The 62946-nt window shown below is 40.8% G+C and overlaps 1 protein-coding gene across 1 annotated transcript; it reads right to left on the bottom strand.

Moving 5' to 3' along the window:
• Nucleotides 1-14074: 14074 nt before the first annotated feature.
• On the bottom strand, nucleotides 14075-56060 carry PNLIPRP3 (pancreatic lipase related protein 3). The gene is made up of 12 exons (XM_021699805.1): nucleotides 55858-56060; nucleotides 46384-46538; nucleotides 41330-41449; nucleotides 40547-40678; nucleotides 38420-38528; nucleotides 27175-27294; nucleotides 26969-27091; nucleotides 23529-23647; nucleotides 20493-20625; nucleotides 18297-18408; nucleotides 15554-15721; nucleotides 14075-15268 (listed from the first exon to the last, which is right to left on the bottom strand). Exons 1-12 carry the CDS (start codon nucleotides 55904-55906, stop codon nucleotides 15205-15207), a joined length of 1404 nt encoding a protein of 467 aa, XP_021555480.1. The 5' UTR covers nucleotides 55907-56060; the 3' UTR covers nucleotides 14075-15204.
• Between the last annotated feature and the right edge of the window lie 6886 nt (nucleotides 56061-62946).

Here is a 62946-nt window from a genome sequence, read left to right as displayed (position 1 = left end):
GAAGAAGAAGAAGAAGAAGAAGAAGAAGAAGAAGAAGAAGAAGAAGAAGAAGAAGAAGAAGAAGAAGAAAAGAAGAAAAGAAGAAAAGAAGAAAAGAAGAAGAAAAGAAGAAGGAGGAGGAGAAGGGGAGGAGGAAGAAGAAGAGGAAAAAGAAATCTAAACTAGGTAATAATTTGTGCTAAACTATTTCTTTTGTTCCCTCCTTAAGATAACTTTGTGATCAATCTTTTTTTTCCCAACCTTGACTGAACGTTGGAATCACTTGGGGATCCTTAAAGAAAGTGTTGATGTCTGGAACCCACCCCCAGTGATGCTGAGATAGTTGGCCTGGAGGGTGGCCTGGATATTGGGAGATTCTGGTGTGTACTTTTATATCAGCAGTTAAAATGATAGGTTATAATCATTTAAAATGATTTTGGCATAATGTTTAATTAAAGTGCTTACCTCTATTAACAAATACAATCAGCAGGTATCTTTGGGATCACACAGAACTACAGGGCCATATTGGGTCACTCTGCTGTAGACATCACTTGGGATGTTTTACAGAGAGAATGAAGAATATCCGGGAATCCAGCAATTCTTAATAGTGTTGAGTAGAGGCTGTTAAAGAAGTTTGTTCTTTATTCTTACAAACTGTCTATTTGATGGCAGGAGTAGGGGCACAGGGGGTGGGGGGGATTAGCAAGTGATGGGAAAGAATAAAATCTTGGAGAGCAAGCAGTTTTTCACTTGAGCAGTTGGCTCTCCTCAAAAATTCTAAAATTTGATCGTCAGCATTAAAATTTGTATTTTATCCAAGAAGTGAGGGGTTCAGGCTATTGCAGAAAAGGACTATATTGCTGAGGCACCTCCCTTGAAGCCATGAAACAGTTGACATCAGGGGTATTGAAGAGGCTTTTGTCTCCTTCACGGGAACACCCTTCCCCTCTGAACTTAAGCTCAGTTCACATGGTGTGCTCGGTGTATATCCCATGGCCTCCAGACTGTCACAGTCAACATGCGACCACTTTTCCAGCACCGTGTCAGGAGCAGACAGCACTTGAAAGCTGACCAACTGTTCTTTGCAAATTCAGCCAGGCATTACCTGGCATCCCGGGCCGCGTTTGTCAGCTGTGCGGTCTCAGCCTCTCTGCTGCAGCTGTCTGTCGTGGTCGCCGCACACCTTTTCCAGCTTATCTGACAGCTCGTGAACCAATCATCTAGCTGGATGGAAGTCCTTCCTCCTTTCAGCCACGCAGGACGAGCGGTCATCACATGCTTCCCTCGCACACTTCCATAGCGATGATTTTATACAGCTAGCAGCCTGCGCCGCGCACGAGTGATAGCAAATTCCACGGGAGGGCTAGGGACATGCTCCCCCCAAAATGTGGCACCTTGTGCTATACTGAACATGTTAAGCTGAAGGAATCTGGGAACTGACAGGTGCAGGAAGGACTTTCTGATCTTCCCCAAAAGCAGGTAAGAAGGACTTCATGTGAGAGTTCTGGAAGGAAGGGACATCTTTATTCCTGAAGACAAAGGGACACAGAGAGGAATCTGAATGGACAGCCTTGCTAAATTTCCCCAGTCTATTAGTTAGTTCACACTCTGCCCTTATGTATCTTTCCCCAGCTTCCAGCTCTTCATCAAACCTAACACAAAACACTCAGGTTTAACTGTTTCTTCAGGTCTTCATTTCCTTACAAAGACTCTGGCGTCACATAAACCTTAAATTAAATAAATCTGTACACTTTTCTCATTAGTCTGTCTTTCAGTACAGGGGTCCCAGTTGAGAACTTGAAGGGTAAGGGTAAAAGATATTTTTTCTCCTTTACGATACTATGCACATCCAACAATTTCATCCAATAAAGGAATTTCACCAATAGCTTATTCTGTGTTTTCTCAAAAATATTTGTCACCGTCTTCGAGACTGGTTTTATAAGCTCCTCTGTGAAGCTGTAACTTGCTCCTGTGTTTGCTCCAAGGAACGCAGCATTGAATGCCACCTGCCTGCTCTTGAGCTCATCCCCTATTAACAAACCCCATACTTGAAAGTAGTATTTTCTGCTTGCTTTAAAGAATACTCTTTTTTTTTTTTAAGATTTTATTTATTTATTTGACAGAGAGAGAGACAGTGAGAGAGGGAACACAAGCAGGGGGAGTGGGAGACGGAGAAACAGGCTTCCTGCTGAGCAGGGAGCCTGATGTGAGGCTGGATCCCAGGACCCTGGGATCATGACCCGAGCCGAAGGCAGACGCTTAACGACTGAGCCACCCAGGCACCCCTAAAGAATATTCTTAAGAAAGAAGTCACTACATTTTGCTAAAAAAAAGCCATGAGAATGACAAAAATCTATGCCACTTTTGCAGAAATATTTGTATGTGAGGCACCTGAAGGAAAATGGAGAAAGTCTTGCTGCTCAATTTGTTCCGCTCATCCTTCTAGTCATTTGACCTGGAGCTGGTTTTACGTTTATTGTATTATCCTGTGCTATGGTATTTGCTCCTGTTGTCATCTCTGATTTTCCATCTCAATGAACATCTTTTGAGCCATCGATCCTTTTTAGTGAAATTGGTGTCATAACAAACACAGAAGAACAACAAATTAGGCAAAGTAACAAGTTCGGCTGGAGAGTAGACCCACAGAGGGTGTGAGAATCTGAGAAGAATGCCCGGGCAAGCACGATGCTTGCGGAAGCCCAGGGACAGGTCCTACCCTTACAGCGCACACTACCGTTGTTAGGAAGAAAGCAAGATGGTGTGGAAACAATAGCCAATGTTCCATTTCCTATTTGTCAGATGATGTGAACAAAATCGTTTCAACTCTATTCCTCTGAAACTGCCAAACCACATGCCCACCCCTTGACAGGACACCCTCTGAGAAATGTGGGACAGCAAGCTCCACGTGGATAGGACTGCGTCCGGATGTCCCCCTTTCAACCCCTGCTGGCCAGCCTGGGACCTGGGCACGGTCAGTTCCATAGATACTGAGGAAGTGAGCACATCCACCACTACGAGCCCCAGCCACAGGAAGTGTTCATGATTTCTCCCACTTCATTGTCTGTACTCTTAGTCCCACATGCATGTTAAGAAGTAGATGCAAGCGAATTCTATTTTTCCATCTACTTAGAGTGCTTGAGGGCTAACAGTCACACCTGGAGCCGAGGATGACAAATCGTTTTTGATTTGTGTGTCAACAATAATTAACTGGTAGTGACTGCCTGGGGCACTGGGGTGAGAATGATTTGAGGTCACATCTGATCTCGATGGGAAAGGGGCTGGTGATCAATTAGTCCTGCAGTAGTGCGCTGGGAGTGAAAAATGACACCACATCAGCCATGTATTTCCATTCCCATCTTGACTTCATTATTTTGACAGCAGAAAACTAAACGCTTTAGATGCTGATGGTAGAATTTAAGGTGCCAGCAATGAGCTGAAGGAGGGATTGAGGATGTTAGCATTTTGATGGATTCTCCAAAAATCCCAAGGCTCCACCTGCCTAAAACCTGCTCCATGCAGGATAGTAGGTGAGGTTTTAGGGACAATCAGTGACATAAATCAGGGGTTCTCATACTTGTCTGAACACCTGAAATACCCATGGAACTTTATAAAAATCAATTCCTCAATTGAGGACTATGAGATCATATTCTCAGGGTTTGATATTTAAAAAAAAATCCTCTGATGACTCAGATGCACACAAGTTTGGGAAATAGTGATAAAAATCTGCTAGGGGACTGAAATCTGACTTATTCCCAGCAGGATGCCTAGGAAGCTGTTTGTCAAATCTGCTGCTTAAGGATTTTACACAGCAATGCGAGGCGAGGTAGTGTATTTCTAGACTTTGATGTCTAGATATCTGGTTGTCTCTCTTTTGGGGAGATTGGCAGTCATTGAAAATCACTGCGTAGATCCTTTAATTCATTAGGGTTTGAAAATAATAGTATTCTAATTATATCATTCCTTTTTCATATTTCAGCTGGGCTATTTCTATAAAGAGATCTTTAATTCTTTGTTTCTATTACTTGCCTCTTTAGTAACTATGTAATTACCCCAAGTTACAGTTCATATAGGAAAGACGAGATAAATGATTGATTTTTCCATTTATATGTCGGTTTTCAAAGTAATGAGTTTAGTATCCTCCAAAGGTGATCAATGAAATTTTTGCCTTGTTTTTTAGTGTCATTTTGAGCTCATGGCTAAAACCATATGTAAAGTGTTTCAGTGTGTTGAAATATAATTACTGTTTACTGATGCTCATCACATTGCTCCCTCTGCAACCAGGGGGAACCTCTTTAAGTCGATGGCTCCTTAATTTTTTTGACATGACTCTAGTAACCTTTGACACTTTCCTTGCTTTTAGGTCTGACAAGAGGTTCTAGCTTCGTATTTTACCTAGAATCAACCATTGCTCCAAGGAGCCTTGTGTCTTTTTGGTTGCAAATGGTTTTGTGAGGCCATAGTCTGGGTTCCAGGGTGGTCATCACTACTGGGTTTGTCATTATTTCTTGATCTTTTACAAACTGACTTGAAAAAAAGCTTTTTTTAAAAGATAAAATAGATTATGCGTTCACCTTGGAACTTCTAATTTAAATTCAGTATTTTAGGATTTTACTCAATCTCATTAATCTTAAATCTGTATATATATATGTATTTTTTTCCCCATGCCCAAATTCCTGGTTCTCAATGATACCAACCTAATTTTTCCTTCATTTTATCGCACAATACTCACACACCTGCCTCAAAGTGACAACATCACCATTACCCATAACAGAAGAACACTGAAAATAGTTTACATGTTTTTTTTTTAAAAGGATTTACTTATTTTTTATTGAGAGAGAGAGAAAGAGTGGGGTGGGGAGGGGCAGAGAAGGAGAGAGAGAATTCCAAGCAGAGTCCACACCCAGGCTGGAGGGGCTTGATCTCACAACCCTGGGATCATGACCTAAGGCAAAGGCAGATGCTTAACCAACTGAGCCATCCAGGCACCCCTACATTTTTTTTTTAAGTTCTTTCTGTCCTTAGGGTTATCCCACTGGGATATGAGTCAAATAACTGTTATAAAATCACTTGGAGTAGTTTTTCTTTGTGTGATTACAAAAATCAACTGGATACACACTAAAGTTCATTTATTTGATTTTGCTTTCAATATTTAGGGATTCCTTTTCTATTAGTTTATTTTGTTATGTCATCATGGAAAACACTTACAGAATGCCAAAGTCAAATCTACAAAACACAGTTCATTGAGAAAAGTCAAGTTTTGTCTCTGTCATCTCCACCCTACTTCTCTCCTTGTCACTGGTAATCATTCAGTTTTTTTTAAAAGTCGATCCTTCTACTTTTTAAAATGCAGTCAAGTCGATGTATATATGTATTCCCCTTTCTTATTAATAATGTTTTAGAAATGTTAACCTCTCAACTGAAATATAAAAGGCATTTCTTTAGGCAAAATATGTATATAATGAATAAACTTTTTTTCAGCACAGATTGGCCTTTGGCAGCAAGGGAACACAGCCCCGTGAGGGAGAATCCTCCAAGCCGCGGTGCTCACAGCTCCAATCTCCACTCAATTTGCACAGGCCACCTGGAGAATGAGTTTTACAATCATCCCTTCTAGCAACGATGACACGTAGAAAAAAATGAGACACTGTAGATTTTTACTTTATTTTTTTCTTTTTTTTTTAAGAGAGAGAGAGAGCACATGCAAGTGGGGGGAAGAGGAGTGGCAGAGGGAGAAAGAGAATCTCAAGCAGGCTCCACACCCAGACTGGAGGGGCTGGATCTCACAACCCTGAGATCATGACCTGAGCCAAAATCAGGAGTCAGACTCTTAACCAACTGAGCCACCCAGGTGCCCCGGTTTTTACTTTTTGATTTACTGGCTCTTTGTTGATCAAATCAGTGAGAGAAACAACAGATATGTCTGTGTGCTTTGGAGCATAACAGTTTATTTTAGCTTCATTTTTTGGAACCCGAATTCTTCCCTATAAGCTGCCATGCCATGTCCACTGCACAATCTTCCCCAAATGCCTCCACACATCTTCCCCTCCAGTGGAGCTATCTACTCCCCCGTTTCTCTGCTGCTTCTACTATTAAGCAGTTAAGTAATTTGCAAAATGTTTTGTCTTCGTAGTCATCAAAGTGGTTCATTGCCAGGGCAACTAGAAATGATGAACCCTTATTTCAGGATTCAGTAGGATTGTATGCTCTATTTCATTAAATTCCAAATGTCTTTTTGGTTCCTGTCACTCCTATGGTCCAAAACGTGTAAAGCATTCACCTGTTTGCAGTACTGCTGACTGACTTTGAGCCAGACTTCCTAGTCTGATTCTTCTCTGCCATTGACTGGCTGTATGATCTTTGGCCAGTTATTTAACCTCTCTGTGCCTATATCCCTCATCCACATAAGTACCTGTCTCATAGGGTTGTCCTGAAAATTGAATCAGAAAATGTACAAAGCCCTTGGAATTATAGTTGGCATACAATGTGTGCCCAGTGGATTTTATTTTTTATTATTATTCTGCTGATCTCTTCCTGATTTAGATTGTTTCTGTACAAGGTCATGTCAACCTGTTTAATCTTCTGTAAATTCCCTAACATGATTTATTTTACTTCGACTAATTAGGACGAATAGTTTTCCTTCCTACAGTGCAAATGATCTGATCAATATCTCCCACTTAACATATAACCCAGGAATTTACTTCTTATATGACTATATTGCCAAGCTTGAGTATAATAAATACTGAAAAACATGTGATTGCTATTTTATTTTCAATATTACATTTAAAGATTCTAGACTAGATATGAGACAATTCTTTCTTTCTTTCTTTCTTTCTTTCTTTCTTTCTTTCTTCTTTCTTTCTTTCTGTGAGAGAAAGAGTGAGAGAGCACAAGCATGGGGAACAGTAGAGGGAGAGGGAGAAGTAGGCTCCCCGCCAAGCAGGGAGCCCGATGCGGGGTTCGATCCCAGGACCCTGGGATCATGACCCAAGCTGAAGGCAAACGCTTAACCATCTGCGCCATCCAGGCGCCCCTCTTTTTTTTTACTTATATAGATACCATAATTATGTCTCTAATCATGCAGGTTTATACAAATTTCAGACAAAACTGTTTTCAGGTTAATTCAGTTTAAAAGAGAAGTTTGCCTGAAACAGGCTAATTTTAGTTAGTCATATAACAATGTATTTTGAGTACATTGGATGATTAGATGAGACTTTAATAGTGATTATGATTAAAACTTCTGAGAGAGTAGATAAAGAGATGGAGTATTTCACCTGAAAACTGGAATTTATAAAGAGGAACCAAGTAGAAACATATAGAACAAAAAATGAAAGAATTAAAATTGAGTCCAATGGATGGGTTTACTAGCATATCAGAAACAGTAGAAGAGAAAATTAGTATAGTGGAAGAAAGGACAGTAAAAAGTATCCAGATTAAAGGACAGAGAACAAACCTGGTAAATACGGAAAAGGCCATAAACAACTACAGTACACAAAGACAAGATTTAATACATATGTGTGTAATTTCCCAGAAGAGAGGAAAGAAAGAATGAAGAGAAAGCAACAATAAAAAAGGTACTGGTTGAGAATTTTTCAAAACTGATAAAGTCATAAAAGACCCTAAATAGACAAAGCAATTTTAAAAAGAAAGAAGAACAGAGTTAGATACATCACACTTCCTGATCTCAAATTGTAAGACATAATAATCAAAACAGTGTGGTACTGGCATAAAAACAGACATATAGACCAGTGCAACAGATGAGAGAGCCCAGAAATAAGCCCAAGCATAAACGATCAACTAATTTTGACAAGGGTGCCAAGAATATAGTGTGGGGTAAGGACGGTCTTTTCAATAAATGGTGCTGGGAAAACTGGATATCCACATGCAAAAGAATGAATTTGGACTCTTATACCATATGCAAACCAACTCAAAATCGATTAAAGACTTGAAGACCTGAAACTGTAAAACTCCTACAAGAAAATATAGGCAGTAAGTTCTTGGCTTCAGTCTCAATGATGAGTTTTTGGATATGACACAAAAAGCTCAGGCAAGAAAAGCAAAAATGAGCAAATGGAACTACACCAAACTAAAAAGCTTTGGCATAGCAAAGGAAGCCATCAACAAAATGAAAAGGCAACCTACAGATTGGAAGAAGACATTTGCAAATCCTATTTCTGATTAGGGGTTAATAGACAAAATATGTAAGGAACTCATACAACTCAATAGCAAAACCAAACCAAACGAAAACAACCTGCCCCACCCCCAAAAAACTCCAAATAGTCTGATTGAAAGATGGGCAAAGGACCTGAGTAGACATTTTCCAAAGATGGCTAACAAATAGCCAATAGGTATATGACAATGTTGCTTAACATCATTCATCTTCATGGAAATACAAAACAAAACCATAATGAGATACCTCACACCTGTTTGGCTATTATCAAAGAGAGAAGAGATACCAAGGGCTAGTGAAGATGTGGAGGAAAGAAAAGCCAGGTGCACTGTTAGTGGGAATGTAAATTGGGACAGCCATTGGAGGTTCCTCAAAAATCTAAAAATAGAACTACCATATAATCAAGCAACCCCTCTTCTGGATAGATATCCAAAGGAAATGAAATCAGTACCTTGGAAATCAGCATCCATTAAAGTTGTGCCTACTTTATCAATCTGCAATTCCAATCCTAGATTTATACTCAAAATAAATGCATACAAAATACATGTTCAAAAATATTTGTACATACAAAAATATTCATAGAAGCATTATTTGTAAGAGCCTCACACCAGAAACAACTTAAGTGTCCATCAACTATAGAATGGATAAATAAATTGTCACACAAGTGTTCTATACAATACTGAAAAATATCAAACTAGTATTATTTGCAACAATTCTATAGACACAATATTGGACAAGCCAAGAATGAATAAATACTGTATTTGTGTCCAGTTTAAACAACAAACAAAACCAAAGTATGGTAATAGAAATCAGAATAGTGGTTACTTTGGGTGAGTCATGATTGGGAAGGGTAGAAAGGAGACTTCTATGATGCCATTAGCGTTCTTTTTGAAGGAATTTACGTGGGTGTGTTTACTCTGAAAACATACATTGAGCTGCGCCTTTATGGTTCATGCACTTTCTTGGATACATTGTTATACTTCAATAAAAAGTTCAAATGAAAGCAAAATGTGGCAGCCGAGTCCTAGGAGCTTCCTTCCTATCTGGCACCTAGGTTATCTCATGTACATTTAGCATCGATATCTGGCATTTGCCCTCTTTACCAACCTGGAATTCACCCACTGGCCCCATTTATCCTCACTCTAAATCGCCCCGGCAATGGGGGAGCCAAGCCTGTTGTGCATGGAGTGAGCAACCGAAGGAGAGGTCATGTGTCAGAATTAAGGATATAGCTCTGCAAATAGGAGTTACTCAGATGACAGGAGCTACAAAGAAATGGCAGGGTTTTGCCCAGTTCAGTGCAAAGTATCAGCACCCCAAAGATCCATTAGTCATAGAATTTTTTCTGTAGTCACATAAAAATGGAAATACACCTAACTTTAAATCAGCTGCCATGGAGCGACCTATTGTCCTTTTGCTATGAGGGGTGACCTAAATTTAATACGAAGAATAGTTATAGGAACTTATGTTGCCTGCTAAAATATTAATTTATTTAACCCCATGACATTCAAGTTGCTGTACCCTTTTCTAGCTTTTTCTTTACTCCACAACACTGTTTATACACACAAGTAATGTGATATTTCAGATGAATTGGTGTATCGATACAGTATTAAATTGAAATCAATAGCTGGTGAAATTCTGTTAAAAAAATAAACTTGGTCGCTTGACTAAAATACTCTTGTCACTTTTTAAGAAAACAAAGCCTACCAGTTAATTGTGTTAAATTGGTTTGTCGACAAAGCTTAAATACTCTACTCGCACTTGGGTGGTTGCTGTTCAATCAAGGGAAAAGTTCAGTCTCTGGAGAGAAATATCTTTATTGATTCTACACCAACAGCAATTACATCGAAACAGAGGCTAGTGGGTAAGATCTTAAGTTCTGATAGAACCTTATGACAGATGCTAAAGAACATCCACAATGTATGCCCTTTCTGCTCCCATGCCCTGGACATTCTGTGAAGCCTGAGGGTCTCTATTATACTTATATACATACATATATATACACACACACACACACACACACACACACACACACACACACACTTATATATACTTAGTGCTCACATGCCCCTTGTCCCACCCAAAACATGTGTTAGGGACAATTCCCAGTACGTTGGCAGAGTACAGGTCCTCAAGCTTCTCTGTCTTTACTGATCTCAAGTCATGCATTTGGTGAACACAGTGAAATGTGCTCCATGTTTTATAGAGTCCAGTGTACACTGTTAATACTCCAAGAGCAACAGTCGTTTTTTGTTTGTTTTGTTTTTTAACAATATTCTACCTTTTCACATGCTGTTATTCTTAAATTTCAAGATTGGTTCCAAACCAGAATTTTAATGAGAGTAAGATATTTAGACTTTGAGAGTTAAAAGTTTCACTGCACATAGGTAGAGGTTAGATTCACTAAAAATGCATCTAATGCTATGGTTTGTTGATCATTAAGCCGGCACTGGATGACACAATATGCTCGCTCTTCCACTAGAGGGCACTCTAACAAATATATTAAACCAAACAAGCGCGGCTTTCCACAATAAAAAGACAAATCAAACTTCAGGAAAACATGAATTTATTGTGTACAATCAGTATACATCATAAAAATGTATAAATACCTAATTAGGGCTTTGTATGGTTGGGGAGAATTATGACCACACAAGAAAATCCAAATTTTATTTTTTTATTGATTGATTCACCCATCTATTCATTCATTTGTGTATATGTGCCATCACCTAATCAACCAAAGGGTTTCAGAATGAGAAAGCAATCTCAGAAATCATAAATGCTATCTTTGTTTTCAGGTGGACACACTGAGGCCTGAAGAGGAGAAATGACTTGCCCTAGTCCAAGTCATTAACTGATTCTGTGATCAGGATGAGACCTGAGATTCAAGTCCTGCTCTATTCTCTATGTAAATTTTAAAATATGGTGGAAGTTCAAAAAGGAATAAACTTCTGTTTCTGAGATTTCAGAAAACTTCATCCTGCACTGTTGGTACGAAATAATGTGTCCCATATTCCTTTTGTCTTCTGCTTCAATCCCAGTGCTTTCCATGATAGATAGTAAGCAAGGATTTCCTTTCCCGTGTCCTGCTCGGTGCTGCGCAGAGCACTAGAACAGGGGCTATCTTGTGTTTTGCATAAAACCTCATTACTTCACACAATGCCCGACACAGGAGGATAACTCAGTAAATGTGTGTTCAATGAATGAATGAAAGCAAAGCCTATGAAAAGAGAGGAAAAATATGTGACCAGGGCAAGGCTAAATGTTTGTAAAACGCAAATATAGAAAATAGGCTGCCCAAGGAAGAAAACATTGGCCCCAAGTCTCTGGCCCCAAATCTTTGGCTCAGTCGACATTCAGCCTCTCATATTGGCAGGGAATCTAGTAGAAACTCCACTCTCCTAAGGCTTAAATCATTTACAGCAGAACTTTTAGAGATGTATGTGTAAAATAAAGAAGCCTATCTGGTGTTATAAGTATGTATTTGGGGGGAAAAAAAGCATAACACAAACAAAGCACACCTATCATTTTTATTACATGATCTACAGAAAGTAAAGATTTACAAAATCTTTTTAGTCAGAAGGTATATGAAAAAAGATTGATTTTTCCCAAGTGGAGGAGAAAAGACCCCAGGAGGTACATGAGATTTTTATGTTTATCTAACATTAGCTGAGGTTTTAAGAGGCTGGGGAAACAATAACTTGGCATACATTTCTGTTTCTGAGGCCCTAGGCTTATTCTGGACAGTTGCAGAGTCAACAAAACCTGGGGGCTCTAGTAAGCAGGGTAATTCCTATTATCTGCTCCAATCTGAGGAGACTGGGGAGAGAGCCACACAAATCAGCCGGGTATCTGAATCTTCCTTACTTTTGCAGGATCCTTTATTGTCTACCTCCTCCAGCCCCAGACAGCACAGAGTTCAATGCCTCTTCCATAACTGGATCTTCATATGGCCATTTGCCCCCACCATGCTCTTCCCAGAGCACAAACTCTTGACAGCAAACTCTTCTTTGGGCACTTTCTCCTCTTAGCCTGTTGTGTTAGCAACCAGATTCCAAGCCATCCAATATTCTACCCACAGCTCTCATTAGTATAGCCCTTCCAACTTTGTAAGGTGCTAATACATACTCTATTCTTTAAATAGAAAGAGAAAGAGAGAAAGCATGAGCGAGCACAAGAGAGCTGCAAGGTGCTCAGTCTCCACTGCCCAGCATGGAGGAACCTGAGTCTCATCACATCTCTCAACCTAAGAACTGGTTTACAGGAAATACACAGGATGGAGAAATGTGTGAAATGATACCAAGAGGGTTCCAGCAGTTGCATGTGAGAAAATTTCCAGGACGAGTGACCTGCTTTATTTAATGACTGGTGTGCAGGAAGGGGAAGGGAGGAGCTGTTACAGGTGAAAAGGGACTGAGGGACAAGTCAATCAGAGACAGTATAGGGATTTTGCTTGGCTCCCAGTTTATTTTTTTTAATTTTTATTATTTTTTAAAGATTTTATTTATTTATATGACAGAGAGAGACACAGCGAGAGAGGGAACACAAGCAGGGGGAGTGGGAGAGGGAGAAGCAGGCTTCCCGCCGAGCAGGGAGCCTGATGTGGGACTTGATCTCAGGACCCTGGGATCATGACCTGTGCCGAAGGCAGATGCTTAACTGACTGAACCACCCAGGTGCCCCGTTCCTGGCATTTTTTAATTTTCTTTTCTTTTTTTTTAAGAATTTATTTTTATTTATTTGACAGAGAGACGGCGAGAGAGGGAACACAAGCAGGGGGAGTGGGAGAGGGAGAAGCAGGCTTCCCGCCGAGCAGGGAGCCCGATGCGGGGCTCGATCCCAGGACCCTGGGATCAATACCTGAGCTGAAGTCAGACGCTTAACGACTGAGCCACCCAGGCGCCCCACTGGCTCCCAGTTTAAACAAACTCACTGCCAAAAGACATTTTTCAGGCAATCTTGGAAATTTCAAAACCACCTCAATATAAGATGATATGGAGGAAATACTGCTAATTTTTTTAGTTAATATGAAGCTCACTTAAAAATGATTATTGTTGGGGCACCTGGGGGGCTCAGTCAGTGAAGCGTCTGACTCTTGACCTCACCTCAGGTCTTGATCTCAGGGTTCAGGCTTTGCGTTGGGCTCCACGTTGGGTGGGGAGCCTACTTAAAAAAAATGATTATTGTTGATCTTTATAAAATGGATATTGTAGTTTTGTTCAACGATTTGAAGTATAAATGGAAAGGAGTACAGTAAAACCAAACAGGTTTGGAGGTGAGCATTTGGGGTGATATGATGACAAGGTATGGGTGAATCAATGGCAATGAGGGGTGGCGGAAATCAATGGCTCACTGGATTGGTAGTCACTCGTCAACATTAATGGCAGTCCATTCAAGGAGCAGAATTTCCTATCAGTCCTTGCCCCAACATCTGCTGGTTCACAATACTAAGTTACCATAATGGAGGGCATTCAGAGAGAAAGGATGTCATTTTTTAGTGCTTTCTGAGGGAAAAATACACATGGAAAACAATGTCATCATTCTAAACTTTGAGAATCCCTTTGCCTAGATAGACCATGCACACTTTTTTATCCTCACAACATTCTTGTAATACAAGAAAAAAAAAAAGACAGTAAGATCTATGGAACAGAAAGTTTGTGTTTTATTAAAATAGGTTGCCAGAAGTTAATTGACTCCCATCTGTCTTTCCAAGCTTAGAAAGAGCCAGCCAAGAGGCCTCTTGGGCAAGGAGGCAGGCCAGGACTCAGAGCCTAATGCTGCTACTTGATCCATAACTCTCCCTGCTGGTGGCCAAGCCCTTTTAAAAAAAAAAAACAAAAAACAAAAAACAAAGAAAGGCTGAGCAGAGAACAGTTGCAGGGTCAGGACAAGGAAGGTGTCCTGCCCCCAGAGTCATGGGGCCGACTCCACTGCCAGATTGCCGAGGAGTGTTGGGCTGCCACACTGTTAGTAGGTCTCAGAGACTCAGACCCTCCCACGGGGATGCTCATGGCCACCCTGCTCCCGGGCTGGCCTAGGCCTTGGGTTGACATGCCCACCAGAGAGTAGACAATCAGCCAGATTGTGCCAAACATGTCCGCATCTCCTTTCCCCCTTCCATTGAGTCTCATGCTCCAATCAGTCTTCTATCTCCCACTTGCACAATGGGAAAGAGACACCCCACTCGGTTCTCTGCTTTCTGCCCTGTTAGGGGCAGGTTTAAGTACATCCAGGGGCCTTTTCTTGATGTTCGCTTGTCAGCAAGGCACCAAGGAGAATCAAGAAAACTCCTGCAGAGGATCTGTCATCATTTCTTTTCAACAACATTTATAGTACAGTGCTGGGGACTAAACACTAAACCCATTAGAAAACAGAGCAGATAAAAACAGTCATCTTTGATTTACCCTGGATACAGACACCTGAATTACAAAAAATTGAAGCGAAGTTTTAAAAAATTGACACAGTTAAATATTACAGGATTATTATTGCAAACACAAAGGGATAGTCAAGTGCTTTACAAATGAAATGCTGCCTTTAGGCTAAATGCAAATTTGCAATGGGGCTTTCAAGGTCCAGAGAGGAGTAATTCTCCCCCTGCAGGTGGCTTTGAGAGAAGGGGCTGATGATCCTCAGGGCCTATTGCTAACTATTGGACATATCACAGATAAGCCCCCAAATCTCTTTTACTTCACACACACCTGAAGACCAAGGAACACCTTGGAAATACTAATGTACTCTCATCGGTTTTCATTATTAATACATAGACATATCAACCCACAGGGTTATCATCTACAGATCATGAACTATAGCCATAATTTGTCTTAGCAAGATTTAACAACATAATAAATATTCTTTATATCGTTCTAGAACTGTGCTTATTCTACCTGGAGATACTCAAAATGTGCTTCAAGTACTCAACCAGAGTCTCACTCTTACGCAATTTATACCACCACACTTTGGCATCACCTCCTCTCACTCACGAAGGCCAAGTTTGGTTCAGATACCAACCAGAAGAAGATTCTTTCTTTCATTAAATAAATCCATCAAGACTGTATCTGAAATTAGCATGGTTTCAGGATCTGGGCAATATTGGGTCCCATAATGTCCTGGCTACAGAAGGTAGATCTGAAAAATTTTAAGGGGGAAAAAAAGGATATTAAAATGATTCGAGGGGGAAAAAGAGACATGGTAGATCTAACGTAATGAGTAATTATTATTTTGTAATCACTTTTGCAAATATAATGTTCATTTTTTAAAATAAGTTTCCTTTTCTTTAATTATAAAATTTCAAGCTGTACAAATTTTTATATAAGTTGCAAATTTCAAATCATATGTAGGTTTTAAATACCATTAAAACTTTAAACTCTGTTTAATACAGAGTTTAAAATACAAGGGAAAGGTAATACTTACTCATATCCATGTTTTCCAGATATATCTGTCACCATTTCTGCTCCCAACTTATTCTGAGAACGCCCAAACAAATATTCCTTCCAAATGAACTCAATATTTGTAACATTTCCAACATTAACGTCTGCATCAATTAACTTTGTATAAGTCATGCCTGGCTTAAGTGTTCCACTGTAAACAGAAAAAGAAGACTCATAAGCTCACACTGGGTATTCTCGGTGCTGAAGTGAAGCCACATCTGTGTTGTATCATGAAAGAGGAAGTCACGTCTGCTGGCATTTGCTTGCAGGAGATTTATTGTTTTTGTTCATGTCGATCAGCATCTTGGAATAGCAGGGTTCTGAAGCTTGAAAGGAAGGGTGAGGTAAATGTTCCCATTCCCTACTTGACTAGTAGATGTTGGGGAATGCCTAGAGAGGCATTATCTTGATGGGATCTCCATAATGAAAGGTCTGGTCTTGGCTTTCTAGTCTCAGAACACCAGATTTTTATTGACACCAGGAAATGATCACACTGTCAACGAGGAGCTAAATTCACAGAAAACTGATCTCTCTGTTCCCAAGGGGGAAATGTTTTCTTTTTATTAACCAAAATGTCCTCCAACTCTCTCCCTGGTAACTTCTTCACTTGCATGAAAAGAATGACGTAACCAAACTAGTCATCAGAAGATGTTTTGGTGAGCATGGCAACAGAGCAGAGAAGTGGATTATCTTGAGGCATAAGGCACATCTTATCCAAGCCAAAATGAGACCAGATGTGATTTCCCTATTTCTCTTGTTTCCTTCTTCCATTCTTAATGTATTGTCTATCTCCTCTCATTAGAAGAAAAGCTCCACAAGGACAGGACCTGTGGCTGTATTCTTAGCAATCAGAACAATTCCTGGCACACAGTGGGCATTTAAATGTTTGTTGAGTGAATGAATTTTGCTATTCCCAGGGCCTGTCTTACTCTATTCCATGTAGAATTAATTGCTTTACTTTTCTTCCAGCTTCTTAGGGATAATCTTCCTGTTGCTCTCTGGACTGCCTTCACTCAGTGAACCTACTGTGCGGACCTCCATAACTGTGTCATTAGAAGCCCACATGACTAAAATATAATCCACAGGGAGGGGCCAGACTCTTGATGCTTGACTGAAAAATAGGAATAGAGAGCGTGCAGACGTGTTAATCTGACTTCATTTCAAGATGGGACATACACCGTAAACCAGAAATACTGAATTATTCTTAAAAGAGCATTGGACGACTATGCAACAAGATGACAGACTGCTTCTTTAAATATTTGCAAAAGAAATGCAGAAATGTCAAAATATTCTTACAATTTTTAAAAAAGATTTTATTTAGTTGTTTGAGAGAGAGAGTGCGCAGGCGCTAGGGTGAGTCGGGGGGAGGGGCAGGAGAAAGGACTCTTAAGCAGACTCCCCGCTGAGCACAGAGCCCCACATGGGGATCGATCTCATGACCCTGAAATCATGACCTGAGCCGAAACCAAGAGTCGGATGCTCACCCGACTGAGCCACCGAGGTGCCCCAAAATATTCTCACAAATTTTTAAGCAGGTCGGGGTGGGAACTGCCTATTTGTTCCCACCTGCCCCAGGTCAGAGGCCTTTATGCAGAGCTCAAACTGCCCAGCCTTAGGCAATATCCTGTGGGCCTCAGAGCCACAAGCACACGAGTGATCGTATTGAACTGCTCTCAGGGAACTAGCTTAATGGAGACACGAAGAACATGTGGAAATAAGATATGTTAAGACAGGGAAGGGTATTTGGAACAGAGGAACCACCTGAGTGAAGTCAAAGAGAGGAAAAGTGGGATCTAGTGAATGGTGGGTAGTGCAATCAGGGTAATCTGGCTGAGCTGAAGATGAACAAACCAGATGGTGGGAGACAGGGCTGGAAAGGTGGGCTGGAGCCTGTGCGTTCACCAGGGTCCAGAGGATCAGACTGAACCCATAGTTGCCGGCAGGTGCACTGAGGCAAGATGATGTGCACCAACGGCCAGAATGATTAATCTGCCGCATCCTTTGACTGACAAAATAACCACAGAAATCTCTTGTTTTTCATGCCCCTGCCCAATCTTTGAAGACGATGGAAAGCAAAGAGGCAAAAATCTAATCCATTCATTGGTTTGCAAAAAGGAAGCATCTAATTAGTGTGCATAACCTTAATTCTGGAATGGATTACAGAATTAAACAACGTAAGTAAAATCTCTAATACAAAAATGCTAAGGCTGACCAAAGAAAAGATTAAAGGAAACTCAAGATAAAAGGGGACTTTAGCCAAAGGTACACAGTGAATGTCTCTGCTGAATTATTCCCACCTTTGACTATTTCAACACTTGTCTGGTATCTGTGCATGCTACTCAGACAGCTTATTAGAAATCTGGCCATTTATATAAATGTCTTATTCTATAAGTAATTTGAATCTATACAAACCAAAACATAGGCGAATTTGTATAATGTTAATGGACTGGATTAACAATAACTTGTTTATTGTCCACTTATCTAGATCTATAATTTTATGCTATCATTTTCTAACCTTTTCTGTTTGTAGGTGAACTGCAGAGAAAATAGAGCCTATGATTTCTATTTTATATCTGGAAAGCCAGAAGTGAAAAGAAAAGTCGAATGTGTCAGGACAGCCTGTGGCATTCCGCTGTCGGAAAAGCCCGAGCTGCTGACTGAGCCAGTCTGAGCGAGTGCCCAGCACCGTGCCACCTGCCACTGCCTCGTCCTTGGCCCTTGCCTACCTGGCCATCACAAACTCTTCCGTGTTCCCGGTTGTTCCACCTACACGGAGGATCAGGGTCCCTTGAGTGGCATTGTTTCCATCGAGTTTGACAGATAATTTGTGCCTCCAACCTGGAAATTAAAACAAAACAAAACAAAAAAGTGAAAATGAAGAGGTGAAAACACGAGAAAAGCATGACCTCCTGGGCACTTTGATGTGAACGCAACTTTCAGCCTTGAACACGGCTGTTCGTGTTCATGAAAAAGCACAACTTTATATAGCTTGAGTGACTTTGGTGAAAAACTACATTTAAAAATACATATAAATGTACATGATTTCATGTTATGAAAGTAAATAGTGTCATGATATTCTCTAAAGAAAATTCTTTAATTTTCCAGGCATTTTTATGACTTTTTAAAATGGAAGTGTGTGTCTTCTTCTATCTATTACGTTTGTATTCTGCAGCATGTATGTTTTGCACAGCCAGGTTTTTATTGGCCATGGTTTGGCAACTAACCCAGAATAAATCTAGAAAACCTAGCGGGCAAGAGGATCTGTGCTTTTTAGAATGGGAGGCGAAGTGAGCTGTCCCTTCGTCTCCCGCGGGTCTCTGTGCTCAGAATGCCCAGTTAGCCCAGGTCTTGGGCAGCACAAAGCCTGCCAACAGGACAAATCCCTTGCAAGTGGCCACGGGTCACTTTTACAAAATCTGGAACGAAACAGATCTTTCATTGTGAATTCTGGAACTGCTGTATGTTTAGTAACACATTGAAAAAAATGCAATTCTTCCTAAAATTGTTTGAAAAACGTGTGAATGGGGAAAAAAATCTCCAGAGGGAATTTTCAATTCCTGAGTTAATCGTTGCGGAGTTCTTCCCTCCTCAGCCCACACCACTGCCGTGTCTGCACGGAAACCCCTGTCCCCAAGCTCCCAGAGACGGCATTGGTGCTTTATCGGCTTTATCCCATGAGCCCTCGGAACCATCTCATCTGACCTTTTAGCATATCTGGTGCAGTGGATCCATCCTTCCTTCCTCATTGTCTTTCTTTCCCTGGCTCCTTTTACTGCTCTCCACACCGGTTTACCTTCTCTCTCTGAAAGAGACTGAGACCTTCCTCAGTTTCTTTTGCAGGTTCTCTTTCTCTGCTCTCTTTCTTCTTATTTTACACACTTTTTTGGGTAATTTCATCCTCCTCCTCCACAGCCCTGATGGCTGTCTACACACAGGTATATCTCTCAAATTGCTATCTGTAGATCGCATCGGTCTCCTGTATCTCTGACTACCTTGTGGGCACACCCCCCCCCACACCCCAAGGCATCTCAAAACCTGGTAGGTTAGAAACTGAGCCCATCAGCCTCCTCCAAGCCAGACTTTCTTCCTGTGTCATCAAGTTCAGCAAATGGAACAACATCCAGCGAGCCAGAATCATCCTTGACTTCTCGACTTTTGGCATCCCTCAAATCCATTTGCCAGGTTCCATTTTGCTTCTACCTCCCAACCATCTCTGTACTTTCTCCCTGTCTCCTACCTTTCTGTCCAGCTTTATTGAGACATGAACATTGTGGATGTGTATACCGTGATACACACATAATGATATATTGTGAAATGATTAGCACACAAGGTTAGTTACCATCCATCACCTTCCATGGTGGTGAGGCAGCACTTGTCCTAACAAGTCATTCTGCTTCCATCTTGTCTCCCTCTAATCTATGCGGCAACAAGAATGGCTTTTTAAGAAACCAATGTGATAATCTTAACACCCTTTGGTGGCTTTCCAGGAACTCATAAATTCCGAACTCCCCACATGGCTCATGATTTCATTATTGACTTAATTTACATCTCCTGCCTCATCTCATATTACTCTCCTCCTGGCCTCCACAGTCCTGACATGTGCTGTTCCTTCTGCCTGGAATGCTTCCATTTCCTTCTCTCTTACTCATCTTTCAGGAGTCCACTCAGAAATCACCTTCCCCCAGAAAGCTCCATTGACTTCGTTGTGGAAGACCCTCTTTTGCATGTCTCTTAGCAGAACGTTTATTACCCGGGATTAAAACTCCCCACTAGTCTAAACTCACGGTATTGCTTCCTCCCTGCATCCTCAGAGTCTGGCCCAGTGCCCAGTTATTTAGTAGACACTCAGTAAAAACTGTTGAAGTTTTAAAGATAAGTACCTTAAAGCATTACAATAAAAAAAACTGAGCTTCAATACTTACGGGCAAATGGGGAAAGAGACCCTGTGTTTAAAAAATAATATGATCTATTAGGCTGCGTATTTTTGAGGTGAAATCTATCAGCAAAATGACCCATTGTTGGGCAACCTTCTTTGGGACAATGGAAGCAATTTCCCTGGTGACAGAAAAAAAGAGGTAGATTAGAAATGTAATTATAAATGTTGACCTTCAATAAACTCTTGATATATTATTAAACCATGATAAATCTTTGAAATTTAAATAAAGCACATGCATTTAAAAATGACTAAGTTGCCTAATGGGCTACCCTGTTTTCAAAAACAAAACAAAATAAAACAAAAACAACTGAGAGGAAAAAAATGGCCTATTAGAAATGTGAGTAATGCTATGAATAGAGAATCCCCAGAAGAGGAAAGTCAAATAGTCTATAATTATGGAAAAAGCTGCTCAATCTTACTAGTTGTCAGGAATGGGCTAATGAAAACAACATACAATTTCATACTCAGCAGATCTGCAAAAATTAAAACAATTTGCAACATCAAGTAGTGGTGAAGACAAGTGTGGGAATCTCATTTGCTCCTGATGGGAATGTAAATTGACAGATGTTGCAGACAGCAATTTGGTAATGTCTAATAGAGACAGAAATGTGAGGTGCCTGGGTGGCTCAGTCAGTTAAGCATCCGACTCCTAATTTCAGCTCAGGTCATGATCTCGGGCTGGGATCAAGCCCCACGTGGGGCTCTGCTTGTCCTTCTCCCTCTGCTCCTTCCCGTGCTTGCACTCTCTCTCAAATAAATAAATAAAATCTTAAAAAAAAAGACAAATGCACACATGCTTTGACAATTTCACTTGTATTACATGCCATAAAGAAGCTTCCACACAAGCACACTAGCAGACATACAGAAGTGTTTATTGAGAACTGCTTTTTTTTTTTTTTTAAAGATTTTATTTATTTGTTTGACAGAGAGAGACACAGTGAGAGAGGGAACACAAGCAGGGGGAGGGGGAGAGGGAGAAGCAGGCTTCCCGCCGAGCAGGGAGCCCGATGCGGGGCTGGATCCCAGGACCCCGGGATTATTACCTGAGCTGAAGGCAGACACTTAATGACTGACCCACCCAGGTGCCCCTGAGAACTGCTTTTAATAACAAAACACCTGAAACAACCAAAATGTGTATTAGTAGGGGAATGAAGAAATCAACTGTGACTGATTCCTATAAAATAAATACATTAGATCTACACATATCAATGTAGATCTCAAGTTTATAAAATTTAACAACAACAAAAAAGCAAATCCAGGAAGATAAGTGTAATACTATTTATCTGATACATATTGGATTTACTCCAAACCCTGCCTCAGAGGAGGGTGGGAAGGAATGAAAGGGAATGAAATTTTATCTGTACATTTTAAAATTCGGAGCAAAACTAACAAAATGTTAACTTAAAAAAGTCTTGGTAGCGGTGTTTGAATATTTGTTATTTTAAGTTTTGAAGTTTCGGATATATAAACCATGAACATTAAGGCTAGGATTATAGTAAAGCATCCCATGTAAAACTCTATTTTTAATGAAGAAAACTTGTAACAATAATAAAAGGGCGCATATTTATTAAGGGCTTACCACATGCCAGGCACTTTTTAAGCACTTTATGTGCATTTTACTAATTGATCCTCACAAGCCTCTTTATTATTATGGTGCTTCCAGCCTCCTTATCAAACAGACGAGGAAACCGAAGTGCAGAGCAGTTAAAGAATTGGTCCAGTGATGCGTGTCTAGTAAGTGAGGGAGCAAGGATGTGAACCAGACAGCCTGGTACTAGAATTCCTCCTTCATTTTATTTTATTTTATTTCATTCTGTTCTGTTCTATTTATTTCACTTCACTTCCTTTTTACGACTGTTTGGGTAGAAGCACAATAAAACATGTCAAAAAAATTGATGCAATGTTCTCTAGTTTGTAGCCATAATTGGCATCCATGTGGCACAGGAGCCTAAGCTTCTCCCATCTCGTAGACTGTAGCCCATTATCTCTGACTAGACTGTAACTCCGAGGGCTTCTTCCATATGCCTTCAGTACAGTAAGTGTCAAGGTCCGTTTAGCCACTCAGAGCAGCATCTGGGGCCAGAAGGAGGAGGAGGCGACATAGAAGGAGGTGATTGGGGAAATGCCAGGGTTTGGCTGGCAAGCTCCCCAAGCATGGCAGTTCACCAGGGCATGCCATGGGTAAGAACAACTGGCTCCCGAGACGGAGAAGGTGGCCGAAGGGCATCCAGTCACCTTGCTCTGTTTAAGAGGACGGAAACAGCTCATTCCTGTCCCAACACTAAACTTAGCCACAAAGTGCTATTACTTACAATAAACTCCAGCTGGAAACCCCACATTTTCTACCCTGATAAAACAGGGAATTAGGTCTCTGAAGCGTAAGAAGGAAAATCTTTCCACTTCTCACTACAAAATGGATTTTCTTTCTCCTTTTCATAGTGTTAACCAAATGAAAATTACATTTAGTTCAGATCTGGCACCGTGTGTTTTATGACTTAAACAAAATCAGATTTGGTATTTTGTCACTTATTGATCTGTGTGGAACTCCTGTGAGCTATATGCCTTAGTTCGACTCTGTATAAATAATTAAATTTTAATAAAATAATTTTCACGTTCCAAGTAAATAGTAATATGTTTGGTTGTAGCTATTGATTGGTTCAACCTTCTCGGGGCATCTTTGAAGATGACATTTAAAATATACACACAGACAATTTTTTGCCCTGGACTTATGCCTGTTACACAGTAGCATCTAATTACTGCATAACAAATGGCCCCAAACACAAACTTGGATATAATCTTCAAAAGAGCTGAAACAACCAGAATACAAATAGTTGGTTTAGTTATTTAAGCCCTTCAGCAATCCAGCTACTGTTCAGCACTCCGCACAGAGAAAGAATCTATTATTTCCCAAGATGGCAGATGCATTTTTTGCCACATACTCAAAGTACTAATTTTTCGTTGGCCGATCATGGTTCAAAAAATGACTTGCTAATTAAATACCACAGCAAAATACTTTACTTACCGCTTTGAAAGATCTGTAGGATCTACAAGGATAAGAAATAAATGCATCAGGATTGAGAATGCTTTCAGTATAGAAGCGATGACTTCGGGCATGGTTGCAATCAAAGAAGGAAACCACTTCTGCAAAGACAATTTCCAATTAATTAATAGCAATAAACAGATTAACTGATAACTAATAGTAAGAACCATTTCTTAGAAAAGTAACTTAAAAAAACAGATTCTTGACTTGGGATGTCTAGACAGCCAGACCTTGTATGTAGGCTTGGATACTGAACAACATTTATCAATAGCATATATCCTTTTCTTTGTACCAAACAATTCTTTGTGTGAATCTCAAGGGACATTCAAGCAGGGTAAATAAACAAATGCAAATAGAAATGACTTTGTGTTCTGATACTATTATCTTCAACACTTCCCGGATCTTTGACCTAGAGCTTTCAAGCACTTAGAGCTTTCAGAATTCTTGTGCACACAGCATCTCCACCTTAGACCAATTTGTTCTCTGTCTCCCTGTTTCTGCATGAAGACTGAACTCCCTCCTATTCAATCACAACACAGCCAACAATGTTAACCCATGCACACCTTCAACTGAGCTTCGAGGTGTCACAGGTGAGAGGTATTATAAAGAATGCTACAGACAAGTTAGTTCTGTCATTGCCAGGCATGACATTATGGCCACTAATAGTTCAGATTATTGCAATAATAAATAAGATGCATCTAAATACATTTGTGCATTCTGAAGTTAGCATAGCATTCTAGTCACTTATGCTCTTAAATCTTCTATAGCAACATCTTTAGTGTCTGCCATGGACTAGTTTTCCAATGACCTACACAACTTGGTTGATCTTTGAGAATCTAGATTTTGTTTTAGTATATGTGGTAGTCATTATACTGTAATAGTGGCCTCCAATGAGTCACTCTTTTTTAGGTCCTCACCCCTTTGCAATAACAGATTACCATTCCTCCCTTCAAGAGCAAGGAGCCTATTTTTTTTTTCACTCCCCCCAACCAACCCTAGATTGCAAGCTAGTCCCCTGACTTGCTTTGACCAACAGAACATGGAGAAATTGACCCCATGCAAATTCAGGTCCTCAGTCTTAAAAGACCTTCTAGCATCCACGGTGGCCTTCTTAGAACCCAGCTTTTCTGTTAAGAAATCCTGGTTAACTGGCTGGGAAGAAAGGCCCCGAAGATGAACAGACCACTTAAAGAGAAGAACCAGTACCAAGACCCCAGACGTGGAAGACCATGTTGAATCTTCCCACCTAGCTTAACCCAGTGTAGCCCCCAACTGGATGCAATCACACAACTCACATCGCAAAGCAAAGTTTCTATAGAACTCTGCCTTAATCTTGACCCTCAGAACAATGGGCAATGAAACCATTGTTCTTTTAAGCCATTCTGGTTTGTCATGCAATAGATAACTGAGACAGGGTAACTTCAGAAAGCAAGATCAATAAATGGCATCATTTTTTTTTTTAAACAAGGACATCTCTTACGTCAGGTCTTTTTATATTCAGATTTATATGCACAATTAATTGTGATGTAGACAAGATGGTTCGTTAGCATTTGGGAAATATAAATTTTAAAAGTAAGTGATTTCTTAGTCATAAGTATAATGTAAATCAAATATCTTAATGTCTTCGAACTCACCTAAATCATAACATGAATGATACACATACTTTTTTTTTTTATTTAAGATTTTATTTATTTGACAGAGAGAGACACAGTGAGAGAGGGAGAAGCAGGCTTCCCGCCGAGCAGGGAGCCTGATGTGGGGCTCCATTCCAGGACCCTGGGACCAATGACCCGAGCCGAAGGCAGACGCTTAACGACTGAGCCACCCAGGTGCCCCGATACACATACTTTAAATAGAGTTGTAGGAAATTTTATAACATCTTAAAATGATAGCTTGTGAAAAATTTATTTTACTTGAATTAATTCTTTACAGAATTTCAAATGTTCTGTGTATGTATATAAAGAAATATTATGATCTATATTTTACCCTAATAGAAAGGATTTTAAGTCATAATACAGAAAATAAGAAGAGGAATAAGTTTTATAATAGGCCTTATTTGAATGAATTTTGCTTATCTCTTCTAGCTGGAATTGGCTTTCTCGTTTTGAGTGTCTGTAATTCACCAGTTATTGTTTCTTTTCTTCAGTAGGCATTGCAAACAGATACTTCTAATCACATTTACTCTTCAGAACAGATATTAAAACTTTGCAATTTGTCTCTAGAGAAGAGGACATTCCAGCTACTCTCAAGGTCATGATCTGTGTATCTTTCCCCTACACCAGCCAATTGGAAGATCAAATAATTACATCATCAAGATACTCTGACCATGTGGAATCAGAGGGTGAGATATTTAGAGTCATTCATTTACTGTCATATCATCATACATTATAGTATTATGCATTTTATATATTATGTATGATATGTTTCATTATTTACATGTTGATGATATGCAGATCCAGAGAATAATGAAATCCCCAAATAATAACTTCTGTTGCCTTATTACCAGGTGCTCTATAGATACTATTGTTATTGGACACTATTATAAAGGGTTAAATACTATTTGTTTATTTGTGATTAATTTAATGTATAATCCATAGTGATTCTGTTAAAAAGTAAGTCAAACCATATCTCTCTTCTGCTCCAAATCCTCCCATGTCTCCCATCTCACTTGAGTAAGAGCTTAAATCTTTATAATGGTCCATAAAGCCCTGTATTATCTCCTTCTGCCCCTTCTCTAACCTCATGCCTCCTACTCTCCTCTTTCAATTCACTCCAGCCACAGTAGGCTCCTCACTGCCATGAACTCCCCAGGCAGGCTCTTGCTCCAGGCCCTTTACACTGGCTGCCCCCCACCCATTGGCCTGGCATGCCTTTCTCCCAGGTATTCTCATGGCTAACTCCTTTAGGTCATCTTTTCAGTAAGGACTCCCTGACCACCCTATCAAAAATCTCCTTTCCCCACTTGACCCCCACTATCACCAACACCTCATATTTCATTCTATGCTTTATTTTGTCTCCTTACTCTATTATTGTTTTTCAAGCAAATTAGAGTATTAGCTCCATCATGGAGGGGTTTTTGTCTTTTGTATTCATTTCATTTTGTATTCTGTTCCTAGAATAATGCCTGGCACATAGTAGGTACTCAATACATCTTGCTGAATGAATAAGCATATCCTTCTCATTTACATTGAATGACTACAACATGCTAGACATTCTGACAGGCCCTGGGGATACAAAGATAATTAAGACACGGACCCTGATCTCACAGATCTCACAACTGGTGGGAGCTTTATGAATGTGACTGTGTTTTGGGCTAAAGCATATTTTTATATTATATTACGTGCAAAAGGGTGTGGATCCTGTCCAAGGAGGGAGCCGTGTGAATGTATAATAGCCAGCTTCATATTTTAGAAAGTATTTACCTTCCTTGTAAGCGTTGAGATCAAAGTTAAATAAAGGTGTTATTAAGTCTTCACATCCTGGCATATGCTTCCCTCCATTTGGGTAAAAGTCAAGGTGACCACAAGCATTAATAGTCCCAGCACCTGAAATAGATAAAAGCAGGATAAATGCTTCTAAAATTCTTTTCCATGCTTCAGTGTAGTTTCTGTTTGTATTGAAAACTTACCAAACTCAAAGAGCAAGCGAACTGCATTTGTATGAATGACATCAACAAATTCGGCATCCGAGGGGTCCAGCCTAACTTCATTTGGAGTATTGTGGAAATATGGCCCGGCTGGGTCCAACCCTGGAAAAAAATATGAAAATCCATTAAACCAAGACACGTTCTCTCTAAGAGTATATTCATAGTGTTGTTATTTTGGAAGGATAGATGGTGAGGGCAAGGTATTCTTTCCTTTATGGTATATATAGGTCAAACACCACGCAAGACAAAGTATAGATACATAAATTGAGTATAGACATGCAGGTCTCTATAGATTACAATGTCACATTCCTATTCACAAGTAAGGCTGTGTCCAGACAATGCCAAAACAATTAACAAAGTCAGAAGGATCAAATTCTAGGGTCTGTGCAGGATTACCATATACCTAATTGAGGTATGGATTGCAGATGATCTCAAAAGCAACATCTGTATGCAAAAATAGAGATAAAAATAAAAGATAAGAGCTCTTTAGCATGTAAACATGAATCTACAAAGCAACACACTTAAGCTTAGTTTTCAGCTGTGGCTCATTATTTCCTCTTCATTACATTACAAATGAAAAGCCTGACATCCGGTGATGTGAAGTGACTTGACAAGGTCACCATATACTGGAGGCAAAATGGACTAAGAGCACAAGTGTCTAGACCCTCAGCCCACTGTCTCCTGTTCAAATATCTAATAAAGATAAAGGTAAGATATCTAGAGGTCTCTAAGATGTTATGACCATTCACATATCCACTCATTTATACATTTGACACTTATTTATCAAGCACTTACCATGTGCCAGGAACTAGGTTCAGCACTTGGATACAAAGAATAAGGCCTAGCCTTGTCCTCAAAGAGCTTTGTGTTTGATGGACACAAAGAGAGAAGACAGCTCGATTCAGGATGCTCTCAGTGCAGAGACAGAGGTGAGCCTAGGTATTATGCAAGCACAGAGAAGCAACGCATAAGCCAGTCTTGGGAAATTGGGACATGCTTCTGCTGGAGATGGGAAATACGAGCAGAGATCTGAGGAACCAGAAGAGTCGGCCAGGGTAAAGAGGGGTCAGCAGCGCCCCAGGGGTAAGAAAGATACTCTTCATGGCCTGCAGGTGAAACAGTTAAGCACATCTGGGAAACTGTAACCGGTTTTTGAGGGCTGGTGTACAGAGTTTTAGAACTGGGTGAAAGACAAAACTAGCATTGTAAGCAGGAGCCAGATGTAATCTGAACCACGCAAAAGGGTTTGGACATCCTCTGGTTGGCAATGGGAAGCTCTTACAAGTTTGCAAAAGGGGAGATAACATTTTAGCAAAAATCCCTTTGCTGTAAAGTGGAGACTGGATCCCAGAGTGGAGAGGACTTGGAGCAGAGTGGCCTGAGCCCTGTGGAAATGTGGCAGGAGCGAGCAGTGAAGGCTTGTGCCCCACGCTTCCAAGACACAACAGTCCCAGGATCGATCTTCAATGCTAGGAAGTTCATTTGATTGTTTAGTGTGCAATCGCCAATTCACTGCAAGCTTCTGATGAAGTCAAGAGCTCTGCAGAGATGCATCCAAATATGAGACCCACCTCAGAGTCTACTGATCAGAGAGGGGCAAATAGCAGGGAAGCAGGGCCCTTGCATTTGGGGGGTTCCAGGTCTCAGGAGGAAAGGCAGCAGAAGGTTCAACTTAGGCATGTCTTAAAATCTATCATTTAATTTTGCTTTGAACTGGTTTTATGATAAAGTTGGTATCTTTCTTTTTTTTTTTTTTGAAGGTAGCAAATCTATTTATTTATTTTTTAATTCTTATGTTAATCCCCATACATTACATCAGTAGTTTTAGATGAAGTGTTCCATGATTCATTGTTTGTGCATAACACCCAGTGCTCCATGCAGAATGTGCCCTCCTCAATACCCACCACCAGGCTAACCCATCCTCCCACCCCCCTCCCCTCTAGAACCCTCAGTTTGTTTTTCAGAGTCCATCGTCTCTCATGGTTCGTCTACCCCTCCGATTTCCCCCGCTTCATTCTTCCCCTCCCGCTACCTTCTTCTTCTTTTTTTTTCTTAACATATATTGCATTATTTGTTTCAGAGGTACAGATCTGAGATTCAACAGTCTTGCACAATTCACAGCGCTTACCAGAGCACATACCCTCCCCAGTGTCTATCACCCAGTCACCCCATCCCCCCCACCCCGCCCCCCACTCCAGCAACCCTCAGTTTGTTTCCTGCAATTAAGAATTCCTCATATCAGGGCACCTGGGTGGCTCAGTTGGTTAAGCGACTGCCTTCGGCTCAGGTCATGATCCTGGAGTCCCGGGATCGAGTCCCGCATCGGGCTCCCTGCTCGGCGGGGAGTCTGCTTCTCCCTCTGACCCTCCTCCCTCTCATGCTCTCTGTGTCTCATTCTCTCTCTCTCAAATAAATAAATAAATAAATCTTTAAAAAAAAAAAAAAGAATTCCTCATATCAGTGAGATCATATGATACATGTCTTTCTCTGTTTGACTTATTTCACTCAACATAATACCCTCCAGTTCCATCCACGTCGTTGCAAATGGCAAGATCTCATTCCTTTTGACGGCGGCATAATATTCCATTGTATATATATACCACATCTTCTTTATCCATTCATCTGTCGATGGACATCTTCGCTCTTTCCACAGTTTGGCTATTGTGGACATTGCTGCTATAAACATCGGGGTGCACGTACCCCTTCGGATCCCTACTTTTGTATCTTTGGGGTAAATACCCAGTAGTGCAATTGCTGGATCGTATGGTAGCTCTATTTTCAACTTTTTGAGGAACCTCCATACAGTTTTCCAGAGTGGCTGCACCAGCTTGCATTCCCACCAACAGTGTAGGAGGGTTCCCCTTTCTCCGCATCCCCGCCAACATCTGTCGTTTCCTGACTTGTTAATTTTAGCCATTCTGACTGGTGTGAGGTGGTATCTCATTGAGGTTTTGATCTGGATTTCCCTGATGCCGAGCGATATCGAGCACTTTTTCATGTGTCTGTTGGCCATTTGGATGTCTTCTTTGGAAAAATGTCTGTTCATGTCTTCTGCCCATTTCTTGATTGGATTCTTTGTTCTTTGGGTGTGGAGTTTGATGAGTTCTTTATAGATTTTGGATACTAGCCCTTTATCTGATATGTCATTTGCAAATATCTTCTCCCATTCTGTCGGTTGTCTTTGGGTTTTGTTGACTGTTTCCTTTGCTTTGCAAAAGCTTTTTATCTTGATGAAGTCCCAATAGTTCATTTTTGCCCTTGCTTCCCTTGCCTTTGGCGATGTTTCTAGGAAGAAGTTGCTTCGGCTGAGGTCAAAGAGGTTGCTGCCTGTGTTCTCCTTTAGGATTTTGATGGACTCCTGTCTCAAATTGAGGTCTTTCAACCATTTGGAGTCTATTTTTGTGTGTGGTGTAAGGAAATGGTCCAGTTTCATTCTTCTGCATGTGGCTATCCAATTTTCCCAATACCATTTGTTGAAGAACCTTTGTTCAAGAAGGTTCTTGAATGGAACCTTTGTTCCATTGGACATTCTTTCCTGCTTTGTCAAAGATGAGTTGACCATAGAGTTGAGGGTCCATTTCTGGGCTCTCTATTCTGTTCCATTGATCTATGTGTCTGTTTTTGTGCCAGTACCATGCTGTCTTGATGATGACAGCTTTGTAATAGAGCTGGAAGTCCGGAATTGTGATGTCGCTGGCTTTGCTTTTCTTTTTCAACATTCCTCTGGCTATGCGGGGTCTTTTCTGGTTCCATACAAATTTTAGGATTATTTGTTCCATTTCTTTGAAAAAAGTGGATGGTATTTTGATGGGGATTGCATTGAATGTGTAGATTGCTCTAGGTAGCATTGACATCTTCACAATATTTGTTCTTCCAATCCATGAGCATGGAACGTTTTTCCATTTCTTTGTGTCTTCCTCAATTTCTTCTTCTCTTTGGTTAGATTTATTCCTAGGTATCTTATGGTTTTGGGTGCAATTGTAAATGGGATCGACTCCTTAATTTCTCTTTCTTCTTTCTTGTTGTTGGTGTATAGGAATGCCACTGACTTCTGTGCATTGATTTTATATCCTGCCACTTTACTGAATTCCTGTATGAGTTCTAGCAGTTTTGGGGTGGAGTCTTTGGGGTTTTCCACATAAAGTATCATATCATCTGCAAAGAGTGAGAGTTTGACTTCTTCTTTGCCGATTTGGATGCCTTTTATTTCTTTTTGTTGTCTGATTGCTGTGGCTAGGACTTCCAATACTATGTTGAATAGCAGTGGTGATAGTGGACATCCCTGCCGCGTTCCTGACCTTAGGGGGAAAGCTCTCAGTTTTTCCCCATTGAGAATGATATTCGCTGTAGGTTTTTCATAGATGGCTTTTATGATATTGAGGTATGTACCCTCTATCCCTATACTCTGAAGAGTTTTGATCAAGAAAGGATGCTGTACTTTGTCAAAAGCTTTTTCTGCATCTATTGAGAGGATCATATGATTCTTGTTCTTTCTTTTGTTAATGTATTATATCACATTGATTGATTGCGGATGTTGAACCAACCTTGCAGCCCAGGGATAAATCCCACTTGGTCATGGTGAATAATCCTTTTAATGTACTGTTGGATCCTATTGGCCAGTATTTTGGTGAGAATTTTTGCATCCATGTTCATCAGGGATATTGGTCTGTAATTCTCCTTTTTGATGGGGTCTTTGTCTGGTTTTGGGATCAAGGTAATGCTGGCCTCATAAAATGAGTTGGGAAGTTTTCCTTCCATTTCTATTTTTTGGAACAGTTTCAGAAGAATAGGTATTAATTCTTCTTGAAATGTTTGGTAGAATTCCCCTGGGAAGCCATCTGGCCCTGGGCTTTTGTTTTTTGGGAGCTTTTTGATGACTGCTTCAATTTCCTTAGTGGTTATAGGTCTGTTCAGGTTTTCTATTTCATCCTGGTTCAGTTTTGGTAGTTGATACATCTCTAGGAATGCATCCATTTCTTCCAGGTTATTTAATTTGCTGGCATAGAGTTGCTCATAATATGTTTTTATAATTGTTTGTATTTCTTTGGTGTTGGTTGGGATCTCTCCTCTTTCATTCATGATTTTGTTGATTTGGGTCATTTCTCTTCTCTTTTTGATAAGTCTGGCCAGGGGTTTATCAATCTTGTTAATTCTTTCAAAGAACCAGCTCCTAGTTTCGTTGATCTGTTCTACTGTTCTTTTAGTTTCTATTTCATTGATTTCTGCTCTGATCTTTATGATTTCTCTTCTCCTGCTGGGTTTAGGCTTTATTTGCTGTTCTTTCTCCAGCTCCTTTAGGTGTAGGGTTAGGTTGTGTACTTGAGACCTTTCTTGCTTCTTGAGAAAGGCTTGTATTGCTATATACTTTCCTCTTAGGACTGCCTTTGCTGCATCCCAAAGATTTTGAATAGTTGTGTTTTCATTTTCATTGGTTTCCATGTATTTTTTTAATTCTTCTTTAATTTCCTGGTTGACCCATTCGTTCTTTAGTAGGATGCTCTTTAGCCTCCATGTATTTGAGTTCTTTCTGACTTTTGTCTTGTGATTGAGCTCTAGTTTCAAAGCATTGTGGTCTGAAAATAGGCAGGGAATGATCCCAGTCTTTTGGTACTGGTTGAGACCTGATTTATGACCTAGGATGTGATCGATTCTGGAGAATGTTCCATGGGCACTAGAGAAGAATGTGTATTCCGTTGCTTTGGGGTGGAATGTTCTGAATATGTCTGTGAAGTCCATTTGGTCCAGTGTGTCATTTAAAGTCTTTATTTCCTTGTTGATCTTTTGCTTAGACGATCTGTCCATTTCAGTGAGGGGGGTGTTAAAGTCCCCCACTATTATTGTATTGTTGTCAATGTGTTTCTTTGCTTTTGTTATTAATTGCCTTATATAATTGGCTGCTCCCATGTTAGGGGCATAGATATTTACAATTGTTAGATCTTCTTGTTGGATAGATCCTTTAAGTAGGATATAATGTCCTTCCTCATCTCTTATTACAGTGTTTGGTTTAAAATCTAATTTGTCTGATATAAGGATTGCCACCCCAGCTTTCTTTTGGTGTCCATTAGCATGGTACATGGTTTTCCACCCCCTCACTTTCAATCTGGGGGTGTCTTTGGTTCTAAAATGAGTCTCTTGCAGACAGCATATCGATGGGTCTTATTTTTTAATCCAGTCTGATAGCCTGTGTCTTTTGATTGGGGCATTTAGCCCATTTACATTCAGGGTAACTATTGAAAGATAGGAATTTAGTGCCATTGTATTGCCTGCAAGGTGACTGTTACCGCATATTGTCTGTGTTCCTTTCTGGTCTATGTTGCTTTTAGGCTCTCTCTTTGCTTAGAGGACCCCTTTCAAGATTTCCTGTAGGGCTGGTTTTGTGTTTGCAAATTCCTTTAGTTTTTGTTTGTCCTGGAAGCTTTTTATCTCTCCTTCAATTTTTTTTTTTAAAGATTTTTTATTTATTTATTTGAGAGAGAGAGAATGAGAGAGCACACGAGAGAGAGGAGGGTCAGAGGGAGAAGCAGACTCCCCGCCGAGCAGGGAGCCCGATGCGGGACTCGATCCCGGGACTCCAGGATCATGACCTGAGCTGAAAGCCGTGGCTTAACCAACTGAGCCACCCAGGCACCCTCTCCTTCAATTTTCAATGACAGCCTAGCTGGATATAGTATTCTTGGCTGCATATTTTTCTCATTTAGTGCTCTGAAGATATCCTGCCAGTCCTTTCTGGCCTGCCAGGTCTCTGTGGATAGGTCTGTTGCCAATCTAATGTTTCTACCCTTGTAGGTTACATATCTCTTCTCCCGAGCTGCTTTCAGGATTTTCTCTTTGTCTCTGAGACTCGTAAGTTTTACTATTAGATGTCGGGGTGTTGACCTATTTTTATTGATTTTGAGAGGGGTTCTCTGTGCTTCCTGGATTTTCATGCCTGTTTCCTTCCCCAAATTAGGGAAGTTCTCTGCTATAATTTGCTCCATTATACCTTCTGCCCCTCTCTCTCTTTCTTCTTCTTCTGGGATCCCAATTATTCTAATGTTGTTTCGTCTTATGGTATCACTCATCTCTCGAATTCTGCCCTCGTGATCCAGTAGTTGTTTATCTCTCTTTTTCTCAGCTTCTTTATTTTCCATCATTTCATCTTCTATATTACTGATTCTCTCTTCTGCCTCATTTATTCTAGCAGTTAGCGCCCCCATTTTTGATTGCACCTCATTAATAGCCTTTTTGATTTCTACTTGGTTGGATTTTAGTTCTTTTACTTCTCCAGAAAGGGTTTCTCTAATAACTTCCATATTTTTTTCAAGCCCAGCTAGTATCTTTAAAGTGATGATTCTGAACTCTAGATCTGACATCGTACTAATGTCCATATTGAGTAGGTCCCTGGCAGTCGGTACTACCTTTTGTTCTCTTTGTTGAGGTGATTTTTTCCGTCTTGTCATTTTGTGCAGAGGAGAATAGATTAATGAGAGAACAAAATGCTAGCAGAGTAACAACGTCCCCAGAAAATATACTCTAAACAAATCAGAAAAGACCTGAAGCAGTGGGAAAAGAAAGGGAAAGAGAGAAAAAAGAAAAAGAAAAAAAAAGAAAAAGATAAAGATAAAAACAAAAACAAACAAAACAACAACAACAACAAAAAAACCAGAATGTGATCAAATATGATCAGGCTGGTATACAGATCAGTGCCACACACTAGATTTGGGGTGTATTTTGGTCTTTTAGAAGAAAGTGCCTCCCAAAATTTTAAAGAAAGAAAAACTTATATATGTACAAAAATAAGGGTTGATATGATGAAGGGATGGAATATGAATGTAAAGATGGAAATTATAAAAAATTTTATAAAAGGAATTGATAAGAAGTTGTTTGAAAAAAGAAAGAGGAGGATTTAAAAAAAGAAAAAAGAAAAAAGAAAAAAAAAGGGAGAGGATGTGATCAGGCAGGGGAATAGAAAACACCATATACTAGAGATTTAGGGTATATTTTAATCTGTTAGAAGAAACTATCTCAAAATTTTAAAGAGAGAACAACTTATATATATAAGCCAAAAATACGGGTAACTACTATGAAGGGATAGAATATGACTCTAAAAATGAAAAATAAAAATTTTTTTTTTTTAAAAAAGGGATTGATAAGATGTTGGTTGAAAAAGGGAAAAAGAAAAATTGAAAAAGAAAAAAAAAGAAAAAAAGTTAAAAAAAAATTAACTTTGAAAGAGTAAAGAATCATGGTAAAAAAGCCATGAATTCTATGTGCAGTATTCCCCTAGCGCTGGAGTTCTGCCGTTCTCATTGATCGGTAAACTTGGTCTTGGCTGGCTGTTCTCCCTGATCTTCTGGGGAGGGGCCTGTTGCCATGGTTTCCAAATGTCTTTGCCGGAGGCGGAATTGCCCCGCCCTTGCCCCCTCCCGGCTAAGTAATCTGCTCGGGTTTGCTCTCCCGGGCTTTTGTTCCCTGCGAGCTTTCCGTACAGCTTTGGAGGCGGAGAGTGAAAATGGCGGCCTCCCAATCTCCACCGCGGAGGAGCCGAGAACTCGGGGCCCCGCTTCCAAGTGAGCCCCCAGAGAAAAGCCGTCAGTCACTCCCGTCTCCCTGGTCTCCAGCCGCACTCCGTGCTCACCCGGCCTGTGACCGCGCGTTTCTATCTCTGGCACCCGAGCCCGGGTGGCGTCTCCAAACCCAGCAGATCCCTGCGGCGCACTCCCGCGCGGCTCCTCCCGGGGGAGGAAGGTGAGTCTCCCCGGATCTGCCGCTTGTTGGGTCCCTGCTGGAGGAGCAGGGGCCCGACTGTGCCGCGGATCACGGTTGATGGCAACCCAGAGCTGAGAGCCCCCGCCTCAGCTCTGTCTCTGCAGCCGGCTTCCCTGCTCCGACACCTGGGAGCTCTGCCACACTTGGGCACCCCCGGTCTTTCTGTGACCCGTGGGTCCTGGGACCACACTGTCCCACGAGGGTTCCACCCCCCGCTTAGCCACCAGAGTGACGTCCCTCAGTGGAGACGACTTCTAAAAGTTCCGATTTTGTGCTCCGCGGCTCTATCACTTGCCAGAAGCGGCCGCCGGAGGCCCCTCCCCCGCCGTCTAGCCTCCCGAATATCGCCTCGGATTCACTTCTCCGCTCGTCCTACCTTCCAGAAAGTGGTCGCTTTTCTGATGAGAGAGTTGTTGCTCTTCTTTTCTTCGATCTCCTGTTGAGTTTGTAGGTGTTCAGAATGGTTTGATCCCTATCCAGCTGAATTCCTGAGAGGAGACGAAATCCAGGTCTCCTACTCCTCCGCCATCTTGCTCCGCCCCCCGCTAATTTCTTTCTTGAAGTTTTAGTTCTTTTGTTACTCAAGGAACATGACTGTTCAAAAACTAACCACTTGCAAGGAATATAGATTGTGGCATCTAAATTATAGCAATCTTTGGATTTTCAGAGAGCCTTTAAAAATGTATTGTTTTCTATTTACTCAACGGGATAATTCACTTGGGAGGAAGAATTGGGAGTTATATAGTATCTGATTTTTGAAATCAAAATTGAGAAAAACAAAATCTTCACAAATTTATGGTAACCCAGTGTGATTTTTAGTACATGAACAGCAATGTTCCTCCCTCTCATTTATGGCTGAAAGGCTGTGTAGGCCCCATGACGTTCCATCGTCCCAAACTCTGCCTGTTTCTTCATTCCCCCAGGCCTGAAAACTTAGAGCAAAGGGAGATTTTTGCTACCCAATGACTTCAGAATAAAAATACAATTTTATTATCCCAAATAAGAAAGATGGCCGTGGGCTGGTGCTGTTGTTGGGGTAGGGATTGGGAACTAGAAGAAAGGAAGTTTTCAGCAGGAGAAGTCTGCTATACTGAGAGGCTGCAGAGAGAAAACACTGTACATGCAATTTGGAGTTCTTAACTATTTTTAGAAAAAGATACTTAAAGTTCAAATTTGAATTTAAAGCATAAGTATGTGTGTGAACTACAGTTTATTGTTTTAACCAACAGGAAATGTACACCTACTATGTGTCAGGCCTGGGGAGGTGTGGGGGTAAGGAAGACTTCCTTAGTAGTTCAGAGTCTATCAAAATAAACAGGTGAATGAATAATTGTATATATATGTATATGTATGTATATATGTTATATATGTATATATGTATATATATAACCATGCAACACAAGAGTTGCATTTTCGGATATAATAGAGGGATATTTCAAAGGATATGGGAAGTAGAGAGAATTAACTCTGTCTGAGGAAGGTGCATTTGAAATGAATCTTGAAAGATGAACTGTGGCCATTTAGGGCAAGGGGCAATAGCTTGGGGCAAGGCACAGAAATACGAAAAGCCACGATGAAACATGAACCATTTATGTGACAAGCTAAGAGGCTTTGGGCAATGGAAGGTTCCAGCAGTGAGTGACACAGCCTGTATTTGGAAACATGAGGACTTGGTAGCACTTGTGGGGGATTGGGCTGGGGGACCCGTCACGAGTGACCAAATCCAGGCGAGCAATGAAGAAGGCCTGAGCTGGGACAGTGACCAGGACACGGACAGGTGCAAAGCGGATGAGGAAATCCGGCACCTGCTGACTGAATATTGGTTGGGGATGCAGAGTAGAGAGACGCTAGGGCAACTTGTTGATACTGAGGCTGATACTTCGATCTCATTCCATCTGACTCAATTGGTTTGGAAGTCGGCGTGCAGGGAAGGGAAATGATTGATTATCATCCTCAAAAACCTAATTCACAGTATATACTAATTCATGCTAATTCGTAGTCTACATACCTGACTCTGCAACTTATTTTTAGACTTAATAGTATATCCGGGGGTAATATTCAACATTCTAGCAACTGGAACAGCCTGGGCACAGGCCTTAAACCAGTTCCACACAGCCAGCATCCACTGTGAGCTGCGCCCCCGATGTGTCCAGGACATCCTTCCAGAACCACCAGTGAGGCTCTCACTCATTCTTTGTGTTAGCGGCATGGCGTTGCACAGCATGTCATCTCCATCAGCCGTCCTCGGCTGGTAGAGGTCAGCTCCCATTGCTTTACCACCACAGGTAATGCCACAGTGAACATTCTCTAACGTGGATCTACACCCTCATGCTTTGAAAATCCTTTTATGTGTAGTTGAGTCCCATTTTCTCCTATCTTACATTTGCTTCCTCAACTTCAGTTGGTGTTTCAGATACTTGATTTTGTGTGTAAACAAATGTGTAAGCAAATTCCAGGCCCAACCCCAAGGCAGGCTTACCTGTTATTCTTCCAAGGCCTGGTACCCTCGACCCAGCTTCCCCGGCCAGATGTGCTCCCACGCTGTGGCCAATCAAGTGAACTTTAGAAGGAGAATATCCAAATTTTTTCTGATAGGATTTTTAAAGGAAAACAGAACACGTATTTTTAAAAGACCAGGTGGAATGGCTTACATGTGCTTGACCTAAGCTTGACATATTTGTCCCTCTCACACACAGGATGGGAATTAGTCAATGGACAAAGTGACCCCCGACGTCCACTCACCTCCTTGTCTGGCTGAAGGAGAAAGCACCGGGCAGGACTGGAGGTCAGGTTTTTCTTCCTGTGTTAAGGGGCCTCGTGGTCCTCAGGGAAGAACAGCCCAGCAACCACATCTATGGCTTCCAGCCCATGCCCATTCTTCCTGAGACCCAACCCTTCCGGAATACACCCAACACAGGTCAAATGCAGTCATACCCAGGCTATTACCCACCTTACCTATGTCTGTCTCCTCCAGATGAAGGACACTCTAGCAAATGCCTGGGCTGAGTTTAGTCTTCAAAGAGGTCTTTTTAAGAATATTTACAAAATGACTATGTGTCTAAGAGTTCTCTCTCTCTCTCACACACACACACACTCAATGGGGAACAAAGGAGCAAGCATTTTTAGTTTCATCTAAGCTTCAAGTTCTCTTCATGATAACAGTGAAAATCAAGCAATTGCCTTCACGTGGATAAATTTATCATTTGATCATTTTTTCCCCACCAGTAATGATAATATTATGTGCTGCTTTATAAAGTGTATTTTCTCTCTCATTAACACGTGAATGGCCGCCCCAGGATGTCTCCTGGTCCTTAGGGGGCCCCTCCCTCCAATGCTGCCACCCTTTCAAATCTATGCTTTCTTTCTGTCTTCCTCTACAGCCTGTTATCTGAGATCAGCCCTCTTCCCCCTCAGCCTTCCCATCCTCTGTTCCCATCAATTCACTGAACATGTACCTCAGCAAATGCTTCCCCCTTCAGCTCAGCAAACATTTCCTCTCCTATAAGCCACTACTATTTATTTCCTGGACCTAGAAGAGCCCACAGCGCAGGCCCCAGGATCCACGAAGAAATTCACAAAAGCTTAGGACAGGTTTTTCTCTGAAGAGGAGATGAATGGGATTTCATCCTTTGGATGCAAGGACCCATCCTAGTAACACCTTGTGCCCCGGTCTCCCTCGACAGCAAGGAAGAGCAGACAAGCAGTGTGGGGGCGGAGGTGAGGACTTGGCTCCCTAAGTCCTCTCCCGCTGCTTCCTCATTGTGCTCAGGATTCGAGGACCACCTCCCTTGGCTGCCCATCTAGGTTAGCTGATGCTCCAGTCTCTCTCCATCCTTGGACTTCTTTAGAGTACCGTCCACACACTTAGAGCAGAAACACTGTCTCACTTGCCCTGTGTCTTCAGTGACTAGAACAACCCCTAGCCCACAGCCAATGCAGAGAAAAATACTTGTTGAATGAATGAGTGAACCCTCTTTAAGAGTCTGAAAGGGTCATAAATCTTTAGATTTTACTTCACTGCATTTTATGGTGGGAAATTACTTTCTATAATGGTAGGGCACTTGGAGATTTATAAATGCCTCAGGGTATAACCCTCATAAATAGCAAAGTCTATTTTATTCTTTTAGAAAATGTATAGGTTATTGTGCCTGGACTGGACTACAGACCTAACTAATTCACTGCCACAGAACCCAATTTCTGGGGGAAAATGTATTTCACATTCTAAACAAATAGCATTCATAAGATGCGAACAGTTTATAATCATTAAGGGTAGGTTTACAATGGGATGAAAACTAACTGGCAGGAGAGGGGCCTATAAGCTGACCGGGGAAGTGACCTTGGGGGTGGGGTTAGGGCTGGGGAAGCATTTGGTGAGGAGTCTGTGAAGGGACACTGCCACCAAGTGGCGCTTTGGAGAACCACAGGCACTTCTTTCCCAAGAAGTAACTTCCCTTTCCTGGTCACCATACAGAAAGGAATGCTTAATATCTCACACGTTCAGAACTCGTGTAAGCTAATAAAAAAGCCATAAAAATCAATGCAAATTCTTGGTGTTATTGTGCAAAGCCAATTAAACACAATTTAAAAAAAAATCAACGTTTCTTACCGCAAGAACATCAATAAAATACGCCACCTCAGCACCAACAACGCGGAGATTGTTTACGGCGTGGATGTATTCCAGTGAACCGTTAATCCAGTCTATGTTAATGCAGTTCACGTCTTCCACTTTTAGCAATGCCTGGCACAAAGATTTATTATAAGTATGGAAGAAATAAGAGTTAAAGAAAGCCAAAGTGACTGAGCAATGGATTCCATAATAAGAAATAACACTACCAGGTGTTGAACCTACTACGGGCTAGGTCCTGTCCTAACCCTTTTACATATATTATCTTATTTAATCCCCTTTACAGATAAGGAATCCAAAGCACAGACAGGTTAATTAAACTTCCCCACGATCATGGTACGTAAAACCATGGTATGAATTCAGGCAGCCTGACTCTACTATACTATATGGCCTTATAAATAATTAATTGCCTACTATGTTAGCAGTCTATTAATCTTGAGTATCAAAGAGGAAAATTAATTTCTTGGAGTGGACCTGGAAAATTTTTTCCCTTAAGTGAGAAATTTATCTTATCATTCAATCTTTTGTCAAAAGTGAGACTTTATCAAAGAATAATTACAAAGAAATATGCTCTCATTGTAATCTATGCAATTCATAATAAGTGAGTATAAATAGGAAATGGATAATTCATTTGGGGCCTTGGGACAGGGACAATGTAACTGAATGGAGGAATTACCATGAATATGCATTAATATATGCGAAGTACATTCTCATTAAACATACAGCTTTTACACAAGTATAAAGAAGAGTTTGTCCACATCATACATTGCACATGTCTTGCTGCCATTTTCCATCTGATTTCCATCCAGGTATGTTGATATGGGTCATCTTGTCTGTTCCAAAGTGTGAGGTTTGGATAGTTAGATAATTAACTGCACTGATTTCCTGTTTCAAGTGAAAAGAGATTACGGTAAAATAATAATTCAAAATTATTTGACATTTAGTAGAATTATTCTAAGTCTGCTCAAAAGTCTTCCACTACATTTGATTCCTGACAACCTTCTTTAATATATTTTTACCAAAGAAATAGTTACTGCTATGCACTGAAAAGTGCCAAGAAATTATTAATGCATTATCAAATACAGTATATAAATGTAATCACAGGAAAGGAAAGGAAAGAAGAGTGTTTGGTTTTAAGGCATGGTTTGTGAGATGATGCTGGGTCAGTTTCAGTCAGGACTTCCGTCAGCCTTACTTTTGTATAGCACTTACTTCTCAGCTGCCGATGGGATTCATGAGTAGTGTGCTGTTTGAGGCTTAGAAGCATGCTGCAAAGGGGCGCCTGGGTGGCTCAGTCGTTAAGCGTCTGCCTTCGGCTCAGGTCATGATCCCAGGGTCCTGGGATTGAGCCCCTCATTGGTCTCCCTGCTCAGTGGGAAGCCTGCTTCTCCCTCTCCCACTCCCCCTGCTTGTGTTCCCTCTCTCACTGTGTCTCTATCAAATAAATAAATAAAATCTTTAAAAAAAAAAAGCATGCTGTCAAGGTGGCAAAACAGATCGTTCACCCCACTTTATGAGGGAGGAACAAAGGTTAGGATCTCACCACATGCAGTAAAATAGCATATTAAAGATCATTTTATGTAATTACCTTGAATGTTCTTTTGTGTTTCTTGTATTTTGTTGGATTGTTCTTATAACCAACTAAACTCATCTTAGTGATACTATGCATTTAAGTGATTTCGTTATTAAGAGAAAAATGAAAAGGCACAATATAAGAAATGCTCAAAATTCTGTTTTGAGAAAAAAAAATGAACACTCTAATCAGCGAGTTGCAAGTTTGACAATGGTGAATCTTATAACAAAGAGCCTTCAAACAAAGAGCCTATTACTAGCTACTTGTGTTTAATAGTAACATGCAAGTTAATCATACAAATTCTGGCTAGTTAAAGTATCTCCAAGATGGTAAGCAAACAATTATGAGAATCCTAAGTTGGCTTACACAGTAATTATAATACAGCTACACTCGTATCTGCCTATGTGCCAGGAATTGTTCTAAGCACTTTATGGTGTAGTTCATTTACCCTCCATGACACTGTGAGGTAGGTACTAACTTTAGAGATTAGGAAAAGGCACAATGAAAAGTTAAGGCACTTGTCCCAAGAGCACTCCGGCTAACGAGTCCTGGAGTGAGGGGCTGAAACCCACACGGTCTTTCTCTGAAGTCATGTGTTCCACCACTGAGCTCTCAAGCTGGGATCTGATCATACTGTTCTTTACTGATAGGGCCCAGAGCAGATGTCGGATTTGTTGAGGCAGATAATAAAATCAAATGTATCTGGGCTTTCTTGGAAGTTCTACTCTGCTGAATAATGGAATCCAAAGGCAAAAACATTTATCCATCTATATATTTAAAAGAATCCAGATGTTAACTCCAACTCCAACTGGAGCCCCTTAAACACCAACTATATTTCTATTTCTATGTCAAAAAAAAAAGTGCAAACCTATTTGGGAAAGGGGATTTGGTAGAAAAAGTTTGTTTAATCTTTCCCCGTTGTGAGAAGAGCTAGATGCTGGATGTGGGGCCTTGTGAAAGCTTCAAAGTGTCAATCTGACAAGAACTGCGGGATCTGAGCATCCTCCATTGTCACGAAAGCCTTGAAGAATTTAATAAAGTAGGAAAGGTAGAAAAACACTTTTGTTCACTTCATATTCAATCTGGCACACCCCTGTGACATGGCATACTAACCTAGAAAACAGGAAACTCAAACATCATGGAATCAACTCAAAGAAGACACCTCAGCTTCTGCTGCTACAAGGACAGAGCCATAAAAGGGTGTCAGGACAGAAGGGATTATCCCAAGAAAGGGCCAGGTAAAGGCTCAATGGTTATCTGGGCGCTCAGGCCTTTACTTTTAATGTTCTTATCTTTGAGGAATCATAGAACCTCACTGGTATGAGATCAACACATTCCACAAAGCATGACTAGTCTCTTGACGATCTCATTTGTAGTAAGTCAAAAGTAGTCACCAGTTAGGTATGTTCCAGCCTTGAGAAAAGCCGCAGGCCCAGAAACTACCATAATTATGCAAAATGGGCATCACCACTAGTCACTAACTGTATGAGCCACTCTGGGAGATAGCAGGTTGAATTCATTCTTGCAGAAATGTAGCTGTGAAGACCTGTGACTCTCAGGAGAGTCCAGTTTATTGCATCATGTTTCGCTTTAACAATTCCTCCCTCTGAGAAAAGAGTATGTTAAACCATTGCAAGTTAACTTTTGCTTTCTCATATACAAAGTCAGATTTGCACAGTGTAGCAAATGGCTCAAGCCTGGGGCCATCAAGGTTTTTAGTATTGTATCTTGACTCATCCTGTATCCTCACTGTTGGTATAAAACACTTTAACTACAAACCCTCAGGCTTCCATCCATTGCAAATTCAACTACAGATCTGGTTTGTCACATGTTTTTTTCCAAATGGAAGGGAGTGGAAAAGACATGAGGAATATTGCCTTTATGGTCCCTTTATTAGGAGAGTGCTCGGTGTCTGATATTCTCTTCATTGTCTTTAGGGTCCAGTACCCTAAAGACTCTCCCAAAGACTGACCTTCATCACCTGTTTTAGTGCCTGTGCTCTATGAAAGTTCAAGTGCATGGCCACTATGCAGAAGGCTAAAGGACCAATGAGTCCTATGAGGACCGAGGGTCAAGACCAGGGGATACAGTTAGTCCTGAATACACACACGTACCCTAAAGTCCTAACCAGAGAGCAAAGGTGCTGAAAAACATTTGTATTCAACAGATTCTCTTTACAATAAAAAAAAAACTGTGGCAAAATAGATATAACACAAAAATTACCACCTTAACCATTTTTAAGTATACAATTTAGTACCATTAAGTCACTGGCATTGTTGTGCAAGGATCAGGACCATCCCTCTTAAGGAATTTTTTTATCATCCCAACCTGAAATCCTATACCCTTAAATAGTAACTCTCCATTGTTCCCTCCCCCAGCCTGTGGTAACTATTATTCTACTTTTCCATCTCTATGAATTTGACTACTCTAGGTGTTTCATATAACGGGAATTTCATATAACGGACAATGCTTGTCCTTTTGTGTCTGGCTTATTTAACTTCGCAAAATGTTTTGAAAGTTCGTTCCATGTTGTGGAATCTACCACAATGTCATTTGAGTACACTTGCTTTGTAAATTTCTCTGTACCCCAAATAAGAGCTTTTCTTCTTTGTTTTTGATAGAGCTGTCAACTACAGAGCAAATGGCATAATTCAGTGAAGAGCCGTTTGCGCATATGTGGGTATGTGTCTGGTAAGTAGACAGCTACAAATCAGATTCTGTTTGTAGGGGGTGGGGGCACAGCAGAGGCTGTCTTGGCTGGGTCTGATGGAAAGTGAGGCTCAGGGTTATAGAGTCGCAGGTAGAGACTGGAAATGATCTTTCTCTGGTCTTTGCTCCACTTAAGTCTAGTATCATGCTTTTTTTCTCTGCCCCTGAGATCACATCACTCTTGGGTTTTAACTCTCACCTCTGGGTAAAAGACTTTGGAATCTCTTCTTCCAGCTCTAGACTGCCCACTGAGCTTCAAGAGGCAAATATCCAATAGACAGCCCGAACCTCACTGGTCCAAAATGTAACTCATTCTCCAGGATCCGCAATCAAGTTTTCTTGACAAGAGGGTCATTATTCTTCCTGTGACTCATGTATAGGATCTCCGGACAGTTTATGATGTTTATCATGTCAATTTTCTATTATCATACTCATGCTCATGCTCTGGCTCAGGCTAGTTCCGTGAGTCTGATCCAAACTGCATTATGGTTTTCTAGCACTCTCAAATAGAACTTTCTGTGATGGTGGAAATATCCTGTATTTGCACTGTCCAAAATGGTAGCCACTAGCCCGCATGGGGCTACTGAGCACTTGATATGTGGTTGGTGCAGCTGAAAAACTGAATCTTTAATTTTATTTAGTTTTAATACCCACATAGCCCATGGTTACCATGTTGGGTGGCTTGGTACTAAATGGTCTGGCAATCACCTGCAGGCTCTCCCAGCTCCAGTCAAGAAGGCACATTGCAGCCAGGGTAAATATCTTAAAGCCTCTTTAAAAACTCCCAGTGGGGCCTCCTGGCTCACAGGATGAAGTCCAAAGTCTCCAGGAAGGAGTTACAGAATTTGTCTCTAAACTACTTTTCTAACTAACTCCATATTTGAGGACTTCCTCTCTGTCCCCCGTCTAACTCAGCATGTTGTATTCATCAGATGTACTCTGCAGGCTCTCTCCTGTCTGCATTTGCCCACACCAGTTCATCTGTCACTTCCCTGTGTGTCTCTGCTTACACAAACCCTGCCCACCCTGCGGGACACACCTCAAACAGGTGTCTTCCTCAAAGCCTTTTCTGGCTCCCGTCCCACCCCCAAGGGGAAGGTAAGCCCTTCCTCACCACGCTCCCAGATTCTTTTGTTTGTATCTTATGTAACAGATCATAATTTGTGCTGCAACAGAGGTTAATTGTTCATATATCCCATTTTCCCCTACTATAATAAATTTAGGATACTGTCTTGTTTAATTAATTTAATACATAATAGGTACTGTTGCTTGTTCAGTCTTACATGTGGAAGGCTCTCAATTAACATATTAATCAAAAGAAGTATCAAATCAAGCTCATATGAAACAACAGATTCAGAGCAATCTTTATATTTAAGTACTAGGACAAATAATATGACAATAAAATCTGGCTCACAATACTAAAAAGAAATATCAGTAGTTTATGCCAGAGTAAGTTACTGAACCTAGGTCTTCTCTATCTATAGCTACATGTTCTATTTTAGAATAACCTATGTGTGAAGGCAGCAAGTTAGCTTACCTGATAGACTTTGGGATTATGTCTAGTGTAGAGCAGAAAGCGAGTGTTTATCTCCTCTGGAGACCAGGGCAAACCTGCCAACTGTCTCGACAAAGTCCCGGTCCATGGTAAACCGTCTTTAAAGCACCCAACCCTTTCATAGCAAACTTCTTTTCCTGCAGCAAAAAGATGGAGTGTCAGTATTGTAGGAACCAGGCCCAGAGAGAGGCTATGTTTCCCACCATGAGGGTTCATTGAAATAGGTCTTTAAGTTAAGCAAGTCTGGCTCAAGGAGACTCTCTTTAAAAAATGCTTTCCTCTCCCCTTCCTCCACCACCCTCCTCATATTATTTATGACCATGACTTTGTAGATCAGTGTTGCAGAGGAGAGCACAGGGGCTTTGGAATCAGACATTCCTGGCTTTGGACAATTCTTTTACCTTTTATGAGTCTCTGCTTCCTCCTCTGCAAAGTGGAGTTAATCCCACTTACCTTACAGCCTTGATAGGAAGAGTAAATGAACCATTACACTGGACAGCCCTTGTGAATGGGCCTGGACATAAGAGGGATACCGTGTGTTCCCTGAATTCCTGCCTTTTCTTACGAGACTGAAGGTTTTTAATGAAAGGGACCTTGGAGTCCCCAGAGCCTAGCACTATGCCTGACACGCAGTAGGAGTCCATCACAGGTCTCCTGAGAGTACAGATGACAGCAAAGTTCCATTCAATTGTAACTGAGTCTCTTCTTTCTGGAGCTCACCTCACTCATCTCTACAATGAGAAGCTTTGGGGAAACTGAGTCTTAATGTTTCTGCCATCCACTGACTTTCATTTATCTTTTCAACAAGGCCTTTCTTTTTCATTTAATAGTCGAAGACAACTTCATTTCCTACTGTTTTATGGAGGAATAATTTAATTTATTCAATTATTATTATTTGTTCAATTTATTATTTAATTATGTATTCAATTTATTATTACTTATTAAATTGGTTTTCATTTATTCATTTTATGATTATTCATTAGTAGTGGCTAGAGCTGTTCAAAGACTCGAATTTGAGGGTTTTCTTTTATCACTTACCAAAATATGGTGAATCAGTCTTTGACTTTCAAGTCCACCAGATTTTACTTTAAAATTTTAGGAGATATTGCATTTTCTCCATTTCCTAGCAATGAGGTTCCACAATATATATAAAGAGAGGATAGGGAATTAAGTTTTTTAATCAGAGAAATGTTTATACATTGAAAAGAAACTGTACAGATGAGCAACATCCCCTGCTCACCCCCAAACCCAGCCCTCTCCCCAGAGGTGACAGTCATTCTGGTGGTTACCCCAATATCTATATATTACGTGCTTACACTGTCAAGTTTTGATTTATTAACTTTAGTCACACATAATCTATTAACTTGCTGCAATAATAAATGAGGATTTAACCCACCTATTTTTGGGATCAGCCAGGGTCAGGGCAAGAAAAAAATCACACCAGTTATCTTAACTGTGAGAGTTTAATACAATGAATTGTCATCAATCAGGTATTGGAGAACTGAAGGCAAAAAGGGGACCATGTAGGAGCTCCCAGGTGACAACTGTAGGGAGCAGCTACTAGCAGGGGGCTGGAGGGTGACACAGAAGAGGTTCGTTAATTCAAATAAGGAAACTTGGAGGAAGGGCTGCTAGACCCGGGGAGGCGTGCTGCCTCCAGAGCTGGGGCTCAGTCCCTGAAGAGGGGTGCTAGCTGGCTAGTGCTGACATCTTTGAGTGGGCACCATGCGCCTGGCTCTGGGAGTTTTAGAACAACTGCGAACTGGAGCCACCTCCTGTTACTGGATGATCATTCATGCAGGGGTGAAAAGTCATTGCTGCAAAAACACGGACAGGAACCAGGAGCCAACAAGAAGGAACACCTCCCTTTTCCATCCTGGAGCCTCAGTGTTCCTCTGGTGTCCCCACTGACAGGGCTTCTCTGGGAGTGGTTGAACAGGGTGAGCAGTGGTTGAGCATCCCAGCGCCGGCCAGGCAAGGGCTGACCCGAAGCTGGGGGACAACATCTCCTACAGGACAGTGCTCTCCACACTCTCAAATCCTCCTCCTCTACAGTCAATAACACTGTTTTTAGCTCATTTATCGGCTTCCTTTGTAAACTTAAATAGTAATCTTCAATTTTTTTTTTAAGAGAAAGAGAGAGAGCATGGGGGCAAGAGGGGCAGAGGGAGAGGGAGAGAGAGAATCTTAAGCAGTCTCCAATGCCCAGCATGGAGCCCAACACAAGGCTCGATCTCATGACGTCAGCCAAAATCAAGAGTCGGATGCTTCAGCGAGGGAGCCACCCCAGGCACCCCAGTAATCTTTTATTTTTTGATCCATACCTCCTACTCCTCATAACTTGACTCCCTACCTTTGCAAGACAAGGTTTAAGCCATGTTGCCTGTCTTCTTCCCTTCCATCTTCCAAGGCCTCCCAGCCACACTTTGACTTTCAGACCGTCAAAGTTGATAACATTCAGACTTTGTTCTATAATCATAATTAAGTCTTTCATGTTTTGTCCGTAGGCTGGCTCCGAAAAATTGAATGTCAATAAACAGAAACATATTATTATGACTAAATAAATATTTTTCCTTTCAGAGCCAGCTAGCATGTTATAATTACATTTCCTTGTCTGCACTTCATTATTCAGTTACCCATTCCCTTCAAAGGAGAATATTCAAATGAATTATCTTTTCATAGACATGAATTGCTCAAGATCAGTGTCATTTTAGTTTCCTCCATATTTGGATTATGCTTTTCTTGTGCCGTTTTCATTTTCCTGGATTCTCTGGTTGCCTTTGTTTTCTCTTGTTGCAAGAGTAAACATGTGCCCTCTTCAATATATCCCTAGTACAGTGCAGCTCCTCAATCAGTATTTCTCCTGCCTGGAATCTATTCTGTTTTTTCTGTTGAAGCACACATATATCCAGTTCTGATTTGGACCAGTGAGTTTACATTTGGATTGTGCCTTTTTCTAAAAGATGTATTTATTTGAGAGAGCATGGTGGGGAGGGGCAGAGGGAGAGGGAGAATCTCAAGCAGACTGCACTGAGCATGAGCCTGACACAGGGCTCCATCTCACCACCCTAAGATCACGACCTGAGCTGAAATCAAGAGTCAGATGACTTACCCAGCTAAGCCGCCCAGGTGCCCCTGGATCATGATTTTCTAATACAACCTTTTGTTTTTTCCTAGAATGTCCAGCCGCCTTTGTTTTTTGCATTGCATGGCTTCCCCCCCCAACACACAAATTCTTAACTACATCATTCAGTCTATGGAAGTGAGTTTGGATTTCAAAATGAAGATTGTTGTAAATACTGTCTATTTTCAATGTTTATAACTTATCAGGGTTATTGGTCACCGTGCCCTTTTTCATAAGGAAATACCCACTGAAGGAGCATAAAGTTAGAAGAAACTACATGTGATGAAGGAGACTGATCAACATCATAAGGTATTAAAGCCATTTAGAAAAAAAAATGGAAAGATTAATAGTTCTCTAAAAATAACATGTTTGCTATAAAATCAGTAAGTTGATATTGGGCCAATAACTTAAATGGCCAATATAAAACAAAGAATATAGTTTTAAAATGGTAGCCTTGAAGATATTATGCAGCCACTGAAAATGTTTACAGAGATTTGCAGTGCAGTTTGTAATGAAAATGAGAATGATACAGTGTTAGGGGGGAAGGCAGGTAGCAGAGGTATGTATGGTTTTATTTAAAATGCATGGGGAAAAATAAAATTTAAAGGAAGTACATCAAAATATTAACAGTGGTGAGAACACAGTTTTTATTTTCTTTACCCTTATCTATGGCCTTAAAATTTCAATGATTAATAATAATTACTTCTATAATAAAAAAAAGTTACAACAGAATAAAAAAGAGTACTTCTCCAAATTATGTCCAGTGCGGCTGCTTTGTCTTATTTATAATAATTAAAACAGCAAAACAGACTGAGCCCTAAGTGTCACATATGTGAGGAAATGGAGAATTAGAAAAAGTAATCACTCTTGCCCAATGTGTCATTGCTATTAAGTGGCAGTTGGAAAAAAAAAAATGAACCATCAAGCAGCTCATTCTATCACTAAGTAGAATCGGGAGGTACATTAATTAATTAGCTTTTGCTAGGTTATGCTCTGGTAACCAAGAACCTCCAAATCTCCTTGGCTTACCAAAATTAAGGTTTATTTCTCATTCTTGTTATATTTTGGCTGCAATAGTTTTAGGTTGGCTGTGGCTCTGACTTACCGGTCCTCTTCTTCCAACATCTAAGCTAAGGAGACCCTTGTTCAGAACTTGTTGCTCTTGGGGCAGAGGGAAAGGGGGTGATGGCTGAACCCTGCAAAGGCTCTTCCCACAGGCATTCAGACTTGGACTGCTCTCAGCACGTCCTGTGGCCAAAGGTGGGGCTGTGGAGTCCTCTTCCAGGGACTGGGAGTAAGTAGTGGGGGACAGTAATACAGTCTGCCATGGAAAGGTATGCGGGTTTACATTTTTATAAGTGCCACCAGAAGGAAAACCTTTTATCATTTAAATCTGCATTTCTTGAATTACTTACACACTTGAATATCTTGTGCATTTCTGGCCCTTTGCACATCTGTGGGTGAGCTCTTTGTGTCCTATGCACATTTTTCTAAAGTTTGCTTTTTTCTTACTTATTTGTAAAAACTCTTCGAATAGTGGAGAGATTTGCTCCTTTCCAGTCAGATATTGAGAAAATATATTCTAGTTTGCTGTTTATATTTTGGTTTTATAGAAGTTTCACATTTTATTCAATAAAATGATCAATCTTCTCCTTTATGGTTTTGGGGTTTCATCTTATTTAGAAAAGCTTTTCTTACTTCAAGATAATGAACAATTTCACTCTGTTTTCTTTTATACTTTTCTTGTTTCACTCTTTTACTTTAAATGTTCATTGATCTGAGATTTATTTTGGTGTAAAGAGTAAGATTTTCATCTAGAATTTCAATTCTCTTGGCCTGAATTTATACAAAGTATAATCATTTTAATTTCTTCTATACCTGTGGTTTTTTCCCTTTGTTTATTTAAATCTGTCAGCATGGTTTTCTATTTCTTGAGTTTTATTAAGCAACCACCACACATATTTACCAATTATATTGCCTTTCTCCCATTTTTCTAATGTGTTAACCTCTGTTTATTTTTATTAATGAAATTCTTCCTTCAATGTTACTTGTTCTTTTTCTAATTTCTTCAATTCTTGAGTCATTATATTTTGATATATTCTGCAATTGAAGTGTTTTATTTCCTCTTTGACCTAAAAGTTCTTTAAAAGAGCATTTGAAATATAGCACATTAAATGAAGCTAGGTTTAATTGGCTAAGAAATCATATAAAGTAGCTTATCAGTTCATATTTTCTTAATTTCCGCTTTCTAAATGAGTCATTTCTCTATCTTACTGTGAGCAACCTTTTCCAATGACAAAAAAATCTTGAAAATAGATTCATTAATTTATTCAAGAAATATTTATTTGAGTGCCTATTAGGCGCCAGATATTGTTCTCAGCACTGGGGATTCAACAGTGGGAGAAACAATCCTAGCCCTCATGGAGTAGAGTCTAGTGGGGCTGTGGGAACAATGAATAAGTAAATAAAATGAAGGTGCATGTGTGTTTATTTCACACGTGTTTACTATTCAAATAGGAGCAGTTTACTATTCAAATAGGGTGGCCAAGGAAGATCTCACCAAAGTAGGCGGCATTTTTTTTTCTTAAGTAGGCTCCATGCCCAGTGTGGAGCTCAACATGGGGCTTGAACTCATGACCCTGAGCTCAAGACCTGAGCTGAGATCAAGAGTCAGATGCTTAACTACTGAGCCATCCAGCTGCCCCCCAAATAAGAGGCATTTGAATCCATAGCTAAAGGGGGTAAGTAGCAAACCGTGGGGAATTCTAGGCAGAGAGAAGGGAATGTACCAGCCTCTGAGGGAAGGAGCATCCTTAGCATGTCAGAGGAATTATGAGGAGACCACCCTGACCAGAGCTGAGGGAACAGTGGGGAGAGACAGGTCCACAACACCTGATTTTGCAGTTTCAAAAATCTAAAACTCTTTGGGAAAAAGAAGTGGGGTGTTGACTTTTTCATTCATTTGTTTTTCAATTTGCAACAGACTCATTTGGCAGCAAAAACTGACCTAAGGCTATAAATATATATACTTGTTATCCTACTTAATAGGAGTATTCTTAGATTTTACTACAGAAATATCCATGTGGTTGTTTACAGGGTGCTGCCCTGGAATTCCTCTCGGGGTTTGTATTTTCCAGTGTACTTACCATAGTCCCTTTCTAAAATAAAATAAAATAAAATTGGAATTCCAGAACACATGTGGCCCCAGGGGGTTGAATAAGGGATGGCAGACAAGTAGCAGGGGATGGTGTTTAGAGAGGTTACAGAGGACTAAAGCATGCAGTGCTTGGCAGATCATTGGAAGGACTTTGGCATTTCCTCCAAGGTGAGGGGGAGAGCCATTGGAGGGCCTTGAGCAGAAAAGTGATGCAGACTGACTTAGGTTGGCTTTTGTTTTGAGAATAGATTGAAGCAGGAGAAGGGAGGAGGCAGAGAGACCAGCTGGGAGGCTACTGTAGTCAACTAGACAAGAGACAATGGTGTCCAAAAGGTTAAGGTGATAGCAGGGTGGGTGGTGAGAAGTGGTCAGGTTCTGGATAAATTGTGAAGGGGGATCCAAAAGAATTTACTAATTAACTGGCAGGGAGGTGTGATGGAAAAGTTGAGGATGATGTTGAGGTTTTTAGATGAAGTTCCTGGAAGACTGGAGTTGCCATTGATTAGGATGGAGAAACTCTAGAAGGGACAGATTTGGGAGTAGAATCAAGAGCTCAGCTCTGGATATGTAGCTTTTATATGAATTAGACATATCGTGGAGATGCCACAGAAACAGTTGGATGTGAAACTGGACTTCCAGGGAGAAGTTCAGCTGGAGACAGGAACTTGGAAGTCTTAAACACAAAGTTGGTATTTGATGTCATGAATATAGATAAGATCACCAAGGGAGTGATGACAGGAAAAGAAGAGGGATGATCTAAGGATGGAGTCCTAGGACACTCCATCATTAAAACATCAGGAAGATGAGAGGATGAGCAAACAAGACTGCCAAGAAGTCATTGAAGAAGAAGGAAGAAATCCAGAAGAGCGTGGCATCCTAGAAGCCAACTTAAAAAAACCTGCTGCCAGGGGAGGGGGCAATCGAGAATACCAAATACTGCTAAGTCTAAATGGATGAGGATGGAGAATTAACCACGGCTTTGTCACCATGGGAGTGACTGGCGACCGTCACAAGTGTAGTTTCTGGAGTGAAAGCCTGATTGGAGTGAGTTCAAGAAAGAAGGGGAGGAGAAGTAAGAAACCCTATGTACAAAATTCAGAAGTGGGAGTTTTAAAGATGGGTGAAATAACACATTTGTGTGCTGCTGGGAATGTCCCAGAAGAGAGAAAGAAAACTGGTGAGGCAGGAGAAATAGAAAAGAGTACTGTTGAGTAGAGTCCTTGAGCAGGTAAGAGGAGATAGAGAATAATACATACGTAGGGGGAAGGGCTGGCCTTTGTTGGAACAAGAACAGCTTATCTCTTGCGAGAGAGAAAGAAGGCAGAATGTATGGGCAAGTGCACTCAGGTAGCTGGACAGATGTGGTACTGGGAGCTCCGGGAGGGCCTCTTCTCTGTTTCCATTTTTCTTACTGAAAAAGGAATCCAGGCCATCAGCCGAGTGGGGGTGAGCAGGGAGGTGTTGGAGGTTTCAGTGGAGGGGAGAAGAATGAAACAACCCAGGAGCCCTGGCAAATGAATGGACAAGGGGAGAGGAGTAAGATGGCTTGGCAGCTTTAGGGTCCGCTTCAGCTTGGTAACCATGAATTCACAGTGAGACAGTCATCATGCTACGTGTTTTTTCCAGGCACATTCAGCTGCCCATTCAGCTGCACAAAGGAGATGAAGAGTTGGATTTAACCAGGGTTGTGGTCAAGCCAAGTGAAGCAAGAGCAGCAGAGAGAAGGCCAATGTGTACGCTAAGGAGTGATTATGATGGACCACGGGATTTAAGCTAAGTAAGGAGGGAACTGAGGAGAGAGTTAGCTGTCAAAGAAATTTTAAAAAGTAGGTAGTAATATGGAATTTAGATTATTTATATATATACATATATATGTGTATATATATATTTCTATGGCACATATATGGTCATTACAGAGCCACCATAATTAAAAACCTGAGTCTCCATCACCTCTGTATTATTACCTATATTGGCATCTATTAAATTTGTAACAAGGTCCATTTGGGTTCAGTTCTCTGGTAGCTGCCATTTTACAATTTATGTTTAATTCGATAAGCCTTCAAACAGAAATCACTCCCTACCGAAAAACACACATTTCTGATGGGCGTAGGGAAGCCTTGTCAGTCACAGCTGTGTCTCCAGAGCTTAACCCAGTGCCCGGCACATAGTAGGTGATTGTATTTGTTGATGAAATAAAGCAGATTAGTATCCTTGTTCAGAGAGCATTTTGAGGGGTGGGCTGTGAGTAGAGATGGCAAAGAGAAACTGAACTCTGGAAGGAGGAGAGACCACCTGAGAAAAGAAGGCGTCAGATAAAGGAAAACAGACCAGGGTGGACTTCTCTCACTCAATTCTGCTTTGGAGCTCATCAGTCTAACCGCTTCCAACATTCAAATCAGGCCTGTTTTGTGCCCCTTCCTGGAATATACTACAACAAACAATAGCTCCATCCACTCTTATCCCATAGTAAAAAGCTGGAGGGCAGGGACTAAAAACACTGAAATTCTTTGATTCTATTTTCGTTAAAACATATCGGCTAACTTTTGTTGTGCTTTAGGAGGTAAAAACAAACAAACAAAAAACCAAAACCAAAAAAAAGGAGGTTAAAAACAGAAAAACAACTACTACATAGGAGATGCATAAGGATGTAAAGAGCACAAGTCAGTGAGTGTTGAGTTAGTGTGTAAGAAATGTTCACAGACCAAAGTCCCTTCCCAAAATCAAGATCCAAATAGAAAAAATCAACTTGGAAGTTCCAATCAGCATTAATTATTCATTCATTCATTCATTCATTCATTCATTCATTCATTATCTACAGTGAATCAGGTATTGAAATAAAAAACATGAATGTATTTTTTCATTTACTGCTACATACTTATCTTAGAAGTGAAGAAATTAAGACTCTAACAGATAAGTTACTTGACCAAGTTCATAAGGCCCATAAGTACAGAGCTGGGAACCTGGTACAAGACCATCCAGCAACTTTTATATTATTGGAAATAGTTGCTTATATACTCATCAGATTTAGTATTACTAAGTTGATGCATTTCCCTTAGATACTTTTATGACAAGTAAATCAAAATATAAACAGAGCCAGTATTTCAAAGCCCATGTCAATCACATTTTGGATGTAACTATACCCCCTATTTTTAAGGAATTAAATTATGAGTCTTACCTGTTGATATGTCAAAGAGTAAGAGTGCAGCAATCCAAAATGCAAGCATCTAAGTTGATTTTAAAAATCACATCAATTCTTCTTGAAGGTTTTTACTGATAAAGTCACCTTACTATAAAATATTAAGTAATTTTCTTTAAAGTGATACCATTCAACATCTAAATTCTAGGTCCAGAAGAGCATGGAGTTCACACCACCTTTAATCCCTATGCCCTGCAAAGTAATGTGCCATAGCCCACATTCCTAGCTCCACGTTAAGAGATTTAATCAGCAGGGCGTGCCTTCCACTAGGTGATTGGTAATTAAAACTTCTGAGGTTTTGCTGTTTCATCATTAGCAATATTTTGATTAAGCACAAACTGAGTCACTCTTGAAAGTTATTTTAAGGCTTTGGAATGGTAGATAGCAAACATTTAAAAGGCACAGTTTTTCCAAATCAGGATTATGCATTTTGAGTATTCTTTCCCTCACACATTTCTGAGAGCAAACATTTGCTTACTACAAACAGACCCTCCCAAGATATTATGAATTGAAAAAGAACGTGGCTAATAATGACTAACCTGCCCATTACAATGGGGCAATATAATGTAGTACTGTCATCTAGAGCCCAATCACCTGGGTCCAAATTCTGGCTCTGCCACTTATTAGTAGTGACCCTGGGCTAGTAAGCCTCAGCTGCACCTTTCCTCACTTGTAAAATGGGGTAATCAATGTTCCTACCTCATAGGGTCACTTAGGTGATTGAATTACTTATTATATGAATAGCACCTGGTAGATAGTACTATACTGAGTTGATTTTATTAGTTATTTTTCCACTATGTTAATGGTTATGAGAACAAATTTATGTCCACATATAGCTGGATATACCCTTACGTCATGGTACATAGGCTTCATAATGACATTTAATGTAATGCAAACCTGCCATGTTGGCTACTACATTCACTTAAAGCGGTTGAGTTCACAGATATCCTCAGTCAGTTTCTCCATTTTTAAACGTTCATAGAAGATGGCTGAAAGTATTTCTTGGTTTTGCTTAATTTTTTCCTCTCACCATAACAACATTAAGATTTTCACATACTTATGAAGCATTCAGCCCTTTCATACAAATCTTCTTACATTATGAAATGGTCAGACAAAGGAGAGATTATGACCAAGAGCAGTTGCAAGTCTTGGGGGCTTTGTTTGGTTGAACTATTTCCTGGAAGTGGCAGCGGCCAGCCCCCCCCCGGCAGGCAGGCAAGCAGACACGCAAGAACTCGAGAATGGGCTCTTCAGCAGCACGGAGCTGCATGCCTGGCACGCTGAGTGGCCAGCAGCTATGCCATGGAAAAGGCACGTTCTAGAAGCTTCGCCAGTTGCCACTGGTCATTTTTCCAAGAATCCATGTTTTCAGCCACACAGGCAGGATCCACATGAATCGCAGAATCATCAGCAGCTCCTCTCAGAAGACAACTCTTACTCATGTCTGCATCCCAAGGGACAAGCCCAATGCCTGGAATTTAGCAAGTGCTTAACAAACAGTTTTAAATGAAAAAATACAAAGCTCTACAATGATAATATAGGGACTTTTTCTTAAACCATGCTCTCTTCCATGTTTTCACAGCACTTTTCAATGAATCTGCTATAGCACTCAGCATGTTATAGAATGGTTAGGCATTTACCTGTTCGTCTCCTCCCCTAGACTGAACTGTTCGGAGACAGGACTGGTTTTTGTTCATCTCTGGGCCCTCAGGATCTAGCAATAGATCTCTCACAACAGATACAGGGTCAATATTTGTTGATAGAAAAAAAAAGTAGCATTAATTTTCATTGATCTCACATCATTTGAGGAAATTCTTACTCTAGAGAGAATATGATTCTAAGAGTGGAAGTCTCATTATACTTTAACAATTATATTTAACAATCATCAGATACTGGTGACTCCATAGCTGCTTGCTGAAATCATGGCTGTTCTGCCCAAAAAAACGTCACATAGAGCAGTTAACAGTAGCTCTTAAAAGTTCATCATGAAATCAAAGCTCCACTTATATGTGCCAGCCCTATGGCACACCAAAATGAGGAAAAACAGCAAATCAGTTGAATTCTTGATTCAAGAATAGAGAATAATTTAATTAATTTTGTCCCCAACATGATAAATTATTTTTAGGATTTAGTACAGCAGAGAACCTTTAAAGATGTCATGACGGATATTTCAATATTAATGTCAGAACCCTGAAGAATATGGCTGTAATTTAAAAAATCACTTTTTAGACTATTTCTTAATGCATGGCATTTTAAATTATCCAAGATTTCAAGGAGGCCAGGATTTCGTCATGGCCATTTTGGTGAAGCAAAGAAAGAGTGAAGTACAAAGACAAATACCTAAGTAATCTCAGCAAACCAAATACTTAAGTGGCTACTACATGCCAGGCACAATTCGAGTTTCTAGTGATACATCCATGAATAAAAGACAATAAAGACTCTGCCCTCTTGAATAGGACAATGGGGAAGGCAGCCAATAAACACAGTAAACAAGTAAGATAGAAATTCTTACTCTAGATAGAATATGATTCTAAGAGTGGAAGACTCATTATACTTTAACAATTATATTTAACGATCATCAGATACTGGTGACTTATAGAGTATGGGGAAAGGTGGTTCAAATACTATGGGGCAGGGGAGAAAGCAGAGTAAAGCAGATTGGGGAATCTGGGATTTGTTTGGAGGAGAGGGTTGCTATTAAGTTTAAATAGTCCAGGGAGGTCTCACTGAGAAAGGTGATGTTTGAGCAAAGACTACTGGCGGAGGTGAGGGAGGTAACTATGTGACTCTCCAGAGAGAGGAACAGGTGGTCCTCCTGTCTTTGAGGAAGAGCAAAAAGGTCACTATGGCAAGAACAGAGGAAGAAGAGTAGGGGATGAAGTCACAGAAGCACTTGGGGCATTTACCCAGAGTGGGTAAGGCTTTATTGGTCATTGTAACAACTGCTGCTTTTCGTCTCAGGAAAAAGGAAGCCATTGGAGGGAGGGCTCTGAGCCGAGGAGACTTGGTCTGACTGTAGTTGTAACAGGGTCTTTCCGGCAGCTCTGCTACCACGAGGTTGAAGTAGGGCAAGGGCAGAAGCACTTTTTTTCCACCCTCCTTTCCGTTCTGGTCCTTTTATTTTTGTAGTAAACTCTCTGGAGGGGGCTGGTGGGGGTTGTGGGGAGCTGGTGGGGAGGGGGCCCTCTTGGGCGGGGGCTGGAGGCGGGGTTATTGGCCCGAGCTCCCTGTTCCCAGGGGGCCTTGGTGGGGAGGGTGTCAGGACGGGGACTGACCGCACGGGGGCGTGGGTGGGCGGGAGAGGCTGGGCGCCATATTGCACTTTGGGAGTGGGGCCAGCCTCCTAGATAGGAGGCTATTTCAGTAATCCAGGGGAGAGATGATGATGGTTTGGACCAAGAGGGTGCCAAGAGAGGTGGTGGGAAGTGCATCGACTCAGGATACGGTCTGACGGTAGAGCCAACAGGGTTTCCTTTCTTACCATGTCTATTCTTCGACTTAGCTCTTGAAGGATGCAATGATATAGGAAGGTCTTCAGTTTGTTTTGCAGATCTACTCCCTTTTTTTCCTGCTTTATTCTTGAATAACACATTTTCTCTCATGAGCATCATCAGAATAATTCTTACCATGCTTGAAAGGACAAAAATATTTTAATGAATTTGTTTAGCTTGATTGGTTTAAGGAATGTAATTTTTCTGCAAATTTTTAGAAATGTGTTTCTAAAACAAATGATGCTTCCTGGAGGAGTCTATCTCTGTAGTAAGGCTTTACTTGTATGCACATTTTGTAATAATACACCACTTGTAGGCAGACATAAAACAAGCATCTCATGTGAAAGAATAACCTCTACCAAGGAAATATTGCAAACTATTACTTTGTGAACTCTAGACTGTAATTAGAGAGTCATCACATACTTGTTAAATTATACACAGTAAAAATATACATTGCATCAACACAATTCATTATAATTACAAGTTAACTCTAGAAGGCTACTTGAAGTTTCGAAGTAGTAGTACACTTTGCATAATAGTAATGTACTATATATATTAGGATGTGTATTAAAATTACACTTGAAAATTTAAAATTAAATTTTCCCACATTCAGGAAAGAAATTGGAATATATGGAAAAAAATACCACTGTCAAAGAGGCAAGGGAAGGAGAGGTTAGGAGGATTTATATTAGCAGTTCATGTATGAGACTTCAACACAGTTTGAAAAAGCCTAAGTTCTAGAAGCAGACTCTAGAAGGAATAGAGTAGCATGGTGATTTAGAGCTTGGACTTCAGAGCTGGATCTGGGTTAATGGCCAGCCAGGACCTCTTCAGCTGTGTGATTGCTGGCAACTTAACCTCTCTGAGCCTCAGATTCCCTGTGCACACTGGTTAAAAAATTAAGTCCCATAACTTACCTGCACCAACTTTATTTGAATGTTAATAAGTTTGCCTTTTCTCCTTTATCTAAACTATTCATTTCTTTCCTTCCCTTCCTCCCCTTAGCTTTCTTTATTAATTGACAAATAAAATTGTATATGTTTAAAGTGTACAGTGTGATGATTTGCTATACATACATTGTGGAATGACTACCACACTCAAGGGATGTTGCAGTGTTCTTGGGAAGATGGAATGAGCAAATGCGCATAAAGAGCTTGGCCTACATGAGGCATCCAGCATGCAGTAAATGGCAGCTGTAACAACAATTAACTATCTTCTTAGGTCCAACCCAGTCTCCTGTTATGGGTGGGGTGGTACGTAACAAATGCTACTTGTCCAAACCAGCCCAGGAGGAAGGCAGGACTGGAAAGGAGGGTCATCCATGGGTAAGTCTGCCTTCTGTGGGTGCATGGTGACAACAGGAAATCTGTATGTGGACAGCTTGTGTAATTATGAAGGCAATGTGGGCCCAACAGAAATGAACCGCAGGGAGAGAGAGAGAGAGAGAGTCATGGGAAACAGGTTCATTAGGAGGCGTGATGAAGTAGCTAGATATGGTGAGGAGAGGGATGATTATTGGGTGAGGATGGCAGGAAGAGAACAAGCATGCCCAAGGACAGGACACAGGAAGGTGACTTATAGGTTAGAAAGCAGAGGGAGGAGACCTGATTTGCTTCAGGAGGGACTGAACGTGTTCCTGGGATGTTCTCGTTCCATGAGCAACAGATTTTTCTGTCATATACTTCCACCCATCACAAGGAAAACCAGAGCTTAAGTAGATTAGTGTAAATCCAGCCAAACACATTTTAAAACAACTCAAATGCTCATCTGTGAAAGGACTTCCCACGAGTTTCTGGGCTCCCTACGAGTAGGACAAGTACTCTCAGGGCCCTGGCAGGGGGAGTCACAGCTGTTTCACCTTGCTAAGGTATTTAGACCCCATTTGCCTAGGTCTCTGTCTACTCTGGCTCCCTTTCCATCACCCTTCGCCTTGTACGGTGGTGCTGGAGTGGCCTTGGACATTTCTGGGGCTCAGCTGAGGGAGAAATTTAGGAAACACTTTGTAAGTGCCTGACTCTGCTGTTTGATGCTTGGCTGCTGACAGGTTTCAACCCTCACCCTAACCTCCTTCCTTTCTGCCTTACATCTGCTAACCTGGTAAGAAAGCTGAGTCTTCCCTTTTTTTGGCATGAGTGGCAAGTCCAAACAGGGAATCCCGTGCACATGCTTGTGGGAGCCCTCGCCTCAGCCCCACCTCCTAAGCACCATAAAGCCCCCAAGCCAGTGTCTTCTCTCTCTAGTCGTTTTTTAGACCAGCATGGGTGTCTGCCCCGCTTTCCCAGAGATGCATGAGGTAAGTAATACGAGCCTATTTTGTTCTCACAAGTACCCTACAAGGTTGATAGTTTATTCCAGTTTTTATTCAGGTAAGAAAGTTGCAGTTAAAGAGGTTAAAAAAGTAAACCCCAAGATAATTATGAAAATTGAGCTAGGGTTTGAATGCAGTAAAACTCCTAAACACCGCATTGTCTCACTGTAGCCTCCCAAATGGTCGGTCCTCCCTGTCCTCTCTGCTGTATTCCCTTCTTCCTGGCTCTGGAAACACACATCCCACTTTCCAGTTCCCTGAAATAGCCTGTTTTCCCACCTATTTTTATGGATTCTCTGGTTCCATCGCCGGTGGCTTTTCCATTTTTTTTTCTTATTCCTCAAATACCATTACTCCCCAACATTCTTCTCCTTTCCTTACACTGTAGATTCCTAGATATTTCCATCTGTGGCAAGAGCCTTCCCTCCTATGACTTCACCTTTTGTCTCTATGTGAGAAACTTCCCTCCATCCTCTTTCTGAAGCTTCTGGACCCAGCAATACCAACTGTCTTCTGGATATTTCTAGCTGGGTGTTTTAAACAAATCATAAAGTCATCCCATCCAAGTTCTAAGAAACTCTCCTCTCCGCAGAGCTCTTCCTCACACCTCCCCAGTTCCTATTGTAGGAGCTGCTATTCTTTGAGTCATGAGCTGGAAACATCCACAGCATCTCTGATGCTCTCAAGGGCCCTATTTATTCTTCTTCTATGGTGTCTTCTTTGTTCATTTCCTGTGAGACTCACTGTCATGATCCCTGCTCAGGACTCCATCTCTTGCCTGAAATTTTGCTCCTCTTTCCCTATCCGTTTATCCTAGGTGTTATTTACAGACCAACCATCTTGAATCATAACTCTGATCACATTCCCCCCAAATGTCTCTGTTGAATGAAGCTCAAACTACTTGCCTTGGATAAAGGACCTCCTTGTCCTCTCCTCAATTTAGCTTTTGAGCCTTCAAGTCCACACCCCTCTATACCCATTGCTCTTGTCGACTTGCTGAGGTTTGGGTTCCTGCTGGTTCTTTAACCTCAATGGCCCTTTCCCACCCTTCTTTACATGCTAAACACCCCTCATAATTCAAGGCCCAGTTCAAGTGTGACAGTCTCTTTCCTGAATATTTCTCCCGATTCCCCTCAGTCATATAAGCTTTCTCATTTCTGAATACCCACTTAACTTGTATTATTTTTATTCTTATAACTTTTAATTTTATTATTCCATTTTAAATTTTTTTTCTTTTGTCTGTTCACCTTTGATCCCCCTTCACCCATT

Source organism: Neomonachus schauinslandi, chromosome 6, assembly GCF_002201575.2.
Source record: "Neomonachus schauinslandi chromosome 6, ASM220157v2, whole genome shotgun sequence".
Taxonomy (NCBI): domain Eukaryota; kingdom Metazoa; phylum Chordata; class Mammalia; order Carnivora; family Phocidae; genus Neomonachus; species Neomonachus schauinslandi.
Note: the sequence above shows the minus strand (reverse complement) of the source record. Positions and strands in the feature narration are given on the sequence as shown.

Coding starts and splice junctions, on each gene's coding strand:
- PNLIPRP3 (XM_021699805.1), bottom strand. CDS start 55,906: ATGCTTGCATTTTGGATTGCTGCACTCTTACTCTTTGACATATCAACA. Junction 38,529..40,546: donor ATTTTATTGATGTTCTTGCG/GTAAGAAACGTT, acceptor AAATCCTATCAG/AAAAAATTTGGATATTCTCC. Junction 20,626..23,528: donor CCTACAGATCTTTCAAAGCG/GTAAGTAAAGTA, acceptor TTCTGTCACCAG/GGAAATTGCTTCCATTGTCC.